Below are 72,089 nucleotides of genomic sequence, written 5' to 3' on the forward strand. Positions count from 1 at the left end.
GTTGAAAGTGGTTTCTTCTTGGGAGCCTTACTGGGCAAAGAGCACAGTGTGGCCAATAGCATTGAAGTTGTATTTTGTTATTTGATATTACAGTGTTATTTTCATTTTCAAACTAGGTACATGTATCATGTTTAGTAAACATTAAATATAAAAGGAGGGAAGTTGCCATGTTTTGGGAATGCCTTTCCTAACTAGGCCAGTGATACGGTTTGGATTTGTGCCCCACTCAAATCTCATCTAGAATTGTCATCCCCAGTGTGGGAAGAGGGTGTGGTGGGAGGTGATTGATCATGTGGCAGATTTCCCCCTTGCTGCTCTCAAGATAGTGAGCTCCCATGAGGTCTAGTTGTTTAAAAGCGTGTAGCACCTCCCCCTTCACCTTTTCCTCCTGTGCTGGCCATGTAGGACGTACCTCTTTCCCCTTCACGTTCCACCATCATAGTAAGTTTCCTGAGGCTTCCCCAGCCATGCCTTCTGCACGGCATGTGGAACCATGAGCCAATTAAACCTCTTTTCTTTATAAATTACCCAGTGTCATGTATTTCTTTATAGCAGTACAAGAACAGACTAATACAGCCAGCCATGCCAGTGCCACAGTTGAGCCGAGTGTGTGACTACTGTGCAATTGTTTACTCCATTCCAATTTACAAACTACTCTCCTGTTTATGTTATTTAATTTTTGCAACAGTCCTGCAAGGTCGGTAGTATTTTCTTATTTACAGGTAAGGCAGCAGAGTCCAGAAAGCAGGAATGGCACATCCAGAGCTGTATCACAGAGCTGGGGTTTTACCTCGAGTCTGCAGCTTTAATCCTGCCTTCCTGGGATTGAAGCACTGCAATTTATTCAGTGGGAGCCACAGTCCTGGAGAGGAAATATTTTGCTATTCCAAGAAACAGGTGCTAAGAAAATTTCCTTATTTTAGTTGTCTAGCCCGGCCATATTTCATGTCACTGGGCCTTCATCCATCTATTCTCCAGAGCTTGGTTCCACCATGACTGACCCTCCAGAAGCTCTGCATGACCCCGCGCACGTCACAGCCGAGGAAAGCCAAGACTTCCCTACTGCTGCCTCTAAGTGAGCTCTCACCATGGTCACCAACCAGTCCTTTCCTTTACTGTATTCTCAAATGAATCTCACTTTCTTTCCTAAGATTTGACCCTAGATTCCACTTTCTCTGGAGCCACTTGCCTTTCTAATATTCAGAATTATCAGAATTAAACATACAACCTGCTCCCCAAGCTGCCTCCTACTTTATCCGACATCACCCCATGGGTGGCTCAACTCCGATACTGACAATGGAGCTTTCCAGGCTGTGGCCATTTTATGCCCTGAAAATTCTGTCTCAGCCTCACAGTGCTTAAAAGGTATTGTTCATAATTTTGTAAAAAATAACAACAATAATAACAATAAAAGCAAAAACCTAGAGCTGGTGATGAGCAGGGACTTGGAGTCCTTTGTGGAGACGCACAGCCTAACGAAAGCCACAGCAAGCAATTAATGGCAGCCAAGGTCTCTGGGAATTTTTTATAGCTGTAGTACCCTTGAGTGACTGCACTGGGAAATTGGTCATTCTGTGGGGATTAATGAACAATTTCTGTCAGAGTGCAAGGTGCACTCTTGAAGAAAAGAATGACAAAAAGAATTCAATTCCCAGTGGATTCCATTTAACAATCCATTTCATTCTGCATATTGAGAAGGAAATTTGGGAATATCATCATCTGCCAAGAAGAACACTCTCATTTATTTTCTCCAAAATAGGAAAAGCCAGCCAGTGACCCATGAACAGCGGATGCCCAGGCTCCAAATGACCAATCACAGCAGCCCCAGTGACACAGCGTAAAACACCCCAGGAGGGGCTGCGGGCCATGGGCCTCATTCAGGTTTGTTAGACAAACAAGCACCCGCAATGAGGCAATTAGGCTTTGTTTAAGTCAGTCACAACCGATTAATTCGAATTGTCTCTGAGTAGGTATTCCCTTAAAAAGCATAAAGATTCAGAAACAAGTGTCAGCTTTGAGAAATCTAATTATGGGCATGAATGGTATGTCACACTGGAAAACCAAAATGAAGTATTCATAATATAAAATTGTTCACTGCAAAGAAAATCTGTAATTTTGTTTATAATTAAAATATATTACCTAAAACAATTATTTTAAAAATATTCTCCACTCTTTCCAATGCTAATATATTTACCAGAGATAAAATATAATATAGTAAAATTATTTTAATTAATATTTTATAATTATATAATAATTTTATTAAATAGAAACTTGGTCTGAATTTCAAATGGATAAGATGTAATCCTTCAGTACACAAAGGAAGAAAATTCCAAATTTTTGCTAAGAATTAATTTTCTTCTTGAATGGTAATTTTCTTTTACACAAGCATTTATCCAAAGACATACCTATAAAATAGGAAACAGTAAGTATTAAGAGTGGAATTCAACCCAAGACAGATGGACAAAATCTATGAATAGGCAATTCAAGACAGAGGAAATTCAACTGATAGATATGATCCCATGAAAAGACATCTAACTGCTCCAGGAATCCAAAAAGATCAGATGAACCCATATCTTTAAAATCTTGACTGATTCCAGGACTGATGCAATTGCAGGCAAATGAACACAACCAGATTTGCTGATCAGAGGACAACCTTGGAGACTGATCTGCCAACATTCATTCAACTCAACATTGCATACGGCCTTTCACCTGCCCATATGCCTAATGGGATCTTTTTTTTTTTCCAAAGAAAAAAAAAGAGTCTCGCTCTTTCATCCAGGCTGGAGTGAAGTGGCACAATCTCTGCTCACTGCAACCTCCACCCCCAGGTTCAAGCGATTCTCCTGCCTCAGCCTCCCAAGTAGCTGGGCTTACAGGCATCTGCCACCACGCCCAGCTAGTGAGATCTTTTTCAAAGCCCCGACATGTGTATGCAGAGAGGCATGTACACACCTACGTATAGATATGTGTGAATGTGTATGTGTGCATGGTATGTATACACACACACACACACACACACACACAGAAATCAAATGTGAAATTGTTCATGAGGAAAAAATAAAAATCTAAAAACAATCTGAATGCTGAATAAATTATATGACATCTATACATATTAAGTTGTATAGTTCAGGCTATAAAAACTCAAACAACTCAAAACAGCTTAAGAATAGAAATGCGTTATCTTACAAAACAAGATTTTAAGAGCAACAAAACTCTCCCAGAAGTATGCCAGCATCTCTGCCCTCAAACTTCAGTGGTCAGAGGTGACACTGCTGGATACTAAGCCAGCGGCAGTACCTGCATAGAAAAAAAACGTCTCTCAAACCAGAGTTTGGAGGATCGAGCGGTTATGTTTATGAGCCACGCCTTTGTCTGCACGTAACATTGCTATCAGCGCAAACATATTGTCATGTCTTTAAATGAGAATTTGATACCATTTTTTGTCAGGAGAGTTTTTTCCTTCAACAAACACAAGGTTCTTTATGAAAGCCCAGCCTGGTTTGGGGACTGATGTCATGAGAGCCATCCCTGGTTTGAAAGAAGAGAGCAACAGCAATGCCAAGGAATGGTGTAACTTTCAGTCACGTCGAATTTCTTTACTATTGGTGTTTTTGAAACAAAAAAAAATCTCTATGAAGTAACTGAAAAATACATGGTGTAAACCTGAGAAGAAAGACGCTGCACACTCACCCACCTGCTGATGAGAGTGTGCAAATTTCCTCTGGAGTTTGGACTCAATGAGTCTGGAGTATTAGAACAGCCCCTCTGCTCCAGCTGGGAGCTTTGGGAGATGGAAGAGGAAGAAAAAGCAGTGGGGCAAAAACTCACTTAAAAAAAAAAAAAAAAAAAAAAAACTAAGTATATTTGAAAAATAAACTGTCAGAAATTTGTGATCAACATTTTGCCTGAATATGGTCATGGATTTCTTAATTCCGATTTTTCTATATATTAATAATGTAATTCATAACTTGAGTCATCATTTTAGACAAAAAAACTTTTCCCTCTCTCGAAACCTTATAAGTGAACATGACTTCCCACAGAACCAGAGGGATGCTGTGAGCTGCCTCCACGCTTCTCCCCGCCAGCAGGTGGTGAGGTTTTCTCAGATACTGACCACGTTCTGCCCCACCTCCCTGCCCAGACATACTGGGTTCACTCTCAGTTCCTTATGTTTTTGCATCAAATTAAATTAACCGGTTGGATGCTGACAGGCCACAAATCAATAGTAGACAGAAATCCTTGAAAGATTCATGGGCGAGTTCTCTCTCGGGAGGGCGTTCCTGAGGATGCACAAGCTTGCCTGCCAGGATACGTGGAGATGCGTTTGTTCTGGTCTCCGATTTCCACCGCCCCAACCCCGCTCCCTGTGTGACTTCTTCAGATGTTAGCCATGCTCACTAATTCAGGCTCAAAAGACAATGGAGGGAGGGCATCTGAATAATGTGATTTACCAACAGGGATGACGGAGAAAGGAAGAGACTGTGATCAATTCAAGCTTTACGCTGATCAAATATCCAAACACGAACACACAAACTAGAGTGACAATTGTGTCAGCAAACTCTCTCTCAGGTCACCCAGCAGTTCTCCCTACACCCTCTAAAATTTCACACAGGATAGAGGAACCCAATATGAATTAAAGTGTCCTTGACTCAGACAAGTAGGCAAATAAAAGCCACTGTCCACCACATCCCATGAAGGTTCGTATTTGTGTGTCTGTGGGAACAGATACTACTGAACCAACCTCATTAATGAATTCCTGCCTGTGGGAGCCACACAAAGTGAGGCATGCCTGTATTCTCTCTTTCTTGTTCACTTCCATCTAATTTGTAGTTCTATCCTGTGTGCGTTTGTGTGTTTCTCATACCACTTTGCCTGCAGTTTCTCTTTTAATTTAAATCGTTTTTATTTTTATTTTAGGAAAAACGACTTTTTAAGCCATCTCTAGTGATTCGTTATTTTCTATTGTATTCCCCTCACTTTTACATTTGCTCTGCTCCCCTCTGTGATTTGAAATTATTCAATTGTTTATTTTCTTTAAATGAAGTCTATTAATTCATAATTTTAAACATTTGTATTTAAAACTAAGAACTTTCCTTTGCTATTTAGATGCATAGTGCATTTGTTACTGTTCAACACAATGAATTTCACTTTTTATTCAATTTAATTTTTAAAATTATTTAGAATTATAGTCACAATAAAAATTCTATTTATTTATAATAGATATAAATTTAAATATAAATAGATACATGTCAGTCTATATCTATATCTACAATAGACATAAACCATGTTCCACAGAAAAACAATGACTAAATAAAAGCATAATGAAGGATATTTTTAAAAGTACCTGAATGTCACCACTCTGAAGTGACTATCTTCTGTGTTGACAATTATCCTTCATATACCACATTCCCATGTTCTTATGCACATGCGCTCATGTACATGTGTGCACACAGAGGCAAATGGAATCATAAGCATTAGGGTTTTTCATAATGATAAGGTTGGTTTTCAAATGTGTGACTTGGGGGACAGAATAGCATCTCACGTTTTATCTCTAATTGCATTGTCCCGCTGTCAGCGATGATGGCCTTTATTATATAAATCTCTTGCATTTATTGAGAATTCTTTTGTGACCCACTTATGAATTTTTTGATCTTCTATTGATTAATGAATATATGTATTATTTGTTGTTTGCAAGTGTGTGTATACAATCAATATTAGTTGTATTATTTAAATCATCTACAGTTTCATCACTTTTTGTCACCCTCATCTATCAATAAGCCTTAGTAATTACTCCCACTCTGATTACTGAGTTTTCAACTTGTACATGCAATTCTGTTGTGTTACGTCATATAGCTCACAAGACTACAAAGTTAGGCACATACAAGGTTGTAATTGCAGTAAGTTACTGACAGATTATTGCTTTCATCATCTATTACATGCATAACTTTTCCTAAAAATATACTTCATTCCGTAACATAGCTATATTAATTTTGTTTCAGCCGATATTTTTCCGTATGCATTTTCCTAAGATTTTATCCTCAACCTTTAAGTGTAATTGTGTTCTAAGCATGTCTTACAAATTGCCTGTAGAAGGATTTTTTCAATACCAAGTCTCTGTCTTTTAAGAAGTGCATTTTATCTGTTTTCAGTTACTGTGGTTACTGATGAATTTCTACCACCGTATTCTGTGTTCTCCATGCACTGTTTTTAATTTTTCTACTGTATTTCTTCTTTTCTGCCTCTGTTAGGTAAATCATTATCAACCCGTATTTTTTGTCCACCTCCCTTAAAGTATTATATTCCATTCTATTATTTTAGTGGTTACCTTTTTTCCAACTTGCATTTTTTTGCATTTTCTAACAAAATATAGTCGATTTTCATACACTCTCACCAAACAAAAACTTACATGAACCCACTATTTTCCTACAAAATCCCACGCCCAAATTTCACATTACTATTATCTAATATGTATTTTCAATCCATCTTGCTTTAAAATTATGAAAAAATACCTATGACATTTTCACAGCAACACAATTTTACTCATGTTGACCCAACAGGAAGAAGTGGAGGCAGCATGAATGTCAGTGAACAGTTGATACGGGGCAAGCTTGAGGACCGCACCCAGGAGCACGGACTCAAGCTGCCTAAATCTACGCTCGGATTCGCGCAGTTACAAACAGACTTTTGAAGGCAAAAGGGAACAGGGAATGGAGTGATGCAATGGTCTGTCAGGAATCTAACTGGTTTACGGGAATGGTGCTAACTAGTGATCGCCTACACATTGTTAGTCCACAGGATATGGGTCATAATGTCCAGCACGGTATTATTAGGTTAATTCATAGCAACCTGTAGCAAAAGCAGGCAGTTTTGAAAGGCACGCACAGCTCAAGGGAAGAAGAAGCAGGGCCTGGCTCCTGCCTCATTTTAAAGTCTCTCTGGGGCTGATAATGAAAAGGACTCGCATTCCTCACATAAAACTTCTTTTCTCGTGTATTTAGTTGCTATTGCTTCCTTCTGACGCTTCTTCCCGTCTAGGTGTGCTCGTCTTCTTGCTGGAGCGTATCCTCTAGTTGTTCTTTTTTATTAGCAAGGACATTTAATGTGTCTGAAAATGCTGTTCATGTTGCCCTCACTTTGAATGACAGTCAGCTGGTACAGCATTGCCAGTCTGTTCTTAACTCACTGAAGACAGTCCACAGTCTTCCACCACCAGCTGTCCTGTGGGTGGTAATGGGGAGGTCGCTTTGTTTTTATTCCTTTGTAGGTTATCTGGGGTTCTTTCTCTCTTACTCTCTTTCTCTCTCCGATTCTCTGTCTCTCTCGCTCTGTCTCTCCGTTTTCACGATTCTTTTTGTCCTTACTATTGTTACTGTAGGATTCTTAGCTACGTTTGTCTTTATTCATCCTGCTTAGGATTCAAAATGCCTTCTCAGTGTGAGGATGTGTGAAATTTATCCACTGTTACCCCTTTAATTTTTCTGGGGTTCTGCACCAATATTCACATTAGTCCTAGAACAAACTGCTGACTCACCCGCACAGTTGGCCTCCCTCCAAATTAAGCATGTGGTGAAATTCTAACATTTTATTTAGTCACCTTTAATTGCTCTACTTCGGGATGGGTGGGGGCAGGCACAGTGGGAGCCATCACACAGCTGTGCTGAGCTCTGCCCCTTCACTGAGCCTCCCAGCTCAAAATGTCTGAGGAAGGCTGAATGTCTGATTGCTGCTAGTGAACGTGCTTGCTGTTTTCTACTTGTATTTTCTGTGGTATTGGGACAATCATTCTAAGGTTTAGCTTCTCTCCATCACCTTCAACTTGAATTCTCCTGTGTTACTTTTATAGTTTAAAGAAAAAAGTAAGTATGTCCTGTCTCCAGTTCCTGCTGACTTCCTGGAGGGAGAGCTGCCATAACCCATTATCTTTGAATGTTTCCCTACTGACCCTACTACAGGACCCATATAGGTCAGAAACTTGGAGAATGTGATTATCCAACTGGTGGCATTCCTAGAACTGGACACACCTGGATTCCTGCCTGGGTCAGCGATGGGCGAGGCGGAGGACAAAGGTGGGCACCTGGCTCCTGTGCACAGGAATGTGCGAACTGAAAACCTGCCCAGAAAGAAGAGGGCGGGCTCCCTGCACCACTCACTCCAAGGCCTTTCTCTTGAAAACCCTAAGCGGCAGGTCAGTTCCGGTCATATGAGTCTCTTCCCCACAGGAAGCAAAAAGAGGTTGGCATGATTTATGTCACTTGATATATAACTCAACAGTGACTTCTGGCTCCTGTCAAGCTGTGCTGGGTCCAGTGATGTGATTTAAAATGCGTCTGGGCAGCATAAGGAGAGGCCCACTTAGGGTGTGACTGTCTTCATCAGAAATGGAAGGCAAATCACTTTATATTGAAAAGATACATGAGCGTTCATAGCATGTTTGATTCACTGCGAAGGCAGTGTATAAACGCACACACACACACCACATTCTCTAGGAAATTTGAGTCTAGTCAGGAGTTTCATGGCTCAGAAATGGACTGGAATAATTTCTTCTGCTAAGTTGTATGAGTTATACTTCAAGTAGTGTTCCCTGACTCTCGTCTTCTCTACATGCTAAGTGCAAAAAGAAAAATTTTAATCAATGTTTCTTCAAGTTATTTCCCCAAACAGAAAGGCACTGAGTGATTGGCATTAACATCCCATCACCATAATCCATTATATTAGAATACAACTAACTTTATCTTTTTATTGGAGAGTTTTAGCAGGAAATGTACCTTTTCAGAAGTCAGAAGGTCTGAGCTCCTCATCCTATCTCTAGGCTATAGTTTTCTTATCAGAAAATGGGGTCTTTGGACTGAGAGACTCCTCTGGCTCCCCTGTCGCTATGCTCCAAGAGTCTGCTGATGTGCTCTTGTGGACATCAAGCGATCAGTCAGTTCTCATTTCCACTGTCCAAGATGTTGAAATGGAAATCCCCTCATTATGGAAAACGCCATCTCCCTGTTGACTGTGGGTGTCTCCTGTTTCTTTAACAGCTGAAAACAATAATTGCAACAAGGCATGCTCCCCTCATGGGTGCAGACAATGCTCCATGCACAGTAAGGACAAGCGATATAAAAAGGCACCCTCCACGTAATGGCAGCATGCTCCTTCTTCCCTGTATTCAGCACTTGTGTTATAATTACAGTATTTTCAGCTGTGTTCTAAGAGCCGTGGGAGGTACAGAGATGCCGTGACATGCTCCATGTCCTCCCCTTAATTTGGGTGTCTAGACGGCACGGTTTGCCTAGGACAGTCCCAGACTCCACCTGCTACTCGGAAGCACTTATCAATAGCACTCTCGCTCCCCCCCAAAAGGGTCTCCATTCGGACAATCACTTAGATTGGTGCCTTACCTTGAAGAAACTGACAGTCTAGGATGGGAGCCAACAGACCTATGAGAATGATTCTGATACAAAGCCTGGAGCACAAACTGCTCCAGGAGAATGGAGGGTGGCGCTGGGCATGCAGGGAAGGAAGATGTTTCCAGCTCAGGAGGCGAGCAGGAAGGTTTTGTGGCCTGCAGATGGTGGACCCTAAGGATATCCACAGCGGAAAGAAGGCCATTCAGCAGAGGCAGGGATGGAATCAAGTGTGAGTTCCAAGGTCCAGCTCGGCTTAAGTTACACGAGGAAATGTGACCTGTAGCTGTGGCGAGGTGTGGACCATTCTCCATGCCGAGTCAGAGACTGGGGTGGAAGCAGCTGGGACCCATGAAACTCCTCTGTGCCTCACTCTCCTCTCCCAACAAGTGGGAACAATAGCTGTCCCCATGCCTCTGTGGGTCCTTATGAGGAAATAAAGCAAACAACATGCTTAAAGCAGAACCGATGGCAGCTGTGAGTTTAGAGAGACATTTCTCAGGCACCTGGTGCCTGGGGGCTGGTAGGCAAGAATATGAGAAAAGTGGCTCTGCCAGAAAAAAAGAGAAATGAGCAAAGAAGCAGGCAGCTGTCTCTACATTTTTAGGTGTCACATAAACTATCCATGTTATCAGTGCTTCCAGAAACCTGGCATACTGTAGGTACCAAGTAAATGCAAATGGGATTGAATACCACCATTATAATATACAAATCTAAACCAATAGTGTGGTGTGGGATTTCGGAGCCGAAAGAACCTGAGAGTCAGGGAAACCCAGGCTCAGGAAGGTTGCCCAAGGCTCTCAACACTGGAGGGTGTCAGAGGCAACCCCATTCCCTGAGGTCTTCACCACAGCACACAGGCTTATTTGACTTTCAAGTATGTAAAGTCATATGATTTCATAAGCCTTTTTTTTTTCCTTTTTTGGAGAAGAATAATTCAATTGCCCTGTATCCCAATCTTCCTAGAGTTCTGACACTTCGATTTTCGCAACATTTATCTTAGACTCAAAGAGTTGTGTAGCATTAAATATGTGTGTGATTACCACGAATTGCAATTAACTTTGTTTTGCAAACTCCCAGCCTCCTTTGGGATAATTCAAGGCATGGCAGGGGTTAGGAATCATTTCTCTAGCCCTCCACTAATTCTCCCAGAACGCGTGGCATGCATGAGGATGCAGCTGAAGTCATGTTAGCATCCGGATCTGGGCATCGCATAAAACCCTGCCCAGGGTTTGTGAATGATCCTGTGTGTGTGCATTCAGCTGAAGGAGGCAGGAATGGTGCAGAAGCCCATGTCAGAGCTGCAGAGCGGGGGTGGGAGGTGAGGGATGCCCGCTCAAGTCAGGGAGACAGAAAGACGGATGATGAAAGGGATGTGGGATGGGATGATTTTAGCCTCAGGGCATAGGCAGAAAGCGCCAATTTCTCACCAAGATTGTATCATTTATCCCTGAATTGAAGATTTTCACTAAACATACCAAAAAGGAGAGGCAGGAATTATCCGATTTTAATAAATAATTATTGAGCACCTTCTCCGTGCCAGACACTGTCTTCAGTGCTGGGGTGGAGAGCATTATTGGGGGAAATAGAAAGATAAATAAGTCATATTCCATATCCTACAGGAGGCTCTGCTGTTCACATGTATAATTCAAGTCAGATGTGCTAAGTCTAAAAGAGGAGGAAATGTTTATCCCCGACTGAGCTATGTGAAGGAGAACAAGGCATCTCATCTGGATCCTGAAGAAAAGAAGATTCAACTCATAGCTGGGCGAGGACAGCAGAGACTTTGCTGACACAAAGAGCAGCAGAAACAGAGGCGAGAATCCAGGAGAGGGAGGGCGGGTTCCCAGGACAATTGGTGACCTGGTTAGTGGGGCAGAAGCTTGTGAAAGGGTGTAGTGAGGGACAAACTCACCAAGCAGGGCTTGCCTCTGACTCCCCTGCCACAGCCACAGGCACACTCAACACACAAATCCACACTCACACACACACATACACACACGCAAATGCACACTCACACTTTCACACAAATGAACTCACACACCCTCATATATCACACGTGTACACATTCACAAATGCACACTCACACACGAATGCACACTTACACATACACATACTTGCAAATGCACAATCACACATACACACATGCACACTCAAGCACACAAATGAACTCACATGTGCATTCACAAATGCATACACACAAATGCACTTACACATACAAATGCACATTCACACATACACACACTCACAAATGCACACTCACATGCACTCAAATGAATTCACATGATGAAAGGTATGTGGGATGATTTTAGCCTCAGGGCAGAAGGCAGAAAGCACCAATTTCTCACCAAAATTGTATCATTTATCCCTGAATTGAAAATTTTCACTAAATTTTCATTTCATATATCACACGTGCACAGACTCACAAATACATATTCACACACAAATGCACTTATACACACAAATGCACATTCACACATACAAATGCACTCACATGCACTCGAACTCATCCCCACTCATATCACATGTGCACACCATCACAAATGCACACAGTTGCACATGTGCACACATACCCTTCCACCTGCATACATGAGAATGCCCACATGCATACACAAATATATACATAGATGTGCACACATGCACATATACTTACACACTCACATACTGATTCTTACACATGCACACACTCCCATACTTGCACACTCTCACATGCTCTCACACACTCTCACATGCTCACATGCACATACACACTCACACACTCACGTGCACACACACTCACACGCTCACATGTGCACACACAGTCTCACATGCACATGCACACACACATGCTCACACAAACACATGCTGTCACACACGCACACACCTTCTACAGCGGGGAGAGCTACAGCATCCTGAGGAGTAAGGCTCATCCCCCTCCCTTGTCAGCATCAGCAAGCTGGTAATATAGGCTGGGGCAGAGAAAGCAAGATTTCTGTGAGGATAATAAGGGAATGCTGGCTGACAAGAGTTGAAATGAAAATCTTAGGCAGTCCTGGGCAGGAGGTTAATCCTCACAGTGCTAGATGTGCCCACTTCGTAGAGACCTAAAGGGAAGCAAACAGCAACCAGCATGACAAAGCCCTGCCACACATCTTTTCCACCCCAAGTGGTGAGACCTCAGAACTCACCACTCCCTCCTCAGCACTGAGTACCTGCTCACAGCTTGCAAAGAAACTGTGAGTGATGGGGAACATGAGGAGAAGTAATGACACTGAGGCAGGAACACATGGCCAAGACAGAGAGCCCTCTGGGGTCCAGGCTGCACGGCTCCCTGCTTCTGAGCGTCACCTGGGCTATGGGACGCAACTTTTCCATATTCTTCCTCCTTTGCCATGTGACCCTGTATGGCTGGGACCTACACTGGAGGGCTCTTGTGAATGTTATGGCTGCTGATGCTACTAAAGTCCTAGATGATTGAATGGAGGTACATTCACTAAGGAAATTTAGTGTGTGTTTTAAACTCCTCCTACTTTCCTCCACCTCCCAGACGAAACAGATCCAGGTAAGTATAACACCCATTTCCATACATTCAAGAAGAGAATACACAAACCATGAAAATGCAAATGATTTCAGGCAAGTAGATATTGGAAAAAGAGAAACATAAGAAAGGAAAAATGTAAGCTAATCTCATATGTAAATGCAAAAGGCTGAATAAAATATTGCCAAACTAAATGTGAAAGTATAATAAAAGATATCAAATAAGGTTTATATCAATAATGCAGGGATGGTGCACATTATAAAGATATTATTATAATTTACCACATTAAGCTATTAAAGGAGAAAACACTTGTAATCATCTTAACATATGCAGAACAAATGGATAAAATTCAAAACCCATTAGTTATTTTTTTATTTTTTATTTATTTATTTATTTTTGAGACGGAGTTTCGCTCTTGTTACCCAGGCTGGAGTGCAATGGTGCGATCTCGGCTCACCGCAACCTCCGCCTCCTGGGTTCAGGCAATTCTCCTGCCTCAGCCTCCTGAGTAGCTGGGATTACAGGCACGCGCCACCATGCCCAGCTAATTTTTTGTATTTTCAGTAGAGACAGGGTTTCACCATGTTGACCGGGATGGTCTCGATCTCTTGACCTCATGATCCACCCGCCTCGGCCTCCCAAAGTGCTGGGATTACAGGCGTGAGCCACCGCGCCCAGCCCCCATTAGTTATTTTTTAACTTTGAGAGAGAGAGAGAGAGAGAGAGAAAGGGAGAGACTTTCCATACTTGGAGAAAGGATAGCAATTAATAAGCCAGAACAAACAAATTTAATGTTGAAACTTTGAAGTCAGGAAGAAGTTAATGCCTGCACATCTTTTTCTTACATAGAATTAGCCTTATATAGATGGTTCTAGCCATCTCAATAACTAAAAAAAAAAAAAAAAAAAGATAATTGAAAAAGAATAAAATTCAATTGTCATTATGTATAAATATATGGTTATCAAACTAGAAAATGTCTTAAATTTCCAGTTACCATATTAGAACTATAGAAAAGTTCAGCAGGGTCACTGGCTGCAAGGTCAATATAGAAAAATCAGTTATACAAGCCAGCCAGAAACATAGAAAAGTATAATTTTTAAAGACACTATTTAGTTCTCAAAAAAATGATTTGGACTTCTAAAAAGGACCCAGAACCCAAATTGAAGAGAGTCCCATTGACTGAATTTGAGTAATTTAAACATCAAAATAATAAAAGAATGGATTGTAATTATTTAAATCAATTTTTTTAAAAAAAGAATCTATTAATCTATCCTGATACTAAAATTACCTGAAGAGAAGGTCTTCAGGATAAATAAATGCTGACTGATCAATGAGAAAAAAAGTAATGAAAATAGAGGTCATCAAGATGGCTGGCTAGAGGCACCCGGCACTCACCTCCTTCACAAAGAAGGACCAAAACTACAAATGGGTAACCACATGTCAAACAGAGGATCTAAAGGAGAACACTGGAATTCATCAAGGGAATGGCAAAGACCTTCTAAGGCACAGAAACTCAAGAAGACAGCACAGAGAGGGAAGAAACACAGCTGGCTGGGACCTGCGATCAACTCACAGCTAACCAGGAATCCCTATTGTGGGGAAAATATAAGCAAGGGGTCCAAACAGCCCTCATTTCCACCACAGACACCTGCAATGCTGCTACAGGAGAGCCCCTCAGCCTTCACAAGCCCTGAACCCAGTATAGGAAGGTCCCAGGAGTCCATGCTACTGCATTGTCCTAGAAAGGGAATCCACACTGGGAACCCCCTTCCCGCAGGCCTGCAGGACCCAGACAGCTGCAGTAGGGTGCCATTTTGAGAGCAGAGCCACCACCAGAGTCATCCTGCCCCGGGGGTTAGTAACCCCTGCATCTCCACATCCCTGAGGCCCAGCTGACATTCCCTCACCTCCACCCAGAGGGCGACAACATTGCAACCACCAGCTGAACTCAGTGGCACAACCCTGGTGTTGGGTCTCTGGCACTGAAGTCCACACAGCACCCTACACTGAAGGGAATAAGTGGCCCAGCACATCAGGAGACTGCTCCCAGGACAAATAAAAAGCCAAAACATGTGCTTTCCAGAGCCTGAGATTCACCTTCCTGGGTCTGCAGTTGCCAATAGCAACTCTGCCTCTCTAACAGTGAGGTCACCACACACCTGTGCATGCCACCCAGGAATATGAGTACCAACCTGCTTTGGCCCCACTGCTGCCACCACCAGTGCCTGCATGTGCCATTCAGGGACCTAAGGACTGGCCCACCTGATGTCCCTGTCCCCAGAAAAAATGCTCCACAGAAAGAAATGTACAAACAAATGCAGCCTAAGACACTGATGAACTCACAGATGCTGCTGACATTAATTAGAGCCAAAGAAATCTTATGGAGATACCACCACTGCATTCACCCAGGACCAAAACCACAGCACTCTACCCAACCAACTGTATAGACAGATCTACAAGAAAAAGTCTTTCCCTACAAAATCTATTCCACAAAACTTGATTAATCAACTGTTACACTAGATGCATCTAGATGCACTAGATTAATGTAAGGACAAAGAAACAAAAAGCAAGGAAACATGACACCTCCAAGGAGCACAATAATTCTCCAGTAACATGCACCAAAGAAAAGAAAATGTATAAAACGCCTGAAAAGGAATTCAAAACAATGATTTTAAGGAAACTCAGTGAGATAAAACACAGGTATACAATACAAAGAAATCAGGAAAACAATTCATGAAATGAAAAAAATTCAAAAACAAAGAGATAGATATCATAGAAAGAATAAAACAAATCTTGGAACTGAAGAGTTTAATGAAGTAAATTAAAAATATAGTGAGAGCTTCAACAGTAAACTACATCAAGCAAAAGAAAAACGTTCTGAATTTGAAGGTAAATAATTTATCTTTTGAATGATCCAGTAAGACAATAAAAAATAATTACAAATTTTAAAAGGATGAAGAAAGCCTACATGACATATGAGATACTGTAAAGTAAACTAATATTCACATTGTGGGAGTTACAATATTCTAACAAATGGGAAACAGCAAAGAAAAACTGTATCATGAAATAATATTTCCCAAGTATTGGGAGAGATCAAGATATCTAAACATAGGAAACTCAAAGAAATCCAAATATGTTTATCCCCCTCAATAAAGTCCTCTTCAAAGCACACACAGTCAAACTGTCAAAAGTCAAATACTGAGAAAAAATTGTAAAACCAGCAAGAGAAAAGCTTCCAGTCACATATAAGGGAATTCTCACCAAACTAACATTAGGTTTTTTTGTTTTTGTTTTTGTTTTTGAGATGGAGTCTCACTCTGTTTCCCAGGCTCAAGTGCAGTGGTGCAATCTGGGCTCACTGCAACCTCCACCTCCTAGGTTCAAGTGATACTTGTGCCTCAGCCTCCGAAGTAGTTAGGATTACAGGCACACACCAGTATGCCTGGGTAATTTTTGTATTTTTTTTTAAGTAGAGACAGGGTTTCATCACATTGGCCAGGCTGGCCTTGAACTCCTGACCTCAAGGGATCCAACTGCCTCAGCCTCCCAAAGTGCTGGGATTACAGGCATGGGCCACCATGCCCAGCCACATTAGACATTTTTAGCAGAAATTTCATATGCCAGGAGAAAATGGGATGACATATTCAAAGTGTTGAAAGAAAGCAACTCCTAACCAAGAATACTAAACCCAGAAAACCTAACCTTCAGAAATGAATGAGAAACAAAGTCTTTCCCAGACAAACAAAAACTGGGGAAAATCATCACCACTAGACCATCCCTACAAGAAATCTTTAAGAATATCCCACACCTGGAAGCAAAACAATATCGATTATCATAAAAAAAACATGAAAGTATAAAACTCACTGGTAAATCAGATACACAAATGAGAAAGAGAAAGGAATCAAACAATATCACTACAAAAAAAATCAAACCAAAAAGATAAAAAATAAGAGCAAAAGAAAGGAACAAAGTGTATAAAAAACACTTAGAAAACAATTTAAAAAACAACAGGAGTAAGTCCTCATAACAATAACAGTCCTGAATGTACAGAGTTCATATTTCCCAATTAAAAGATGTATACTGGATAAATGGACAAAAATAATATCCTACTATATGCTCCCCACAGGAAAGTCACATTACCTGTAAAGACAAATATTGACTGAAAGTGAAAAGATAGAAAAAGGTATTCCGTGCAAATGGAAGCCAAATGTGTGCAGCAGCAGCTATACATATTTCTTACAAAATATACAGTAGTAAAAAAAAAAAAAAAGTCATTATGTAATGGCAAAGGCATCAATTCAATAAGAAAATACACACATTGGAGCTAAAAAGAGAGGTAGACACCAACACTTCGCTGGGGGACATCAACACCCAATTTTAGCATTGGACAGATCATCCAGGTAGAAAACTAGCAAAGAAACTTTGGACTTGAACAGTATTGTAGACTTAATGGATCTAGCAGATATTTACAGAATATTTTATCCAACAGCTGCAAAATACACATTTTTCTCATTGGCCCATGGAACAGTCTTGAGGATAGACCATATTCTAGATCACAAAACAAATCTCAAAAAATTTTTAAATAAAAATCATATCAATTATCTTCTCAAGCCACATTTGAATAAAACTAGAAATAACTGAAAAAGAGGAACTTTGGAAACTATATAGTTACATGGAAATTGACATGTATTTTTCAATTGACAGGTTACTAACTAACCAAATGGTATATGAAGAAACTAAGAAGGAAATTAAAAAATGTCTTGAAACAAACAAAAATAAAAATGCAATACACCAAAACCTTTGATATACAAACAAAAGCAGTACTAACTGGGAAATTTATAATGATAGCACCTACCTCATAAAAGTAGAAAGATTTTTAAATAAATAACCAAACAATGCATCTCAAGAAATTGGAAAAGCAAAAACAAACAAAACCCTAAAAGAGTAGAAGAAAAAAATAATAATGATCAGAGAAGAACTAAACAAAACAGATACAAAACTACCCACAAAAGATTAATGAAATAAAAAAGGTTTTTTAAAAACCTAGAGGAAATGGATAAGTTCCTGAACATATATAACCTACCAAGATTAAGCAAGAAGAAACAGAAAACCCAAACAGACCAATAATAGTAGACATGGAATCAGTAATTTAAAAAAAAAAAAAAAAAACTTCCCCAACAAAGAAAAGCCCAGAACTAGATGGCTTTACTGTTGAATTCTACCAAACATATAAAGAAGAACTAACATTAATTCTTCTCAAACTACTCCAAAAAAAATGAAGAGGAGGAAATTTTTTTCTAACTCATTCTATGAAGCCAGCATACCAAAACTAGGCAAGGACACAACAAAAAAGAAAACTATAGGGCAATATCTCTAATAAACATAGATTCAAAAATCCTCCAAAAAATACTAATAAACCAACTCCAACAGCACATCAAAAAATGATACACCATGATCAAGTGGGATTTATCCCAGTGATGCAAGGATGGTTCAACATACACACATCAAGACATGTGATACATCATTCAATAGAATGAAGAACAAAAACCATATGATCATCTCAATAGATTTAGTAAAAATAATTTAATAAAATTCAACATCCCTTCATGATAAAATCTCTCAACAAATTAGGTATAAAAGGAACATACCTCAACACAATAAAAGTCATATATGACAAATCCACAGTTTACATCATACTGAACAGTGAAAAGCTTAAAGCTTTTTCTTGTGGGGATCCAAGAAGACTGAATAGGAACAGCTCTGGAGTGCAGTTCCCAGTGAGAACAACACAGAGAGTGAGTGATCACTGCATTTCCAAATGCTTTTACTGCCTGCAGACCAGGAGATTCCCAGGCTGAAAAACGCCACGAGTTTCTAACACAGCTGTTTCAGCTGGTGCTGCGGGTCTCCACACAAAAACTCACACAAATCTGGGTGGCCATTTAAACTGGTGCCTGGAATGCCTGGGATACAGAGCCATCCATTCAACTGAAAAAAAGGGGGGCTGAAACAGGGAGCCAGGTGATCTGGCTCAGCGGGTCCCACCCCTACAAAGACCAGCAATCTGAAACACTCTGGAATGAGAGTTTCACAGCAAGCACAGCTGGACCCGGGACAATCCAGCTTAGTGGGAAGAAGGGCATCAGCCATTACCAAGGCAGTCCACCATTACTGAGGCAGTCCGCCATTACTAAGGCAGACCACCATTACCAAGGCAGTTCTAAGTGTACCTCTGTAAACAAAACTGCAAGAAAGTTCATGCTGCAGCTGGGAAGAGCCCACGGAAGCTCAGCAATGTCTCTTCTGGCAGACTGTAACTAGACTAACTCTTTGCTGGGCAGGGAATCTCTGAAAAAAGGCAGCAGCATGTCAGGAACTTATAAATAAAGCCCCACCTTCCCAGGACAGAGCACCTTGGAAAAAGGTGATTATGAGTTCTGCTGCAGCAGACTTAAATGTACCTGCCCAGCAGCTCTGAATGAAACAAGAAAGCTCCTAGCTCAGCACTTGAGCTCCTGTAAGGGACAGACTGTCTCCTCAAGCAGCTCCTGACTCCTGTATATCCAAAGAGACATCTCATAAAGGAGAGCTCAGGCTGACATCTGGCGGGTACCCTTCTGGGATGAAGATAACATGAGAAGAAACTGGCAGCAACCCTTACTGTTCCGCAGCCACCACAGGTGATTCCCCAGACAAGCAAGCTCTGGAGTGGACCTCCAGCAGTCCTACAGCAGAGGGGCCTGTTAGAAGGAAAACTAAAAACTAAAAATCAGAAAGAAATAATTTCAACATCAACAAAAAGGACATTCACTCAGAGACCTCATCCAAAAGTCACCAACTACAAAGACCACAGACAGATAAATCCACAAAGATGGGAAGAAGCCAGTGCAAAAAGGATGAAAACACCCCAAACCAGAATGTCTCTTCTCCTCCAGTGGATCACAACTCCTCATCAGCAAGGGAACAAAGCTGACTAGAGAATGAGTCTAATGAATTGACAGAAACAGGCTTCAGAAGGTGGGTAATAGCAAACTTCTCTGACCTAAAAGAACATGTTCTAACCCAATGCAAAGAAACTAAGAACCTTGAAAAAAGGTTAGAAGAATGCTAATGAGAATAAGCAGCTTAGAGAAGAATATAAATGACTTGATGGAGCTGAAAAACACAACACGAGAACTTCATGAAGCACACACAAGTTTCAATAGCTGAATCGACCAAGCAGGAGAAAGGATATCAGAGATTGAATATCAACTCAATGAAATAAAAAGAGAAGTCAAGATTAGAGAAAAAAGAGTAAAAATAAATGAACAAAGCCTCCAAGAAATATGTGATTATGTGAAAAGACCTAATCTATGTTTGATAGGTGTACCTGAATGTGACAGAGAGAATGAATCCAAGCTGGAAAACACTCTTCAGGATATTATCCAGGAGAACTTTTTCAACCTAGCAAGGCAGGCAATATTCAAGTCCAGGAAATACAGAGAACACCACAAAGATATTCTTCAAGAAGAGCAACCCCAAGGCACATAACTGTCAGATTCACCAAGGTTGAAATGAAGGAAGTAATGCAAAGGGCAGCCAGAGAGAAAGGTGAGGTTACCCACAAAGGGAAGCCCATCAAACTCACAGTGGATCTCTCTACAGAAACCCTATAAGGCAGAAGAGAGTGAGGGCTGATATTCAACATCCTTAAAGAAAAGAACTTTCAACCTAGAATTTCATATCCAGCCAAACTAAGCTTCATAAGCAAAGGAGAAATAAAATCCTTTACAAACAAGCAACTGCTGAGAGATTTCATCACCACCAGGCCAGCCTTACAAGAGCTCCTGAAAGAAGCACTAAATATAGAAAGGAACAAACAGTACCAGCCACTCTAAAAATGTACCAAATGGTAAAGATCATTGACAAAATGAAGAAACTGCATCAACTAATGGGCAAAACAACCAGCTAGCATCAAAATGTCAGGATCAAACTCACACATAACAATATTAACCTTAAATGTAAATGGGCTAAATGCCCCAATCAAAAGACACAGACTGGCAAATTGTATAAAAAGTCAAAACCCATCGGTGTGCTGGATTCAGGAAACCCATCTCACATGCAACGACACACCTAGGCTCAAAATAAAGGGATGGAGGAAGATTTACCAAGCAAATGGAGAGCAAAGAAAAGCAGGAGTTGCAATCCTAGTCTCTGATAAAATAGACTTTAAACCAACAAAAATCAAAAGAGAAAAAGAAGGGCATTACACAATGGCAAAAGGATCAATACAACAAGAAGAGCTAACCATCCTAAATATGTACACACCCAATACAGGAGCACCCAGATACATAAAGCAAGTTCTTAATGACCTACAAAGAGACTTAGACTCCCACACAATAATTGTAAGGAGACTTTAAAACTCCACTGTCAATATTAGATCAATGATACAGAAAATTAACAAGGATATCCAGGACTTGAACTCAGATCTGGACCAAGCAAACCTAATAGATATCTACAGAACTCTCCACCCCAAATCAACAGAATATACACTCTTCTCAGCACCACATCGCACCTACTCTAAAATTGACCACATAATTGGAAGTAAATTACTCCTCAGCAAATGCAAAAGAATGGAAATCATAACAAACAATCTCTCAGACTACGGTGCAATCAAATTAGAACTCAGGATTAAGAAACACTCAGAACCACACTACTTTATGAAAAGTGAACAACTGGCTCTTGAATGTTGACTGGATAAACAATGAAATGAAGGCAGAGATAAACATGTTCTTCGAAACCAAGAGAATGAAGACACAACATACCAGAATCTCTGGGACACACTTAAAGCAGTGTCTAGAGGGAAATTTATAGCAATAAATGCCCACATGAGAAGCAAGAAGAGATCTAAAATCAACACCCTATAATCAAAATTGAAAGAGCTAGAGGAGCAAGATCAATAAAACTCAAAAGCTAGCAGAAAACAAGAAATAACTAAGATCAGAGCAGAACTGAAGGAGATAGAGACACAAAATACACTTCAAAAAAAATCAATAAATCCAGGAGCTGGTTTTTTGAAAAGATCAACAAAATAGACAGACCGTTATCCAGATTAATAAAAAAGAAAGGCGAGAAGAATCAAATAGATGCAATAAAAAATGATAAAGGGGATATCACTACTAATTCCACAGAAATACAAACTACCATCAGAGATGACTACAAACAACTCTATGCACATAAACCAGTAAACCTGGAAGAAATGGATAAATTCCTGGACACTTGCAACCTCCCAAGACTAAACCAGGAAAAAGTTGAAACCCTGAATAGACTAATAACAAGAGCCATAGTTGAGGCAGCAATTAATAGACTACCAACCAAGAAAAGCCCAGGTCCAGATAGGTTTACAGCCAAATTCCAGCAGACATACAAAAAGGAGCTGGTACCATTCCTTCTGAAACTGTTCCAAACAATCCAAAAAGCGGGCATCCTTCCCAAATCCTTTCATGAGACCAACATCATCCTGATACCAAAACCCAGCAGAGACTCAACAAAAAAAAGAAAACTTCAGGCCAATATCCATGATGAACATAGACGCAAAAATCTCCAGTAAAATACTGGCAAACCAACTGCAACAGCATATCAAAAAACTTATCCATCACGATCAAGTAGGCTTCATCCCAGGGATGCAAGGCTGGTTCAACATACACAATTCTATAAATGTAATCCCCACTTAAACAGAACCAAAGACAAAAACCACAAGATTATCTCAATAGATGCAGAGAAGGCTTTCAACAAAATTCAACAGCCCCTTATGCTAAAAACTCTCAATAAACTAGGTATCAGTGAAATATATCACAAAATAATAAAAGTTATCTATGACAAACCCATAGCCAATATCATACTGAATGGGCAAAAACTGGAAGCATTCCCTTTGAAATATGGCACTAGACATGGATACCCTCTCTCACCACTCCTATTCAATATAGTATTGGAAGTTCTAGCCAGAGCAGTCAGTCAAGAAAAAGAAATAAAGGGTATTCAATTAGGAAAAGAGGAAGTCAAATTGTCTCTATTTGCAGATGATGTGATTGTATATTTAGAAGACCCCATCATCTCAGCCCAAATCTCCTTAAACTGATAAGCAACTTCAGCAAAGTCTCAGGATGCAAAATCAATGTGCAGAAGTCACAAGCATTCCTATACACCAACAACATACTAAAAGAGAGCCAAATCAAGAGTGAACTCCCATTCACAATTGCTACAAAGAGAATAAAATACCTAGGGATACAACTTAAAAAGGATATAAAGGACCTCTTCAAGGAGAACTACGAACCACTGCTCAAGGAAATAAAAAAGGACACAAACAGATGGAAAAACACTCCATGTTCATGATTAGGAACAATCAATATCATGAAAATAGCCATACTGCCCAAAATAATTTATAGATTCAACGCTATCCCCATCAAGCTTCCTATGACCCTTTTCACAGAACTGGAAAAAAAAACACCAAAAACTTCATATGGAACCAAGCCCACATAGCCAAGACAATCCTAAGCAAAAAGAACAAAGCTGGAGGCATCATGCTACCTGACTTCAAACTATACTACAAGACTACAGTAATCAAAACAGCATGGTACTGGTACCAAAACAAAGATACAGACAATGGAACAGAACAGAGGCCTTGGAGGCAATGCCACACATCTACAACCATCTGATCTTTGACAAACCTGACAAAAACAAGCAATGGGGAAAGGATTCCATGTTTAATAAATGGTGTTGGGATAAGTGGCTAGCCATGTGCAGAAAAAAGAATCTGGACCCCTTCCTGACACTTTATACTAAAATTAACTCCAGATGGATTAAAGATAAGACCTAACACCATAAACATAAGATTAAACATAAGACCTAACACCATAAAAACTCTAGAAGAAAACCTAGGCAAAACCATTCAAGACATAGGCATAGGCAAGGACGTCATGACTAAAACACCAAAAGCATTGGCAACACAAGCCAAGATAGACAAATGAGATCTAATTAAAATCCAGAGCTCTGTACACCAAAACAAACAATCATTAGAGTGAACCGGCAACCAACAGAATGGGAAAAAATTTTTGCAATCTACCCATCTGACAAAGGACTTACATCAAAAATCTACAAAGAACTAAAACAGTTTTACAAGAAAAAAACGAACAAACCTATTCAAAAGTGGGTGAAGGACATGAACAGACACTTTTTAAAAGAAGATATATATGAGGCCAACAAATATATGAAAAAATGGTCATCATCACTAGTCATTAGAAAAATGCAAATCAAAACCTTATTGAGATACCATCTCATGCCAGTTAGAATGGCGATCATTAAAAAAAATCTGGAGACAACAGATGCTGGAGAGGATGTAGAGAAATAGAAACACTTTTATACTGTTGATGGTAGTGTAAATTAGTTCAACCATTGTGGAAGACAGTGTGGCGATTCCTCAAGGACCTAGAAATAGAAATTCCATTTGACCCAGCAATCCCATTACTGGGTATATATCCAAAGGATTATAAATCATTCTATTATAAAGACACATGCACAGGTATGTTCATTGCGGCACTGTTTACAATAGCAAAGACCTGGAACCAACCCAAATGCCCATCAGTGACAAACTGGACAAGGAAAACGTGGCACATATACACCATGGAATACTATGCAGCCATAAAAAAACAATGAGTTTGTGTCCTTTATAGGGACATGTATGAATCTGGAAACTGTCATTCTCAGCAAACTGATACTAGAACAGAAAATCAAACACTGCATGTTCTCACTCATAGGCAGGTGTTGAACCATGAGAACACATTGACACAGGGAGAGGTGCATCAGACACTGGGGTCTGTTGGCGGGGGACTAGAGGAGGGACAGCAGGTGGGTAGGGAGGTTGGGGAGGGATAACATGGGAAGAAATGCCAGATATAGGTGATGGGGGGATGGAGGCAGCAAACCACATTGCCCTTTATGTATATATGCAAAAATCCTGCATGAGCTGCACATGTACCCCAGAACCTAAAGTACAATACACACACACATACACACACACACACACACACACCATTCTTATTCAGCGTAGTACTGGAAACACATGCAAGAGCAATTAGATGAGAGAAAGAAAATAAGATCATCGAAATTGGAAAAGAACAAGTTGATTTGTTTGTCTTCGTAGAATACATGATCTTATATGTAGAAAGACCTAATGACCCCACCAAAAAATTCCTAGAATGGAAAAATGAGTTCAATAAAGTTGCAGGAAACAAAATCAACCTACAAAAACATTAGCATTTGTATATATCACTAATGAACTATCTGAAAAACAAATAGACTTCAATACCATTTACAATAGTTACAAAATAAAATAGGAATAAATTTAACCGAGGAATGAAAAATCTATACTGATGAAATAAACTAAAGACACACCAAAATTGGAAAGACATCCTCTTCCCATGCATTGAAACAATTAATACTTGAAAGAATCAAAATAATTAATTGCAAGAATTAATTAAATTTACCATAGTACCCAAAACAGTCTATATATTCAATACAATTCTTATGAAAATAACAATCACATTCTTCACAGAAATAAAAAAAAAAATCTTTAAATTGCATGGGACCACAAAAGATCATATATAGGCAAAGCAATACTGAGCAAAAAGAAAAAGTTGGGAAAATTATACTCTCTAACTTTAAGATATACTACAAAGCTATACTAATCAAAACAGCATGGTACTGATATAAAAGCAGACACATAGATGAATGAAACAGAATAGAGAATCCAGAAATAAATTTATATATTTATAGCCAACTGATTTGCAACAAAGGTGCCAAAAGCATACAGTGAGGAAAGAATTCCCTTTCAATAGATGGTTCTGGGGAAACTGGATAGCCATTTGAAGACAAAGAAAACTAGACCCCTATCTCTCACCATATAGAAAAATCAACTCAAAATGGATTAAAGCTTTAAATGTAAGTTCCAAAACTATTAACTACTAGAAGTAAACATAAAAGAAATGCTTCAGGACATTGGTCTAGGCAAAGGTTTTATGGGTAATACTTCAAAAGCACAGGCAACAAAAAACAAAAATATTAGGTTGGTGCAAAAGTAATTGCAGTTTTTGCCACTTAAAAATAAATGGCAAAGGTAAACTAAATGGCAGTAACTGCAATTACTTTTGCACCAACGTAATAGATACATGGGACTGTGTCACAATAAAAAGCTTCTGCACAGCAAAGGAACCAATCAACAGAGTGAAGAGACAACCAACAGAATGGAGGAGAATGTTTGCTAACTATTCATCTGAGAAGGGACTAATTTCCAGAATATGCAAAGAACTCCAGCAACTTAATAGCAAAAAAAGGACATTTTGTTAATTAAAATAAGCCAGGCATAGAAATGGGCAAAGAATCTGAATAAAGATTTCTCAAAAAAGACATACAAATGGCCAAGAAGTATGTGAAAAAATGTTCAACATCACTAATCATCAGGAAAATGCAAATCACAGTCACAATCAGATACCATCTCACTCCACTAAGGCTATTATCAAAAAGACAAAAAAATAACAAATGCTGGTAAGAATGCAGAGAAAAGGGAACCCTTATACAGTCTTCGTAGGAATGTCAATTAGCACAGCCATTATAGAAAACAGTCTAGAAAAAACTAAAAATAGTACTACCATATGATCCAGCTATCCCACTACTGGGTACTTTCCAAAGGAAAGGAAATCCATGTATCAAAGAGCTATCTGCATTTCCATGTTTATTGCAGCACCACTCACAACAGCCAAGATGTGGAATCAACTTAAATGTCCATCAGCAGATACTGAGGAAGAAAGTATGGTACATAAACACCATGGAATACTAGTCAGCCACAAAGAAATGAATGAAATCCTATTATTCAGAGCAACATGGATGAGTCTGGAGGACATTTTGCTAATTAAAATAAGCCAGGCATAGAAAGATAAAAACTGCATTTCTCACTTATATGTAAGCTAAAAAAAAATAGTCATACTCATAGAAGTAAACTACTATGAACTATTATGAAACTATTATGAGAGAGTAGAGCTCTGCTTATGGGAGGCTGGGAAGGGTCTCTCTCGAGGCGGCAACAGTCCTGCTTCTCCATGAAGCTTTGGGTGTGGCGAGCTGCCCGGGAAGGGCTCACGTCAGGTACATGGTGGAGTTTGCTTCCCACGTTATCCCAAACGCCAACATCTAAACAATAAAGGCCTTCCTTCCTAGCCCTTGGCTGAGTATTAGGCCCCATGGCAGTCGTTGGAAAGACTGAAATAAAACGAAATTTACATAAACAAACACAGCTCTCAGCAGCCCGACACACAGCTGCTCAGTCCCCACTATGGGCAGTTTCATGAGCTTGGCCTCCAGCAACACACAGAAGAGCTGCGAGCAAATCCATGTTTGCAAAGCTCAGACACCTGGCACCAAAGGGGAGGAGGAAAATACATTTTTGATATTGCCTGTGAATTTCTGGATACAAAATTTTAAATAGAGACAAAATAATCTACCCCAAACCTCACTCTTTGGTTCAGAATGTAATCTCTTTCTGTAACCATTTTAACAGCATCCTAATTCACACACCCATTCCCAGCACACTTTTTCCCTCCAAAACTCTCCGCATACTGCCTGCAGAGTGAGATTTCTAACTCAGCAGAGGTTCAAGCTTGAGATGCTGCTGTTACGCTTCAAACTGTGTCCTCTAAAAAGTATGTTAAAGTCCTAACCCCTGGTACCTGTGACGGTGACTGCATTTGGAAATAAAGTCTTCGTAGGTGTGATTAGATAAACTAAGATGAGGTCAGACTGGAGTGGATGCTTCACCCAATACGACTCATGTCATTACACAAAGAGGGAAATTTGGATAGACACACACAGACAGCACCATGGGAACGTGAGGGCAGAGAACTGGATGGTCCATCTAGAAGCCACGGGATGCCAAAGATTGCCAGGAAACCACCAGAAGCTAAGCAGAGGCTGAGGCAGACTCTCTTCGCAGCTCTCGGAGGGAACCAGCCCTTGCAACACCTTGATTTTAGACATCCAGCCTCCAGAACTGCGAGGCGATAAATGTCTGTGCCTTTAAGTCACCCGGATTGTGATCACCTGTTACAGCAGCTGGAGGAAACTCGCACAGCCCTGGATTGATGTGGCCAGAACACCCTGGAGTCTGGGAGGAGTGAGCCATCTTCCTTGGAGACCTATGATTTGGGAAGAACACAGACAGGGGAAGAGGAAGCAACTGCCTCTGAGACGCCCCACATGTGTATGAGAAGCAGAAGCCTCAGCCTCCTTCTAGAAGGAGGAGCTGAGTCAGGGCTTTAAGATTTTGAAAAGTTTCTAGAAATAAAAATGCAGAAGAGAGTGATTTAATGTGTGATGGAGGGCACCCCACAAGACAGGCAGAGGTGTGCAGGTTTGTCCAGGACAAAAGCAGGATGGGTGGTGAGGGTCCACCCAGGGGTGCAAAGTGACCTCCATCTGGGCTCAGCAGCCGTGGCCGCCAAAACCTCCAGCAGCCGCGGAGCCACAGCGGGCTCTCCTCCAGGCAGGTGCTGATCTCAGCATGAGGAACTCAGCACGTGGCAGCATTTGCAGCAGGCAGTGACCACGAGAAGATGACCAGAGAGCCAAGGAGAAAAGGAGTCAGATGACGGACAGATGCCACACCTTACCTAACGGATTGTACCGACAGCAATAAAAATAGCTAATCCGTATGATATTCTATGTGTTGGGTACTATTTTAAGCAGTTGACGCATATTAACTCATTTAGCTCTCAGTATGTAGCATAATATTATCCTCACTTCACAGTATAGGAAGTTGGGGTCATTGCGGTTTAAGAATCTATTCAATGTCCCACTGTTGATAACGGCAGAGCTGACGTTTGAACCCAGGCAGCCTGCTCCACAAGAATCTGTGCTCTCCTGCAATGCACGACCTCAACATTCTTGCTGAGAGGACTCCTCACCAGGCAGTCCTCCTTACTCACCAGATGTGTATGACACGTTTATCCTGGTCCCCACGAGCTATCTAAGAGAAACGCTGTGGGTTCCAGGATGAATGCAGGCAGAGTAAGACAAATCCCTTGTTTTTTTGTTTGTTTGTTTTTTGAGACAGAGTCTTGCTCTGTTGCCCAGGCTGGAGGGCAGTGCTGTGATCTTGACTCACTGCAACCTCCGTCTCCCAGGTTCAAGCAATTCTCCTGCTTTAGCCCCCAAGTAGCTAGGATTACAGGCATGCACCACCACATACCAGCTAGTTGTTTGTATTTTTAGTAGAAATAGGCTTTCACCACGTTGGTCAGGCTGGTGTCGAAAGTATACGCCTGCACTGCCCAGACTGCAGGCAGATCTTTACCAAATGGTTGATGCTGGAGAAGCATCAAGGACCCTGACCTGAAAGAAATGACAGATGCCACCAATGAGGAGGAAACAGAAATAAAAGAAGACACCAAGGTCCCCAGTCCCAAGCGGAAGTTGGAAGAACCATTTCTGGAGTTCAGGCCTTCCAGAGGAGCAATCATTCAACCACTGAAAAAGCTGAAAATCAACATTTTTAAGATTCACAGGTGTGCCATGTGTGGTTTCACCACTGAAAACCTGCTGCAGTTCCACAGACACATCCCTCATCATTACAAATCGGATGGTTCTTCCTACCAGTGCCAGGAGTGTGGTCTCTGCTACACGTCTCACGTCTCTCTGTCCAGGCACCTCTTCATCGTGCACAAGTTAAAGGAACCTCGGCCAGTGTCAAGCAGAATGGGGCTGGGGAAGGTAACCAACAGGAGAACAAACCCAGCCACAAGGATGAGTCCCCCGATGGCACCATGTCAGACAGAAAGTGCAAAGTGTGCGCAAAAACTTTTGAAACTGAAGCTGCCTTAAATACTCACATGCGAACACATGGCATGCCCTTCATTAAATCCAAAAGAGTAAGTTCAGCTGAGAAATAGCTACAGATGCTCCATCAGGGAAAGCCCTGTCCACACTGGAATGAAAGACATTTTTGTTGCAGAAGTCTGCAGTATAACAGAGTTAACAGTACCGTCTAGGTTGTTGCAATATACGTTCTTTCGACATACCTTCTTCCTTCGCCTCATTGGTTATATCCTCGATAAGTATTAAAACACTATTTGAGTCTAAAAGAGTTTGTATGTATTTAAATGAATAACATTTTATTCTCTTTTTTACATGTTTGTATCAGTATTGAGTGGAAAACGTTCTGAGTTGTTTGGGGTTAGAATTTTCCTTTTTGTACCATTTCTTTAAAACAGAGTTCTTAGTAACAGGGGAAGTTCCTGAATTCAAATAAACCATTTTGTATGTTTCAGAAAAAAAAGAAAAGAAAACCAAAGACAAGGCAAAGAATTCTTGAAAGCAGTGAGAGATAAATCACACTTATATTGTAAAAACAAGTTGAATAATAGCAGATTTCTCATAAACCATAGAGGCTAGAAAAAGTGGCACACTTTTAAGCACTAAAAGAAAAGAACTGTCAACCTGGAATCTTATGTACCACAAAAATATCTTTCAGGAATGAAGGAAAATCAAGACAGTCTCAAATTAAAAAAAAAAAAAAAAAAAAAAAAACTAAAAGAGTTTGTTACCAGCAGAACTACCCTAAAAGAATGGCTAAAGGAATTACATAAACAAAAATAACAAAAGAAGAAATCTTGAAACATCAAAAAGAAAGGAAGGACACTGGAAAAGGTTAGAATATAAACAAATATAACACATTTTTCTTCTCCTCTTGAGTTTTATCAAGAGGATTAAAATAAAAATTATAATATTCTCTGATATGGTTCTAAATTTATGAAAAGGAAATCATTAAGACAATTATAAATGGGGAAAGCAAAAGATGATAAACTTTTTATACTTCTCTTGAGTGACATTGGTAAAATGTTAACACTAGTAGCCTGTAATATCATGCATATATAATGTAATACTTAGAATTATCAATTTAGAAAAACTATACAAGGAGATACACCCAAAAATACTACGGATGAACTGAAATAGAATTATTTTAAAAGTTCAAGTAAATAACAAGGCATGAAAAAGTAAGCAGATGAAAACAGAGAGGAAAAACAGAAAACAAAATGGAAAACTTAAAGCCTAACATATTCATAACTACCTAAAATGTAAATGGTTAAAATACACCAGTTAAAAGACAAAGATTGGTAGACTGTGGGGATAAAGCAAAACTGATCCACTCTCATGCTGTCTACAAGAAGCTAAATTTAAATACAATATCGGTTGAAAGTAAAAGAATGAAAAAGATATAACACACAAATATTAGTCAAAAGAAAGCAGGAGCACCTATATTAGTATCAGATAATGTAGACCTCAGTAGAAAGAAAATTACCAGAGACAGTGAGGAAGATTACATAATGATAAAAGTGTCAGTCCACCAAGAAGACACAACAATCTTCAATATATATGCACCAGAAACAGAGCTGCAAAATACATGAAGCCTCAACCTAAAGAAATGAAGGAAGAAATAGATAAATCCACAATTATAGTTGCCAACTTTAACACCCCTTTCTCTTAATAATTTGTAGAACAACTGACAGGAAAATCAGCAAGGATATAGAAGAACCCAATAACACAACCAACCCACAGGATAGAATCCACTTCTGTAGAACATTCCACCCAATTACAGCAAAATATACATTACTTGAAGTGCCCCTGAAATATATACCAAGTTAGACCATACCTTGTTCCATAAAACAAATTTCAACAGATATTTTAAAAATTGAAATTATAGTGCATCTGTTATCTTAGAACAATGGAAAGAAATCAAACTGGAAATCAGTAACAGAAAGAAAATAGAAAATATTTAAAGCTTGGAAGCTAAACAACACATTTATAAATAATACATGAATTGAAGAGAAAGTATCAGGAAATTTTAAAAGTACATTGAATGAAAATACAATGTACTGAATTTGCGAGACACAGCTAAAGCAATGCTGAAAGGAAAATTTATAGTATTAAATGTTTATATTAGAAAATAGAAAGTCTCTAATCTATAATCTAAGCTCTCACTTTAAGAATCTGAAGAAGAACACAGTAAACCCAAAGCAAGCAGAAGAAAAAGAATAATAAACATAAGGGCAAAAATCAATAAAAATTAAACAGAAAAATAATAGAAAAATCAATGAACAAAAAGGTGATTCTTGGAAAAGATCAATTAAAATTATCAAACCTCCAACAAACGTAAAGAAGAAAGAGAGAGACAAGACACAAATTACTAATGCCAGCAGTTGAACAGAGGCTATCTCTGCAGGCTATGCTGACATCAGAAAGATAACAAAGGAATACTATAAGCAACTCTACACACCTAAATTAGACAACTTCAATGAAATGAGTTAATTTCTAGAAAAACATGAACACAACAACTCACCTGACATGAAATAGATTGTCTGAATACCCTTATAACTATTAAGGATATTGAATTCATAATTAAATGTTCTGAAAAAAAGAGATCTCCAAGCCCTAGATGTTTCACTAGAAAATTCTGCCAAATGTTTAAAGAATTAGCAACAATTCTAAATAATGTCTTTCAAAAGATAGACAAGAAAGAAATAATTTGCAATGATTTTATGAAGTTACTATTACCCTAATTTTAAAAAACAAAGGTTATATTTTTTTAAAGTTACAGTCCAAAATCCATCATAAATATAGACATTAAAATCTTTAACAAAATATGAGCAAATAGAATTTAACATTATACAAATAGGGTTACACACCATAATTAAGATTTATTCCAAGGAGCCAAGGCTGGTTTGATCAATCAAGGCTAGGTGCAGTGGCTCATGCCTATAATCCCAGCTCTTTGGTAAACTAAGGCAAGAGAATTAGTTGAGCCCAGGAATTCAAAACAAGTCTGGGCAGCAAAGCAAGACCCTGTTTCTAGAAAAGAAAAAAAAAGTCAATCAATGTAAATGATCATATTATCATGATAAAAAATAAAAATCACACAATTCTATCAATGCAAAAAAAACACATTTTTTAAAAATCACACCCATTTATAATTAAACTCCCAGAAAACTAAAAGTCAAGGTAACTTTGTCACCTTGATAACAAACACTTACAAAAAGTCCAGGCTAACCTTATATTTACTGGTGAAACACTGAATGCCTTATTCATAACATCAGGAATAAGTCAAAGGTCTCTGCTCTCACCACTGTTATTCAACATAGTGCTGGAAAATCTAACCAATGCAATGAGGCAATAGAAGGAAATAAAAAGTATACAGATCAGAAAGCGAGGAATCAAGTGACTCCTGTTTGTAGATGGCCTACTTTTCTATGCAGATAATCCCAAGGACTCTACAAAAAAGCCTCCCAGAATTAGTAAGAGTTTATAAAGGTCATAGAATACAAGATCAACACTCAGTCAATTGTATTTCTGTATGATAGTTATGCACACTGAAATTTAAAATATAATACTACTTAGAATCACTTTTAAAATGAAATTCTTATAAGTAAATCTAATAAAACATGTATAATACCTGTATGTTGACAACTACAAAATGCCAATGAAAGGAATCGAAGATAAAAATAAATGGAGAGATATACTATATTCATGGACTGCAAGACAGCACAGCAAAGATGTCAGTTCTCGCCAAACTGACATACAGTTTTAATGCAATTGCTATCAAAATACCAGCAAGACTTTTTTGTAAATCTAGATGAGATTATTCAAAAAGTATATGAAAAGCGAAGGTCTTAGAATACATTTTGAAAACCATTTTGAAAAAAAAGAGCGAAGTGGGTGAAATCACCCTACCTAATAGGAAGGCTTACTATATAACTACCACAATCAAAACAGTGTATCTCTTGGCAAAAAGATAGACATTTAGATTTACAGAACAGAATAGAGAGCCCAGAAATAGACCCACACAAATGTGCCTAACTGATTTTTTGGCAAGAGAGAAAAGCAATTCAATGGAGGAAAGATAGCCTTTTCAATAAAAAGTGTGGGAGCAATTAGACATGCATAGGCAAGAAAATGAACATTGGTCTGAATCTCACACATCATACAGAAAGTACCTCAAAATGAATCATAGATTTAAATACAAAATGTAAAACTATGAAACTTTTAGAAAAATATCGGTGGAAATCTTCAGGATCAAAGCCTAGGCAAAACGTTTTCAGCTGTGACCATCAATGACATAATCCACAAAAGGAAACGTTGATAAATGGGACATCACAGAATTAAAAACTTTTGCCCTATGAAATACTCTGTTAAGAGGATAAAAACACAAGGAACAGACGAGGATAAACTTTGCAAATCAAATATCTGATAAAGGAGTAGTATTTAGGATATAAAAGAACTCTCAAATTTCAACAGTAAAAGAAACAACTGAATTAGAAAGTTGAGCAAAAGACACATTTTACTGAAGTGGATATATGGATGGCACAAATAAGCCTGTGAAAAGATATGCAACATCATTATTTATTAGGGAAATGCAAGTAACACAGTGCCTAAAAGCAAAACAAAACAAAACAAAAAATATCGGTGACACCAAATGTTGATGAGGAGGCAGAAAAAAATGGATCATTCATACATCACTAATAGGAATATAAAATGATATAGCCTCTCTGAATCTGGAAAGCAGTTTGGTTTCTTATGAAACTAAGCACGCAACTACCATATGATCCAACAATTTCTCTGCAGAGCTTTTACCCTGGGGAAATGGAAACCTAGTCTTGCAGGTTGAATTGTGTCCCTCAACAAGATAAGTGGAAATCCCAACTCCCAATAGCTTTGGATATAATCATACTTGGAAATAGGGTCTGTCGCGATGTAGTTAATATAAGGTCACAGTGGGTTAGGATGGGCACTAATTCCAGTATGACCGGTGGCGTCTCACGGGTAGAAGGCCATGTGGGGATGGAGACAGACTGGAGCAGTGCAGCTACAAGCCAAGAACATCAGGGACTGCAGGCTGCACCGGGATCTTGCAGAGAAGCACAGGACAGATTCTCTCTTGGAACCTCCAGAAGAAAGCAGCCCTGTGACATGGTTTGGCTGTGTCCCCACCCAAATCTCACCTTGAATTGTAATAATTCCCACATGTCAAGGGCAGGGCAGGTGGAGCTAACAGAATGATGGGGGCAGTTTCCCCCATACTGTTCTCATGGTGGTGATGAAGTCTCACGAGATCTGATGGTTTTATAATGGGAGTTCCCCACACACGCTCTCTTACCTGCCGCCATGTAAGACATCACTTTGCTCCTCATTCACCTTCCACCATGATTGTGAGGCCTCCCCAGCCATGCGGAACTGTGAGTCAAACCTCTTTCCTCTATAAACCCAGTCTAGGGTATGTCTTTCTTAGCAGCGTGAGAATGAACCAATACACCCTGCCAACACTTTAAGACTGCTCGTCTCTAAACTGTGAGAGAATCAATTTCTGTTGGTTTGAGCCACCCAGTTTGTGGTGCTTTGTATGGCAGCCCTGGAAAACAATTATGTCCACATAAAAACCTGCATGTGAACATTCATAGGAACGGTGTTCATCGGGGCCCCAAACCAAAAACAACCCAAATGTGTTTCAGTGGGTGGATGGTTAAACTAGTGCATCCATGTCATGGAATACCACTGCGTGATTTACACACACACACACACACACACACACACACACACACATAAAAACCTGCAAGTGAACATTCATAGGAACGTTGTTCATTGGGGCCCCAAACCAGAAACAACCCAAATGTATTTCAGTGGGTGGACGGTTAAACTAGTGCATCCATGTCATGGAATACCACTGCGTGATTTACACACACACACACACACACACACACACACACGCACACACACACTATAGATACAGAGAGCAACCGGAATGAATTACGCTGAGTAGAAAAAGCCAACCCCAAAGGTTACATACCGTATGACTCTTTTTATATAACATTCCTGAAACGGCAAATGATAGCAATGGAAAACAGGTGAGCAGTTGGAGGGATTAAGGAGAAGGGGGAGGACAGGAAGTAGCAGCTGCTATGAAGGGACTGTTCCAGATCCCTGCTGTAATGAAACGTGCCGCGTCACGACTGCCAGTACCACCCACCTGGCTGTGATAGTGTACTGTGGGGTACGCATTTTTTGCAGGATACTACCACAGGGAGAAGCGAGTAACGTGTCATAGGATCTCTCTGTATTGTTTCTTACAACTACATGTCAATCTACATTTATCTTGAAATAAAAGTTTAGATAAAAATAAAAATCGGACGGGATCAGACGCGTTCAGGGTGGTATGGCCGCAGACATCATTTTCAGCAAACGGACACAAGAACAGAAAAGCAAACCCCACATATTCTCACATAAGTTGGTGTTAACAATGAGAACACATGGACGCAGGAGGGGAACATCACACACCGGGGTCTGTCAGCGGGTGGGGCCGAGGGGAGGGATAGCAGGGGGTGGGGGCTGGCGGAGGGATAGTATTAGGAGAAATACCTACTGTAGGTGACGGGGTGATGGATGCAGCAAACCACCATAGCACGTGTATACCTATGTAACAAACCTGCACGTTCTGCACGTGTATCCCAGAACTTAAAGTATAATTTTAAAAAAAGTTAAGCCATAGTACATCTGTGCTATGGAATATTACTCAGCAATAAAATTACTGATACATGCAGCCACCTAAATGAATCTCCAGAAAATTTACACTGATTGAAAAGAGTCAATACCAAAAGGTTAACGACTGTAATATGCCATTTATATAAAAATTTTTGAAATCACAAAGTTATACAAATAGAGAACATTTTACTAGGTGCCAGGGTTTGAGAAGGAATTGGGGGATGGGAGGGAAGTGGGCGAGGCAACAGGCTGCATCCTTTTGGTGATGGAAATGCTCCATATCTTGACTGTATAATGACAATATTTTGGTTGTGATATTAATTTAGTTTTGCAAAATGTTACTATTGTGTAACACCGTGAAAGGGTACAAGGGATCTCTGTATTTTCTTTTTACAACTGCAGATGAAGATACAAAATAAATAAACATCCATGTGTTATCGTTCAATTCAAAAGTTTTTCAAAATATTGATTCTCTTGCATCTTCATCGCCAAGCAATCTACAGTCTTATGACTAGGTGTATAAACAACTAGCCATACCATAAGACAATCAATCATCTCATTGATGTGCCGGTAGCACTTTACCAATATTTCCAGAATTACAGCTGTTTATGTATCCACCGTCTCTAGTGCCGGGGGCAGGGACACATCTTTACCGATGCTTGGGTCTCCTGATCACACCACAGTGCTGGAGCTATAAAAATGAGGTTACATTTTAACTAAGCCCAAAAAATCATGAGTGTGTGGTCATGAGTTTGAGTCCCCACTATTTATTGAGGACCAAGCTGCTCTGTGGATCATACAGGTCATCTCATCCTCAGTAAGGTCAGAATCACTGAGAATTAAAAGATGAAGAGCCTTCACTGTAGAGAAGTCATGTAGATATTTCAGTTCTATAGCTCCTTGCCCTCCACCTCCTGGGGCATTCTTTCATTATCTGTGCGTATCGCTGGAAGCAAAGACACTGGGTCTGAAAAGGCACATGTTGATGGCTTGCCCTTCATGTTCTTCTTTCTTTTAGCACACGCTAAATGAGCACACGCCGCATGCCGAGCTCGTTTCTGGGTGGTGGGATATGGCAGCAATCTCAATGAGCATCGCTCCTGCCCTCCTGAAACTCACATCCTAGTGCAGAGACTTGCACCATAAACAACAATCCACAAACCATGGGACTCGGGTGGTGACAACATGCAGAGTAAGGATGACAGGTGATGCTGTGCGGGGAGGTGGGGCAGGGACCAAGCAACCCAGAATAGGGATCCAGGAAGGGCCTAATACTGTGACATCTGGAATGATGACAAGGAGATGAACAGGGCGATGGACAGGGGCAGAGTGAGGAGGACCCGCAAAGCCCTGGAACAGGAACGAGTCTGGCGTGTTCAAGGAACAGGGAGGCCAGAGGTGACCTCCAGAGAGGAGGGCAGGAGCGAGGCAAGCGGAGGATGAAGCTTTTCCAATAAAACTACCTCGTCCAGAGAATGCAGGCTACATTTCTAACTAAAATGCGGTGAAGAACTTTACACAGTCCATGTTCCTTGTTACAATTCTCAAGAAAATGTGGTCTTTAATATCAAGAGGGACTGCTAGATCAATCTAAATATGTAAGGGCCGTATCACTGACATCATTGATTGATAAAACGTGTTATATCATCTCAATATAGCAACTGATACCAATCTATGTCAACGAAAGTAACAACGGGAGGAGTTCTCGTGGACGTGGAATTAACTCTAGTCGTCCAGTGATGTCAAGGAGAGAGTCACACCACGTCACGTCAGACAATGAAGTCAGGGATAAGGATTTTGGATTTTATTCCAAGTGTGAGAGACTATTCAGAAGGTTTTAAGAGGGGCAGTAAAGGGAAGTGCTTTCCATTTTAAGAAGATAATTCCAGTTCCCGCGTAGAGAATACGCGGGAAACAAGGTGAAACCCACTGGAAAGCCGTCTGATGGGCAGGCCCGGGCTGACAGAGGCGAGGGTCAGGTGTGGGTGTGTTGGGGATGGAGCACCAGGATTAACTTCACAGGGAGATGAAACAGCAGGGGCTCAAGGACGGTTCCCGCCTCTGACTTCGCTCCTTGCTGGATAACGACCCCGAGAGCCAAGGCGTGGAGGGCTGGGAGGAGCAGTTTTAGAACAAGGTTTTCAGACACTGACCAGACATCAGGCAGAGAACCGCAAAGTCAGTGCTCCGCAGAGAAGGCCCCAGCCCAGGGGAGAAGCCGGAGGTGGAGAAGCACATTCGGGGGTTATCCGCACACACTCACACGTGGTGGCAGGATCACGTGACACCGTCTAGCCAAAGGTGCCATGGAGAAGATGGCGAAGGATTGTGTCCCAGACACGACGCTGAGAGTCTGGACTCAGGCAGAGCAGCTCGCGGCAGAGACGGGAGCAGGTGGAGCGGCTGGAAGAGTGTGCCGAGGCTCCCACGGCACAAGCTGCTCCACGGCGTCACCTCATCCCAGGAACTGCGGGGTGGGAGTCCCACGACATTCCCGTATGCGCAAAAAAGTTAGATAATATTTTTTCTAATAGAAGAATAGTTAATGCCTCATAAAATGTAGAGTAGTTACGTCAGATAATTGGGCTGCCATAAAGAAAGATGTATATTTTACTTCTTTTACTCAAATGATGTAGTATAATTTATGGGGCGATTTATTTGATAGAATTGCAAGTTAGCCAAGGAATTCCAAAATATTCATCGAGAGTTTGTTTTAAATTCAGAAAGTCCAGCTGTAATTGCCTTGTAAAAGTTCTCGCACAGAATAAGAACTTAAAAATTGAATAGAGTTTGGTCGAGGGGAGCTAAGGCAGTTGGCAATCAAAGATACTTTTTAACATGTTACTAAATTTTGAACAGTGTCAAATAATTTATAAATAAGAAAAGCTGAGAACACACACAAATGAGAAAGAAAACAGAGACAAAGCAGAAGGACAAGTTTAAAGGCGAAGAAAAAATGCAGCTGAAGTTTACAGCTACTGCTCTCACAGGCATCCTGGAAAGAAAGAAGCTGAAGTCTGAGTAAACTTGCCATGTGCTTTCCGTTTTCCTCCTGGGGTCCTCATTTATAAGAGGGGTGTGTATGACTGAAAGATGAACCCAGGACGCCTGCCGTCAGGAAAGTGTTTCTGAAGCCTCTCCCCGGCCTCTGTGCCGCCTGGCCCAGGCCCCCCCGGACGTCACAGTCCACATTGGCAAGCAGGGATGTGAAACGCAGTGTCCACCCTGCTCGCGGTGACAAGCCCAGGTGCCTCCCACCCAGCCTGCCGACTGAAATCCCGCTCCTGAAGTCACTGAGCTGTCTGAAATCCGACACACTTGGCCTTCAAAGTCCTCTAAGGTTGGGCCCTGAAATCTGAAATCGGGCCTTAAAAATCCCCAATGTGAGCCACGTGCATTGCACACGACTAACACTACGTGAGAAAGTGACGGGGGGCAAGTCCGTTCATTACCGTGCCAAAACCAGCCCATGAAGGGGTAAGTTCTGCAATGACCACAGGCCCCTAATGAGGAAGCGCCAGGGCCGCTTAAGTCCCAGCACTAAGGGAAATCCTCGCTGCGCCAGATGCCCCTGGCAGCCATGCCCTGCACTGTGTGGGGCCATACCTGGGTCCTGGCCTCGCCTCCCAGCACCTCTGCTCAACTCCTGTCCTGAGTGTCTCCTCCCTGCCCTTGCCTCTGGCCTCTGTCTTCACCTGTCTCTACTGCATTTGCTGGGGCCACTGCCCGCAACCCTACGACACCCACGTGGCCAGGCACCCCCTTCTCCCTACACACGCTGACACAAAGCCCTTCCAAAGAAACACCTGACCATGTCGCTCCCCTGCCCGAAGTCTCTCACTGGGCCACTGTTGCCCAGAGCAGGGGTCCAAGAGCCCTTGCTGGAAGGGCCAGAGGGGATGTATTTCTGCTCTGCAGCCTGCAGTCTCTCCGCAGTGACACGGCTCTGCCACAGCAGCGTGAGAGTGGCATGCAGCAGCCCCGTGAAACATCGTGCTCCCCAGGAACACCGTGAGGGCTGGGCTGGGCGAGGCCACATTGCCTGGTCCACCAGCTGCTGACCTGGAGGATGAAGGCTTGTCTCTCCGTCCCAGGGCGTGAGGTGTCCAGCACTCGGCTGCACCTGTGGTGTCTGAGGTCTCCCGGGAGAACGTGAAGAGTGGTCAGGAGGCCGCGCCTGGGGCAGAGGCCAGAAGTCGCCTCTGTACCTTCCTGATGCCGCTGTGGACCCAGCGCTGCCCGTGGCGTCCCAGCCCTGGTTGACCTCGCCTCGTCCTCTGCCTCTGCGGTTTCACGCCTGCTCACTGCGCCCTGCACGTCTATTCCCTATCCACCTGAAAAGCATCACAGGCCTTATCAGGATACACCTGCACCTCGCACGGGCTTAGCAGGCTTTGCCAAGCAAAGGTATCCTGAGAGGATAAGGGCGTGCAGGCCACGCAGGTGGGAGTCCTAGGCCAGGAGCAGTGAGCGGGGAGGGCAGGACCGTGATGGGGAGCTGGAAGAGGGGGCCCTGCTTGGGGTGTGTCACTGATGCCGCCCACCAGGGCAGGCCCCCAAGGCGTCCAGCAGGCCCCCCAGCAGGCTCAGGGAGTATCCGGGGAAGGGAAGCGTCCCAGCTGCCGAGCCCCGCAGGAGACATTTTCCCATGTGTGTGTGCTGAGCTCCCTCCACCACCAGAGGAGGATGCTGGCAGCCCAAAGCGGGTGGAAGCCCTTTCAGAAGCGCCTGCTCCAGCTACTGCTCAAGTACGGGAGGATGTATGGGAATGGGGGGACAGGAGTGGGGGTGCTGCATGTGTCCACTGGAGTCCACCAGGCATCCCACCCTCGTTAAGTCGCTCTGTAACCCAGGCAACCTGCGGACGACCTGCAGCTGCGAGCTCAGAACACACGATGCGGGAGGATCCCTGGCCTGCGCTGGCTGCTGTGGCGGGGCCCAAATCAGAGCTGCTGTTCACAATCTCCCTCCCGAGCCACTGTTTCTAGAATGCTCCTGGTGGCCACACTCCCCAAGGCCTGGGACATAGGATCCCTGCGCTGCAGCCACCTGGCCTGAGCAGGTCTTGGTGGCTATGGGTGCTGATTCTCCTTTCACTGGGTGTTAAAGGCCTCACAAATTCCCCAAGGTCAGGAGGTGGGATCGTGACTCCTCTCCCCCTGCGTAGCAGCGGCTGGCAGGGTAATGGGGTTACCTGCTGCTGCTGAGGTAGACCCTTCTTCGGCCCAGGAAGCCCAGAGTGATCCGGCAGCAGCGGCTGCTTCCATTTCACAGGAGCCCTGTCCTGTCCCTGATAGAAGAAATCCCAGCACCCCCTCCCAGGAACAGCAGGGCCCAGGGAGCAGGAAGATGCTTCTTCAGGGGCATCCCTGAGAGTTGTGTGGAGAGGCCGGCCCGCCCCAGGCCCCACGGATTCTAGCTGCTATGGACATCACAGTATTTCCCACTGTCCCACGTGCTGCAGGGCAGGGCCTTGTCGCTGCTGGGCGCTGCGCTGAGTGGCAGCTTGGCTGAGCCTTCAAACCCATTCTGTCGTTTACGCAGGCCCTCTGAGTCCAGGTGGCCAGGTGGAAGGCCGCATGGTAAACCCACATGCCAGTCACACAGCCACAGTTGCACCACCTTCACCACAAAACTGGCACCTGGGTCTGACCCACATTCAAGATCACCTTTTCGTTCATCAGATATTCTGTTACCCTTCAGCTTCGTGAGCTGACAGAGGCCCTGAGAGCATAAAAGGCAAAGTCATATCCAGGACAGGTGAAAACTCCAGTGAAAACCAGTCATTCATTTCCCTGCTCGCTAAATCTGGAAAGGGTTCCACCCACCCGGTGCTGTTGAGATGACGCTACCTTCCGTCCTCTCTGGGTGGGGGGCTCCGTGTGGATCCCTGCGGAGGGCAGGCAGGCGTGCAGCAGTCGTAGGTAGATCAGCCCCGTGAGAGGGACCCCATGGTGTGGGGCCAGGCACAGCCTCAACCCCGCCTTGAGGCTCCTCCACCCTGGCACAGCCCACTGGGCAGCCCAGACACATGCTGGCACATCACTCCAGTCCCGAAAGCCTCTTTGCGAATGTGCTTTCTGGTGGGTAGTGGGTGTCCCATGAGGCTCGAGGACCTGCTCGCTCTGCACCCCATGGCCTATCCCAGACCACCTCTGTTTCCCAACCTTCCTGCCAGGCTCTGACCAAACAGCCAGGCAGCTCATCAGTGCCCGGGATCTGGCATGCCCTTCCCGAAGGCCCTTCTCCCTCCCCGTGTGCTGCTTCAAGCCCCACCACGGGGTGAAGTCCTCTCCTCACCGGCCACCCGCAAGCTGCCTTGAAGCCCGGCTTGTTCCAACACTGTGCGCCAGCCCGGCTGCAGACACTGCCTGTTCCTGTCACTGGCTGCAGGGAACCAGGACGGAACCACTATTGTGAGTTGGCAGAGAAGTTGTCCAGCGCCAGCCTGGGGACCTGAGCCCCGATCCATCAACTCACTTCTGCTCCACAGCCCTGCGCAGGCCCAACCCCAAAGTGCATTATTCACTATGTGCTGAGTCACGGCTGCTCCCAGCCCCTTAGACTTGGTGTGTCTGACAAAACCCAGTTCACAAAGGCAAGAGCCAGCCAGGGTCACCCATGTTCCATGGGGGGCCCTCACTTTCTGCCCGAGCCCAGCAGCCTGTGAGGAGCGTTGTTTCCATGGCAAATGGTTCTCTGGCACAGAAGACACAGCTCTGCTTTGAAAACCTGGGGGTCTAGGCCATCACTCCCTCCTGGGCTTGCGAGAGGACCCACTCCAGAGCAAAGCTCTGCCAGGCTATGCCCATCCCTGGTAGGGCTGCTGGGTCCCAGCCTGAGTGGCAGTGCAGCTCCCACAGTGGCCTTGGCCTGCAGCGGACCCTCCTCAGCCTTCAGCCCTCTGCACAGACGAGTCAAATCAGTACTGTCAGGGACAATTCTGTGCTTGAGTGGTAAGAGGTACAAGGTACAGTCATTTGTTTTTTACCTTGAAAACACTGTCCCCACATGCCCCAGGCCCTTGCATGTGAAACCTTGCAGAGATGAGGCAGGAGTCTGAGTCTCCACAGGGTCAGCCTGGGCTCCTCTGCTATGCGTGGTCTCACCGGGACCCCCTGAGTCTCCGCAGGGTCAGCCTGGGCTCCCCTGCTATGCGTGGTCTCACCGGGACCCCCTGAGTCTCCGCAGGGTCAGCCTGGGCTCCTCTGCTGTGTGGGTCTCACCAGGACCCCCTGAGTCTCCGCAGGGTCAGCCTGGGCTCCTCTGCTGTGTGGGTCTCACCAGGACCCCCTGAGTCTCTGCAGGGTCAGCCTGGGCTCCTCTGCTATGTGGGTCTCACCGGGACCCCCTGAGTCTCCGCAGGGTCAGCCTGGGCTCCTCCGCTGTGTGGGTCTCACCAGGACCCCCTGAGTCTCCGCAGGGTCAGCCTGGGCTCCTCTGCTATGTGGGTCTCACCGGGACCCCCTGAGTCTCCACAGGGTCAGCCTGGGCTCCTCTGCTGTGCGTGGTCTCACGGGGACCCCCAGAACATCTGCTCTTGTTCTCCAGGTCCAGTTAGCCTGGCGTCGTCACTCAGGGGGACCCAAGAGACATTCAGCAGCAGGTCCAGGCCACGGCACCCCGTAGATTTTGTTTTATGACGGAGAGCATGAGAGTGAACCTGGCCTGGGGATTAGGCCGTCAGAACCGCTGGTGCTCCTGAGGTGAGGGGGCTTCAGGATACTTACTTATCGAAGGAAGGATATTATGTTTACATGTAATAGAAAATGTCACGAAGCATGAGGTGACCAAATCAAGGCTTTTCACTCCACCGGGTCAACCTCATGGAGTCCAGTTGGTGCCAGTTACATGCTGGCTATTAGCAAAACAACGACAAAATGCCACCCCTTTGAATTGACTTGATTCTAGAACGTGTGTATTCATGATGTCACCCGCTGTTCAACCACTGGGCAGATATTTGTTGAGTCCCTATTGTGTGCCTGGCTGTGTGGTAGGCTTAGAAGGTAGAACGAGGAGCACAACCCAGTGTCTGCCCTTCTGCACTCACATTCTAGGCGCCAAGCAAGTGAATCAAATAGCAAATTTGAGAAGGGGTCAGTTCTGTAAGTCCTGTGTACTATTGAGTAGGATGGGGGATTAGTTGTGTAGGAGGTTTGAGGGTTGGAATTTACAAGGAGCATTGCAGACAGGCCCATGGAGGTGGCGATGTGGTCTTGGTGTGAACCACGACTTGGAAGAGGCTGGGGCATAGCATGGGGTGAAGAGGATGTGTTTCCCAAGGTAGAGAAGGGTCAGGGCCAGCCTCAGGTGTGCAGGATGGCGGAGTTCGGGCAATAGCCAGGAGTCCAGTGCGTTTGGTGGGGTGTGAGTCAGGAGAGGACCCCCGGGGTAACCAGGGAACAGAGGGTTTAAGGCCTCCCTGCCCAGGTGGGAATGTGGGCTTTCACTCCAAGCGTCATTCCACCGGGCTCCTCTGGCTTCTGAGAGGCACAGGTGCACGTGGGAGACAGGAGGATGAGGACTCCGTCCAGGTGAGGCCCACGGGGACAGAAATGCTCACCATGGCTGTATTTGCATTCTAGATATATTTTGAAGTCACAGCCAACAGTCATTGCAGAAATTATCCCGTCAAAAAATAAAAGTCTGGTCTACAAAACTTAAGGTATCTACTCCTAAATCAAACTGTGTCCCCCAAAACCCCCTAGCAGAAAACAGCTCTCAGAGCCCCACAGCCCCCAGACACCATGCAGCCTGATGCCCACTTCACACAAGGCCGTGAAGGAGAAGGACCTCCCGGGGCAGAGTCGGTGGGCCAGGGCATCAGGCCAGGGGCAGGGGTCTGTGTTTCTTCTCTAATGTGGCACGTTGCCTGGCAGCTGGATGCTTCGTTTCCTGACCCCCGTGCAGCTAGGGGTGCTCATGGCAGATTCTGGCCACTGGTCCCTGGGGAAATGTTGGTGCATAATCCAGGCCAAGCCCTTTCAGGGAGAAGGGTGACCCCTGTTTTCTCTCTCCCTTCTCACGGGCTGGGCTTTGGCCTAAAGGGGGGACCTGGAGTGGCCAGGTGGCCCCCGGGTGTCAGCCTGTGTCATTTGGAGCCACAGTTGAGAGACCTGGGTCCCAAACAATGCAGGGGTTGCCGTATCAACCCAAACTGCATAGTCGGACTGAAATGCATTAATTTCTGTTTTGTTCGGGCACAATTATTTCGGGTCTCTGATGGTTAATCCCATTCCAAATAATGCAAGTGATCAGCAAACGAGGCCAGAAGGAAGGGCTGGGCACTGCGGTCACCAGGAACAACTGTGTCCAGCCGCTAGGAAGGACGAGGGCAGAGCTGAGGTCAGATCCGGGTTGGAGCGTCCAGGGAGCAGCACGGAGCTGGAGTGGATGAGACCGAAGGAGCTGGAGGAGAAGCGGGACACGATGGCAGAATGTAGCAGGTCGAGGGGTGAATGCAAGCAGAGAGCGGTGCCCTCCATGAGGCAGGAGGTCACTGGAGGATGCGAGCAGGAACGTGACACCGTCCCACCAGAGTTCTCACAGGACCTGTCTGGCTGCTCTGTGGAAAACAGACTGTTGGGAACATAGGTAGGATCAGGGTTCGGGGAGGAGGGAGAACCAGGGAGAGCAGGGAGGAGGGAGAACAGGGAGGCCAGGGAGGAGGGAGAACAGGGAGGCCAGGGAGGAGGGAGAACAGGGAGGCCAGGGAGGAGGGAGAACAGGGAGGCCAGGGAGGAGAGAGAACACGGAGGAGGGAGAACAGGGAGGCCAGGGAGGAGGGAGAACAGGGAGGCCTGGGAGGAGGGAGAACAAGGAGGAGGGAGAACAGGGAGGCTGGGGAGGAGGGAGAACAGGGAGGCTGGGGAGGAGGGAGAACAGGGAGGCCGGGGAGGAGGGAGAACAGGGAGGCTGGGGAGGAGGGAGAACAGGGAAGCCAGGGAGGAGGGAGAACAGGGAGGCCAGGGAGGAGGGAGAACAGGGAGGCCGGGGAGGAGGGAGAACAGGGAGGCCAGGGAGGAGGGAGAACAGGGAGGCCAGGGAGGAGAGAGAACAGGGAGGAGGGAGAACAGGGAGGCCAGGGAGGAGGGAGAACAGGGAGGCCAGGGAGGAGGGAGAACCAGGGAGGCCAGGGAGGAGAGAGAACAGGGAGGCCAGGGAGGAGGGAGAACAAGGAGGCCAGGGAGGAGGGAGAACCAGGGAGGCCGGGGAGGAGGGAGAACAGGGAGGCCGGGGAGGAGGGAGAACAGGGAGGCTGGGGAGGAGGGAGAACAGGGAAGCCAGGGAGGAGGGAGAACAGGGAGGCCGGGGAGGAGGGAGAACAGGGAGGCCGGGGAGGAGGGAGAACAGGGAGGCCGGGGAGGAGGGAGAACAGGGAGGCCAGGGAGGAGAGAGAACAGGGAGGAGGGAGAACAGGGAGGCCGGGGAAGAGGGAGAACAGGGAGGTCGGGGAGGAGGGAGAACAGGGAGACCAGGGAGGAGGGAGAACAGGGAAGTTGGGGAGGAAGGAGAACAGGGAGGCCGGGGAGGAGGGAGAACAGGGAGGCTCAGGAGGAGGGAGAACAGGGAGGCTGGGGAGGAGGGAGAACAGGGAGGAGGGAGAACCAGGAAGACTGGGTGGAGGAACCAAGGAAACCAGGTAAACAGGAGAACCAGAGAGACCAGGTAGGAGTGAGGCCCAGGGAGGCCAGGTAGGAGTGAGGCCCAGGGAGGCCAGGTAGGAGACTAACATAAAATTCTGGATGAGATGTGACAGTGGCTCAGAGCGGGGTGGGAACTGGGGAGGTGGCAAGAAGCTAAATTCTGAACACATTTGGAAGGTAGTTTTCTTGGTCTGTTCAGGCTGCTATAATGAAATGCAATCAACTGGGTGGCGCATACACAACAGATGTGTGTGTCTCGCAGTTCCAGAGGCCAGAACGCCACGACCGAGGCCCCTGGAGCAGCCGCTTTGATCCTGCTTAACCCACATGGCAGTTCAACGAAACATGGTACAAATAGGGAAACTGAGGCTCAAAACAGTTGAGTGATTCACCAAAGGCCACATAGTTGTAAGTGACAAAAACATGCTTCAAACCTGGATTTCTGACTCCAAAGCGCGTCTTCCCTCCGTGACCCTGCACTGCTGGAGGACGGCAGCCCAGCCGCCCAGAAGAAAGGCTGATGCTCAGACGGATGGTGTGGATGGCTCCTGATTAGCTCGGAAGCACAAGGTCATTCAAACACCTTCTCCAACAATTTATTCTTCCCCAAGGACAAACACTACAAAGAGCCAATTCTGAATTGTCAGAACGAGAATGTATTCCTCATGGCAGAGGCCAAAATGCCACAGAATTCTCAGAAAACGAAGCACATTATGAAAATGAATGTGAGTCTAAGAAGTCCTGGTAATTCCCTGTGTTCACAGCTGAGATTCTGTTTAAAGCTTTGACATCTCCCTGCTGGAATTGCGCTGGTGACCACGTGTGCTCTCATCCTTGCAGAAGCAGTGGCGCCAGCCCGACTCCGGCAGCCTCGGGAGCGTCCCCAGGGGAGGAGAGGCATTTCTGAGTTGCAAACAAAGGAACGTTTGGTTCTGCAGAGAAGGGGCATGTCTTTATTTGACTAAGAAAGATTTGCGAAAGAGAAAATTATATTTCTTAAGCCATAACAATGTGAGGATGTTTTTAAATTTAAGGATTTAACGTTCTTCTTAGCTCCCCAAGACATTTTTCTGATATATGTACTTGAGACTACCAAGACACTCAGTGGTCAGAGCCAAGACAGGCCCGGTTGTGGGATTTTCTCCTAATCAGTGAAGCCTGCAGGGAGCATTCTCCAAATGGAGCGGTCCCTGAGTCCAGGTCTGAAATGTCCGTCGCATCCTCTCTCAGCCGGGGTTCCATGAGGACATGAAGCCCTCAGAGATGATTTGAGTGGCTTTACTTCAGTTCGCTCGAGGGCGGTCACAGCCAGTGGGGTGTGCACAGGAGGGAGGCTCCCGCAGGAACAGGGCAGCCCCAGGCAGGATGCGCGGTGCCTCCTTCTCTCCCCCACTGGGAAGCACCTTGCGTTGGCAGCATCTGCAACCACAGGAGTCATTGTTCAGGGCACACCAAAGTTAATCAGCAGGAAAACACAGGGGGGCTCCTGCTTTGACTGTTTCAAGATAACAGGCCTAGAAACCCCAGTCCAAGTTCTCCTGGCAATGGATTAAAACGGGTATGTCATTACATTTGTAGAGTAAGAAAGATGGTTTTACTTGGAGCTCCTGTTTAAAGGCCTGGATCTTCTGTTATTAATGGTTCAGAAGAAAAGATACAATCTCTGCTTTGTTCACTTTTGCTAATGCTATCAGCTCACGAAACAGAACTGATGAATGTGCAGGGAATGTTTTGAAGCGGGACTTGACTCTCACTTAGGAGGCGGGATCAGAGGACCAGTCCTGCGGTCTACTCACTCGTTTTCTGGAACGTGAGCTGCTGGGGAGCTGCGAGGGCCCACAGGGGCCATCTCCTGGCTTGTCCCGAGGGGTCTCTGGTTTGGAGGTGGATTCCGGTACAACAGTCACTCTTTCACTCACCAGCACATCACCACCCTGGGGTAAATTTCAGCTCCGTTTTTCATTTTCTTTATAAGTTACTCAGCATCTCTCGCGGGCCTTCTCCACAGGAAGTCTGAGATGCTCCCTCCAGGCCTCTGAGGTCCCCCCAGGAAAACAGGGCCTAGAGGCCTCTCAGCCCGGGCAGGGATGGGCCTGGTGCCCAGCTGCCCCTGGCCTGGCCGCGGCCTCTGCTGCTCTGCTCTGCCGTGGGGACTGTCCAGCCCATTTCTGGCCCCAATCCCTTGAGGCTAACAGTTCTGACCTCATTTTAATTGCCTGGATTTCAGTTTCTTTAACTAAAACATCCCTAGCAAGTGACTGGTCTAGAAGAACTTCCAGAATTCCGAGAATCTTGCCTGGAAGTGAGCGTGGCTGCTGTCTGGCCTCCCCACCCCGAGGCGGCTCCCCGGGGCCTGGCCCCTTTCCAGCCAGTGCTGGAGGACCTCCCACACGGTCCTCCTTTGGTCCTCAGAGAGAGGCAGCCTGCTGAAGCCAAGCCATGGTCCCCTCCGTCAAGGTTCAAGTTTGACTTCTTTATCCCAGGTGGAGACGGGCCACCACGGGTCCTGGTGCCCTGAATCCACAGAGCCGGCACCTGCCGCTTCACATTTGCACAGCACTAGGCAGCCAGACCGCCAAAGCAGGTTCACTGGCATAATTTAAAATGCTCTGGTGCCCACACAGACTTGTGAATAACCAGACAACAGTGGGGCCTCATCTGTGGCTTGGTGCCCGAAATAATAAATGACACCGTCCTGCTTTTCCGTCAAGGTAAAGAAAAATGACTTTGGAGGAGAGACTTGCTGATGCTTCTAGAAACTCCCCTTGAGTGCTCCCTAAAAATCCTGCTCCTGGGAAGCATGCTGAGGCCAGGCACAGGGCGTGCAGGGCCAAGCATGGCAGCCAACGCCAGGCACAGGACAGGGTGTGCCAAGGCTGAACACGTGATGGGGGCGTGCCAAGGCTGAACACAGGACACAAGCGTGTCAAAGCTGAACAGGGGACAGGGGCATGCCAAGGCTGAATATGGGACACGGGCATGCCAAGGCCAGGCACATGCAGGTGTTTGTCACACACACAGGTGCCTTTGGGAGAACAAAATGGAAGACTCCCCCTGCAGGCACCGCAGGGCCTCCTCAGCTCATTAACTTAGCAAGTAGTCACTGAGCACCTACGACGCCTCGGGCTCTGGCTTCAGAGGACATGGAATGGATAAGACAAAGTCCCTGACCACAAGGATCTCGTGTCCAGAAATAGACACTCCGGGAGCAGCCAGGCACGCTGTGAGGGAGGAGGTGTCGGAGCTCAAATGGAAGAGGGAGGAGAGAGAGACAGATGGAGAAGGAAGAGAGAGAAAGAGAGACGGAGGGAGGAAGAGAGACGAGAGAGGGACAGATGATGGGACAGGGAGGAGGAGAGACAGAGTAGAGGGAAAGAGAGAGAAACAGAGGGCAGAAGAGAGAGAAGCCGTTCAGCCTGGGAGAAGGATTGAGGTGGGCCTGGAAAATGAGCCCATGTTTTGCGCACAGGGCAAAGGCATGTCCAGGCCCCCTTCTTTAGGCTGGATCTCACTGCACGCAGCCCGCCGAGCACTGCTCACAAATGCTGCCTGGACAGTGCTCCTCTGAAGCCCACGGGCGGAGTCCTGGAAGCTGGGAGGAAAACAGAAAAGGCAGTGAGGGGACAGAGCCCAGCCTGGGAGCCGGGAGCAATGAACAGGGAGAAGTGGGCATGGGAATGCCCGGGGGAGGGACCACACCGGCCACTTTGGCCCACGGGAATGCCCGGGGGAGGGACCACACCGGCCACTTTGGCCCACGGGTATGCCCGGGGAAGGGACCACAGCGACCACTTTGGCCCCAGAGTCCTCCTCCAGCTCCACAACCGGTGACCCTAAAGGCGGCTCATGTGAGCCAAACCGGGCCACAGGGGCCTATGTTTGGAGGGAGATTTAGGGGCCATTGTGAACAGGAATCCGCCCCATAGCCATGTCTGCTCCTGTGTCTCAGAGGTCCCAGGCGGTCCCTCGTCTGGAAGAAATCATAAGCTCATGTGGTTCAAATCACAGACAGTCGGACCATGAGCCCCGGTTCAAAGAACCATAGTGAATTTCTCAGTGGATGAAGGCGGAGTGGAAGAGCTGAAACTGTAAAACACTTACAAAGAAACACAGGCATAAACTGTCCTGACCCGGGATCAGACCCTGATTCCCTAGACGCCACCAGAAGCACAAAAGCAACAGAAGAGGCAATGGAGAAGGTGGACATCGACAGCATTGGGGTAGATCTGAGACAGCGGTGGGAGCAGGTGGTTCTGCAGGGGTCCAGGAGGGTTTGCGGGGCTTCCTGCACCTGACGCGTCTCTCATGGGCACTGCACGGCCACCTCTAACCCAGGAGCATTTGCAAGGCTTCCTGTACCTCATGTGTCTCTCACGGGCACCGCACTGCCACCTTTAGTCCTGCCTGGTTGTCCACAGTTGGATGACTTTTCTGTGACTTGGATGACTTTTCTGTGACCTTTACCCCAGAGGGAAGCGGGAGGAGCGGTGAAGGGAAGAGCAAACACCTTCCACGATAGGGAAAGTTCACAGTCCTTGACTGCAATGGCGCACACACTCTTGCTTTCTAGGCTCCATGTCCTCCCAGACCAATGGCAGCCAGCCTCCACCTCCCTGGGCCGGCTCTCCCCACACACCCTGCTGAGTGACAGAGGAGTCTGCAGGTCACTGCCTCCCCGCATGAGACGGCAGGCTCAGCCACGCTGGGTGCTTCTCTCCCTATAGCCTCCCCTCAGAAACCCTCGCTACGAAAATGAGCTTATCCTGAAGACAGCACTGTGTGGGGAGTGGGGACGGGTCTGTGTGTGCACAGGTGTGTGTGGTCTGTGCATGTGTGTGTGATGTGTGTGGCACATGTGTGATATGAGTGTATGAGTGTGTGGTGCATGTGTGTGAGTGTACATGTGTGTGATGTGTATGTGTGTGCCATGTGTCTGGTGTGTGTGTGATATGGTATGTGGTTTGTGTATATGTGGGTGACAGGTATGTGCGTGAGTGCATGTGTGCGGTGTGTGTACATGTCTGTATGTGTACTGTGTGGTGTGTATATATGTGGTGTATTGGGGTGTGTGTGGTTTGTGTGCATGTATATATGTTTGTGTAACGTGGTGGATGGTGTACATGGTTGACATGTATGTTTCTGAGGGTGCAGTGTGTGCATGTGTGTATGTGTGTGCATGTGTGTGGTGTGTACGTGTGGTATGTGTGCATGTATGTGGATACGTAGTGTGTGTGTACATGTGTGCATGTGTCCAGTGTGTGTGCTTCTGTATATTTATGTGTTGTGTGCATGTGTGATGTGTGTGCTTGTGTTTATGTGTGTGTCATGTGTGTGGTGTATATGTGCATGGTGTATGTCTGGATATGTGTGTATGTGTACATGTGTGTGGTGTGTGTGCATGTGTATATGTATGTGTGGTGTGTGTACGGTGTGTGTATGGTGTGTATGTGCATGGTGTGTGTGCATATGTGTGGAAATGTGTGTGTACATGTGTCTGGTGTGTATATTTTAGTGAGTGTGCATGTGTGGGTATGTGGTGTGTATGTGTGTTGTTTATGTACGTGTGTGTGGTGTGTGCATGTGTGTGTGTGGTGTGTGTATGGTGTATGTGTGTGTATATGTGGCGTGTGTACATGTGTCTGATGTGTGTATGTAGGTGTGGTGTGCATGTTTGTGGTGTGTATTGTGGTATGTATGTGTGGTGTGCACCTGTGTGGTGTGTATGTGGTGGTATGTGTGCACATGTGTGGAAATATGCATACATGTGTCTGGTGTGTATGTGTGTAGTGGGGGTGTGGTATGTATGTGCATGGTATGTGTGCATGTGTGTGAACATATGGGGTGTGTGTACCTGTGTGGTGTGTGTGTGGTGTGCATGTGTGTATGCTGAGTGTGTGTGCACATGTGTGTTTCCAAGTCTCTCACCAGCTGTTCTAATGCAGCCTCTCTGGCCATAGCTTGGCCTGTGCTGCCTGCTGTGATTGTGTCTGGCTGATGCTGAGCCTCCCCAGGTGCTGGTTCAAAGAGAGCCCAATAGGGACCCCTTGGCCACCGCTGTTTGGTTTTTAAATGGAAAGTAGTGAGGGAAATGACAGGCAGGTCTTGAGGCAGTCAGTGCATGGGAACCACTCACCAAACAAACAGCACTGAACTTGGCGTTAGCTTGGGCCCAGATCATCCACTTAGCAGCAGTGACCTTGAATGGGTTGCATTTAAGCTTCTTGGAGGTCATCTGTTTGTGGAGTGGGGATAATGAGGCCTGCACTACTGGGTTACAAGGGTCCCTCAGACACCAACACATCCAAAGCTTCTGTGTGACAGACAGCAACCATTTCCAGAAAGGTGTGAAAGGGCAGGCCCTCTGCGCCACCCCACATGCCAGCTCAGAAACCCCAAGGAATCATCAGCAGGATCAACAGCATACCGGGCTGCCTGGCACACATGCCCTTTCCATTGTGAGGATCACAGCCTTTTCTGAAAACCAGAAATCTCCAGAAATAAGGGTTTGCCAAGCAGGATGAAGAACAGGCTTATAAACTGGAATGTAAATTCCACAAGAGCAGGGATTTTTAATGTGTTTTCCACCACTGTGTCCTAGTACCTAGAGCACTACCACATAGTAGGTACTCAGCAAATAGCACTCATGTAGGCACTCAACAAATAGCACTCATAGTAGGTACTAACAAACAGCACCACATAGCAGGTACTCAACAAACAGCACCATATAATTGGCACTCAACAAGTAGAACCACATAGTAGGTACTCAACAAGCAGCAGCACACAAAAGGTACTCAAGAAATAGTACCACATAGTAGGTCCTCAATAAATATTGTTGAATAAATATGTTCATTAAAAGGAGGAGATTGCCCCATAAAGAAAGCAAAACCTTCCATCTCCCTCAGCACTGCCGTACTTCCTTCTACAGAAATAATCGCAGTGCTAACTACAGTCTTTCTTACCAATGCACTTAATGAGGCCCTGATGGGCCCTGGCTGAATAACACGTGATTAGACTTCTTCCAGGTTTGCACTGACCTCCCAAAAGGACTCACCTGCATTCATTTCCAAAGTACTTTTTATAATTCAGATTTGTAGTATCAAAATCAGACCAAGCAATTCTGTGTGTGTGGTGTGTGTATGTGTGTTTTCCATATGTGGTGTGTGTCTATGTGTGTGGCATGTGTGTATAATGTGTGTGGTGTGTGATTTGTATATGTGGTGTGTGTGGTGTGGTATGTGTATAGTGTTTGTGTTATGTAGTGTGCACATTGTATATGTGGTGCGTATGTATTGTGTGGCATGTAGTGTGTGGATGTATGTGGTGTGTAGTGTGTATGTGTGGTGTGTATGTATGTGGCGTGTGGTGTGTATATAGTGCTTGTGTTGTGTAATGTGTGTTTTGTAAGACTGGTGTGTATATATGTGGTGTGTATAGTGTTTGTGTTGTGTGGTATGTGTATTATATGTGTGGTGTGTATGAGTGGTGTGTATGTGTGTGTGGTGTGTGTACATGTGTGAAGTGTAGTGTGTGGTGTGTGGATGTATGCCGTGTGTAGTGTTTATGTATGTGTGTATATGTTGTATGTGTAGTGTTTGTGTTGTGTGGTGTGTGATGTATGTATGTGTGTGTAGTGTGTGTGATGTATGTGTGTATGTGTGTGACATGTGACATGTGTATAGCATGTGTTGCTTGGCATATGTATTGTATGTGTAGTGTGTACATATATGTGTGCTGTGTGATGTGTGTGGTGTGTGGTATGTATGTGTATGGTATGTGGTGTGTGGAGGTGGTGTGTGATGTGCGTGCAGTATTTGTTTTGCATGGTATGTGCATTGTATGTGCAATGTGTATGTGTGTGGTGTGTGTATTGCATGTGTGATGTGTTCATGTAGGTGTGTGGTGTGTGATGTGTATGATGTGTGGTGTAGTGTGTGGGTGCATGTAGTGTGTAGTGTATATGTATGTGTGGTGTGTGTATAGTGTTTGCATTGTGTTTGTGTGTATTGTATGTGTGATGTGTATGTATGTGTAGTGTGATGTGTGTGATGTGTGCTCTGCATATAGTGTGTTGTGTGGCATATGTATTGTATGTGTAGTGTGTATGTATGTGGAGTATGATGTGTGTGGTGTGTGGTATGCATGTGCGTGTATGCTATGTGTATCGTATTTGTTTTGCATGGTTTGTGCGTTGTATGTGCAGTGTGTATGTATGTGGGTGGTGTGTGTATTGCATGTGTGATGAGTGTATGTATATATGTGGCGTGTGATGTGTGGTGTGTGGATGTATGCGGCGTGTAGAGTATATGTGTGTATTTTGGGGTGTGTTTATGTATGTGGTATGTGGTGTGTATATAGTGTTTATATGGTGTGGTATGTATATTCTACGTGTGGTGTGTATGTATGTGTGTAGTGTGTGGTATGTATGTGTGTGGTGTGTGTATCTATGTGTGTGATGTGTTCTGTGTATGTGTGTGGTGTGTGATTGTGATGTGTGGTGTGCATGTTTGTGGTGTGTATGTGTGTGATATATGTGGTGTGTGCTGTGTGCTGTGTGTAGAATGTTTGTTTTGTGTGATATGTGTACTGTACGTGTGGTGTATATGTATGTATGTGTGTGGTGTATATGTGTGATGTGTGGTGTGTGTATATTGATGTGTGTATGTTGTATATGGTGTGTGTACAATATGTTGTGTGGTGTATCATATGTGTGGCATGTGTGTATGTGTGATGTGTGTGTATGTATGTTGTATGTGGTGTGTGTATAGTGTATGTATGTGTGGTGTGTGACATGTATGGTGTGTGGTGTGTAAGTAAGCTCCTGCTTCTCCCAGGCCTACCCAGGAAGGCTCTTCTCATCTCTGCCATGAGGTGGCTGCTCTGTGGCATGTGGTGGGGTGGCCTCTCTGTCAGGGGGGTGGGGTCGCCTCTCTGTTGGGGTTCGGTGCAGTGGCTCCTCTACCGGGGTGCAGTGAGATGGCCACTCTGTCTAATGGCTGGTGGGATGGATGCTTTGTCAGGCAGCAGTACGGTGGCCTCTCTGTCCTCTCTGTCAGTACAGTGGGGGTGGCTGCCAGGTGATAAGAGGTGACACCGATGCCCGGATCTCACAGCAGCCCCACGCCCCACACATTGTGAGGCAGCGCCTGCATCAAGGTCACTCTTACTGCCGTGGCTGCTGCCACCTGAAACTGACCAAGGAGGGAGTCCGGGGGCCCATCAACATGCTCTCTGCCCGTGAGCTCTGGCCACCCGCCCCTGTGTGGGAGCCGGTGTCTGCCTGGTGCGCACCAGCCATCTGCGCAAACCCTTTTACCCTCCCACTTCCCCTCCCACCATATCCCGTGCCCCATGGCAAGCTCAGGAGAGGGGTCCCTCTCCCTTCAAGCCCCTGGATGTGAGCCCACAGCCCCTGCTTGGAGGAGCATGGGGTTCGTTGCCCAGCCAGGCGCTGGGCATGGTACTGGCCACTCATCCTGGGAGCTGCCGGCCATCATCCTAAACGAAGCCTCTGGATGAGGAGCTGAGTCTGGCCCAAAGCAGGCTCCCGGCCTGGCCCTTACACACAGCAGAGGGCCCTGGGGCTCGGCCTCGGGATGGGCCCTCAGAGGATGGGCCAGGCCATCGCGGCCAGCACCAGGCGGCCCTGAGCTTTCCTCCTCACCTGCTGGTCCTCCCAGTCATCCCCTATGGGCTCTACTTCATCGCCTTTTGTGTCAAAACCATGCTTTTTAAGAAGAAAGAAGGGAAATACATGCACATCCCTGAACGATAGATGCAGCGCTGTGGGAAAGGAAAGCCCTCCCCGAGGTCGCTCCCACGCCTCCTGCTGTGTGAGCCTGACTGTTCCCCACACTCCCATCACCACAGCAGTGCTATAGTCAGGCTGGCAGATACTGGGAGGCATTACAAAGAGAGGCCATGGGCCTTCCCGGAGATCCCCAACTGTGACAGACCCTGTTCCTCCAGGATGGCCATGGCCAAGTTCTCTTATTCAAATCCTGCTCTATCTGCAGACATCAGGAAGCTCAGGAAGCCTGCCCCGCCCTCTGCAAATGCACCCCGGAGTCTCAGACGCTGACGGCGGCTCCCTGCAAATCCACCCACTGTGGGGGTGACCCTTGCACATCAGGGAATCATCAACCCAGTTGCCATGCTCTCATCTCATGACATGGCTTATCTCTTCTTATTTTTGTGCCAATTGTCTCTTACTGTTTTTGTGTGCGTAGTAGATGTATATGTTTATGGGGTACGTGGGCTGTTTTGATACATTGCACACCTCAGCGATGTGCTAGAGCCCACAGGGGATGATTCGGAGGACCAGCAGGTGAGGAGGAAAGTTCCGGGCTGCCTGGCGCTCTTAGTAAGAACATGCTTCTTCCCTTGATTTTCAAGCGGGCACAATGTTATCCTCCGTGATGATTAACACTAAGTGTCGATTTGATTGGACTGAAGGAGGCAAAGCATTGATTCTGGGTGTGTCTGTGAGGGTGCTGCCAAAGGAGATTCACATTTGAGTCCGTGGACTGGGAGACACAGACCCACCCTCAATCTGGATGGGCACCATCTCATCAGCTGCCAGCGTGGCCAGGATAAAGCGGGCAGAGGAACGTGGAAGGATGAGACTGTCTGAGTCTTCCGGCCTCCACCTTTCTCCCAGGCTGCATGCTTCCTGCCCTCAAACATCGGACTCCAAGTTCTTCAGCGTTTGGACTCTTGGAACTATACCAGGGGTTTGCCAGGGGCTCCCAGGCCTTGGCCACAGACTGAAGGCCACACTGTCAGCTTCTCTACTTTTGAGGTTTTGGGACTTGGACCGGCTTCCTTGCTCCTTAGCTTGCAGATGGCCTATTGTGGGACTTCAGCTTGTGATCCTGAGTTAATTCTAATAAACCCCCCTTCATATATTCATCTCTCCTATCAGTTCTGTGCCTTTAGAGAACCCTGACTAATGCATTATCCCACAATGGCCAATCGTGCACCTGGGGTCTGGAATCCAACAGTCTCACCAAAGGCACCCAGTGCCCGAGCGGTCAAGTGGGGCCCATTTCCAAAGCTCCCGGCCGCAGCCTTTCTCCTCACCTGTGCGCCCTCCCTCCCTCAGGCACGTGTCTTCACACGCACAAAATTACATCAGATTGCCTGCAAGGGACAGCCATCAGTGAACCACACACCGATGATATTAACAATACATTGCTCATTTTGTTAGGTGTCATACGCTATGTTTAAAAAATTAACTTCTAAAGATAAATTGGAGTACTTACGGGTAAAATAGCATATCTGGGATTGGCTGGAAAATATTCCTACAAAAGAAAAAGAAGTGGTAGGTAGATAGAATAAGACCAATGAAGTGTTGAGAATGACTGAAAGTGGCGGATGGATAGATGAGTTTATTATGCTGTTCCTCTTTTTCCAAGCATATTTAATATTTTAATGCAAAGTTAAAAAGCGGCAGACCACATCTAAGCCGATAGAAACTGCGTCCAGGGCTGTCCCCGACAGCGGTCGGCATGTGTCCTGTGAACGTGCATCCTGCTTCCTCTCTGTCCAGGCTTTTCGCCGGCACCGGGATGTGGCTGGCTGAGGGACGGCCCTGCCTCCCACCGCTCATGAGCTGGGGAGGGACGCAGGACAGGCGCAAAGAGAGCGTCAGCACAATCAACAGGCTTGAGGAAGCGTGGCATACAGCTCGCTCATCCGCCTGGTTTGATGGGAATGTCAGGAGGAGGATGACTTCGTGGGAAGAAAGTCTAAGGTGGAAAATGAGCTCTTTGCTGCTTGGGAGGCAGAGGGACAGGCAGGTGGCCCCAGGGGAGGGGCAGTGCCCTGCAGGTGCGGGCCATGAGGAGCAGGTGGGTTCTCATGTGGACGTGTCGGTGTGGAGGAGCCGGGGCAAGACTGGCAGGGAGAGGCCAAGTCCTGCTCATGAAGGTTCTGAAGAAACTGCACCTCCCAGGAAGGTGGAAAGCAGGCCTAGGGTGGCAGGGACTGGTCCTCAGTGCTGGCTGCACTCCACGTCTATGGATGGATAGGTCCTACGTTCCTTTTCATGTCTCAATACACTCAGGAGAAAGTCATAAAATGAACAGAATAAAATTTAACACCCCCAATGTTCTAAGTAAGATATGGGCATTATAGGAAAGGCAGAGAATACAACAAAACAAACAAAAGAAAAATAAAGTGAATCAAGCATCTGCCAATCTGACTGCCACTGGGAAAGTTCTGGTATCTGTCCTTCCAGACGTTTCCCCTGAAAATATGTTCAGAGGAGTTTGTCCTTCTTACAAAAATGGTATCAGGCATGCAAACAAAGTCTTGCCTGCTTTCTTCCACCTAAAACATATTCACATCTAAACATATTTCTCTATCATATCTGTACATCCAACTAAAATCAAATGTTAATTAACTTTTATTTTAAAAAGAATTGTGGCTGCATTTGCACCTCTTTTAGGCAATGAGAAGCTATGACAAAATACAGTAACGAAGAAGGATTGCAGCTTCTGAGTGTGGCTCTTGGGGACAGAGGAAAGCAAGAAGCACAGATGCGGCTGAAGTCAGAGGCCACCTGCAAGGTCACGTGGCCCGGCCCCCACTGTACTGCAGACGACGCTGGGCCCCAGAAGGTGAAGGGTGGGCCGAGGTCACTGAGGGTGGCTGAGTAACGGCAAAGCCAACCCCAAAGCTTAGCCTCCGATCTCCGGCTCCATGAGGAACGAGGCTCTTCCTCTCCATACGAGAAGAAACCTAGCGAAGTGTGGCCTCAGTGCTAAGAGGCTTTCTGCTGCCTTCAGAGGCTCATCTCCACCTGCCCACCGGGACCCATGCCTGACCCCTGCAGAAAACAGGTCACCTTCACATGTAGGTATTAAGTGGCAGAGAATTGAACTACTTCAGCGGAGCGCAGTCACAAAACCATAAGAATTTATGGAGAAAAGGATTTAGTGCAATCTTTTTTTCTTTCTTTCTTTTTTTAAAGCCTACAGCACCCCGTATTCCCAGGCGGTCTCCCATCCAAGTACTAACCAGGCCCAACCCTGCTTAGCTTCCGAGATCAGACGAGATCAGGTGCATTCAGGGTGGTGTAGCCATAGACTCCAGTACAATCTTTTGAGATGAGGAATTTTGAGGCCAGATAGTTCTATCAACTTGCCCAGGTCACAGTTGGCATCAGAACTGTGACTCTCAGACCCAGGTGTCCTGATGTCAGCTGCTTTCTGTTACCAGGAAACAAAGGCTGACATTTCCCTCTGTCCCTGCACCAGCATTTCCATCCTCCAGGAAGACTATCAGAAGGTGATCCTGACCAGTTTCCTCAAAACTCTGACAGAATGCCTTCCAGAAACCTTTTAACAGTTTAGCAGTCTGTCAACTTGTCAAAATTCTACTGTAGGCATCAACAACCAATGTCTGTAACAATGTACACTCTGCTGATACAAGTCTTTCTTTTTTTTTTCCTTTTTTTTTTTTTTGGAGACAGAGTTTCACTCTTGTTGCCCAGGCTGGAGTGCAATGGAGTGACCTTGGCTCACCACAACTACCGCCTCCCAGGTTCAAGCAATTCTCCTGCCTCAGCCTCCTGAGTAGCTGGGACTACAGGCACGTACCACCACACCCAGCTGATTTTTGTATTTTTAGTAGAGACAGGGTTTTACCATGTTGACCAGGATGGTCTCAATCTCTTGACCACGTGATCTGCCTGCCTCAGACTCCCAGAGTGCTGGGATTATAGGTGTGAGCCACTGCACTCGGCTCTTTCTTTACATAAACACAGGTCTAAGCTATATAATCAATGTTTCAAAGCTAAAAGGAATTAGCCGAAAATGTTGCCTAGATGACATGAGAAAACGAAGAAAAGTCATGCTCTTTCATCCCAAGGTGTTGAAACAAAAGGACTCATTTTCCCCAAGCACAGCAGCTACGACACCGTGGTCCATGCTACAATGTCAACACTTGTCCCTCCAAAACTCAAGTTGGAATCTAATGCCCACAGGGCAGTACCAAGAGGCGGGGAATTTAAGAGTTGACCGGGTCATGAGGGCCCTGCCTTCCTGAATGGACCAGCCTCTCGTGGACTGATGGATAGATGGATTAACGGGCTATCATGGGAGTAGGACTGGTGGCTTTATAAAAAGAAAAGAGGCCTGAGCATGAGAGCACGCCCAACCTCCCTGCCATGGGACACCCTGGGCTGCCTCTGGACTCCTCGGAGAGTCTCCACAGCAAAAAGGCTCTCACCTGGCGTGGCCTCTCAACCTGGAATTCTCAGCCTCTGTAATCTTAAGAAATAAATTCATTTTCTTCATAAACTACTTGGTTTCATGTAGTTCGCTTGAAAGTTTGCTACAAGCAACCGAATAAGAACTAAGATGGGCCAATCCGCTAGACAAGAAGCCCAATCCTTGATAAACTCTGTCTTGCAAACGGTGCTCAGCGAGCAGCTTTGATGGCCAGGATGTGGCCACTGTGTCACCTAACTCAGAGCAAAGCAAGAGGGAGCTTCAAACACGACCTGCAGAAGCACAGCAAATGACAAAGCCGAAAACATTACAAGTTCTCCCTTCAGTGGAGCCCGTAAACTCCTACACAGCGGATGGCTCGAGCCACAGTGAAAGCAAACCACATCCCAGGCAGGGAACGGACCGCAGGGCGGGCCCTGAGGAAGCCACGTGGCTGAGCGGGACGGACCTCGCTCTTCTCCTCACCCTGCCCTTCCTCCAGCACTGGGTTCACAGCCTTCATGCCTCTCCCTAGTCTCTCAACTCCCCACCAGCCAACCGTCGATATTACAAACTCCGGCAAGCCATTATTTTCCTTATTCTGTTTCTCACAGTTGTTTTTCTGGTGTTATTGGCAAAACTCTTAGTAATGAAACCACATCTTATAACTGATCAACACTGCATCTCATATGCAGTGCCGGTGACCTAATGAATATCCCTGATTGGCTGATGCATGTCACTAAACCTTCTGGGGATTCAATGGTGTGAAGACCTCCTCAAAATCAAATAGGAAGCCATTCATTTTGCTTGCAAAATGCCTCAATGCCATACGGTACCCAAAACTTGAGATTCTGGGGCCCACTCCTTGGACTCCTTCTGTCCTTCTAAACCTTTTATTTTAAAAAGATGCTCTCTTTTGGAGTAACTAGCGTGGTTAACATTAGTGCTGTCTGCTCAGTATTCTTTCTCTGGAGAAAGGCTTCTCCTCCAGCCTATAACAACTCCACCCATCCGTGTGGTCGGGGTTTGGCCACCCTGACCCTCACCCCCACTCCCACCACCTCCCGCCTTGGGCATGTGTTTTCATGGCAAGCTTGGGACTCAGTCAGCCAATTAGTGAGCTTCATCTTAGGAATTTGGGCAGATCTGAAAGTGAAAGGCTGTCCCTTTTCTCTTGAGATCGCTCTAGGCTCAAGGGACATGTGGGAGCCAGTAGCCATCTTACTGCCACTTGGAGAAGCTTGTTCAAGAATAAAGCCAAGCAGAGGTGAACACACCCACCAGATGGGAAGGGGGAGGGATTCGAGGAGAGCATCTGGCACCAGCTGTCCCCGGAGCCCACGTTCCCCCTCAGGCTTCCTGGAGTTTTCTTAAGCTTAGGTGAAAGGGGTCACATAAACTGTCAAAAGAGTTTTGACAAATGCAGGTGCTCAGTGCTTCAAATAAACTGGACACCTGAGATTATCAGAAAGACTCGTGTCTTCCAGGATGCAACGCCTGAAAAATTAGCAGCCCATGCCAACAGCGTTCTCCAGTAGGCCCTGTATACAGCAAGCATCAACAAGTGACCATGTTCAGGAGAATAAAATCGTGAGGACATCCTTAAGTGGGGGTTCGACGCTGTGTGAGGATTCCAGAATAGCTCTATTTTATTTAGTAAAACTGTAAGTATTCACATAAACATCATTTCAGTGAGAATTATTCTGCTGTTTCTTCTCCATCACCCAGTGAAATTGATTCTGTAATTGATAGAGTCTCATATGCAATGAATTTACAGCAAAGAAAATAGAATTAGCAGAACCAAGGTACAAGTGGTACTGATGACAAACTTCCTGGGGAACATCGCCGGGTCCACGGGATCCACAGGGCACAACCTCCCAGGCTGGGAGCAAGGGAGGGTCATGGTTCCCACCTGCACGTCCTTGTCCTGGCCATGAGACTCCCCTACAAAGCCAGGACTGCACTACGATCCAGGCACCAGGTCAATGAGGGTGCTGCCCCTCCGGCCTGCCATGTAACCTTCCACAGATGGAACTGAAAAGAAACCCCAAGTGAAGTGCCTGGCAAACCTGTCACACTCAACAGTGTCTTGGTTTCTTTGCCATTTTCTCAATAACAAAAATGGCCTCCATTTGCTGAGCATGTATTATGAAGCAAACAACCGGCAAAGTATGTCACCTGCTTTATATAATTTAGTCCTCGTAACACCTGGGAGGAGGAGCCCAGGTGGTGGGAGGAGCCAGGCAGGGGGAACATCTGGAGGAGGAGCCCAGGTGACACGAGAAGTGAGCAGCATGCACAGCTGGGGAGAGGGGTTCAGGTGAGGAGCCCTGTCTGCTCTTTCTCTTGCGCCGATCACTCTCTTCTCAGCTTTAACCCCATGAGGAGGAAGAAAGGTAGGAAGGAGGGAGGGAGGTAGGAAGGAGGGAGGGAGGTAGGAAGGAGGGAGGGAGGGAGGAAGGAGGGAGGGAGGAGGGAGGGAGGGAGGAAGGAGGGAGGGAGGTAGGAGGGAGGGAGGAGGGAGGGAGGAGGGAGGGAGGTAGGAAGGAGGGAGGGAGGTAGGAGGGAGGGAGGGAGGTAGGAGGGAGGGAGGAGGGACGGAGGTAGGAAGGAGGGAGGGAGGGAGGAAGGAGGGAGGGAGGAGGGAGGGAGGTAGGAAGGAGGGAGGGAGGAAGGAGGGAGGGAGGAGGGAGGGAGGTAGGAAGGAGGGAGGGAGGTAGGAGGGAGGGAGGGAGGTAGGAGGGAGGGAGGAGGGACGGAGGTAGGAAGGAGGGAGGGAGGGAGGAAGGAGGGAGGGAGGAGGGAGGGAGGTAGGAAGGAGGGAGGGAGGAAGGAGGGAGGGAGGAGGGAGGGAGGTAGGAAGGAGGGAGGGAGGTAGGAGGGAGGGAGGGAGGTAGGAGGGAGGGAGGGAGGTAGGAGGTGGGGGGAGGGAGGGAGGTAGGAAGGAGGGAGGGAGGAAGGAGGGAGGGAGGAAGGAGGGAGGGAGGGAGGAGGGAGGGAGGGAGGGAGGAAGGACATAAGTTTGTAATAGTCCCACATGCTAATGGAATTGATATTTATGTAAACAAAAATATATGTGCAATGAAATTAATGATTTTACTAATGCCAGTGTTACTAGTACCAATACCAGTATCGTGGTAAACACTTACATCACCTGACTGTAGAAAGAGAAAAAAGTCACCTTCAGAAAATGAATTGGGAAAATTGTCCTTACGTGCCTCCTATTTTACTATATAACATTTGGTCCCCGATTTGTCATGCGCTTTGGGAACATTATCTATCCAGTATGACTTAGAACATCCACTTGATAAATTATGCCTCTCTAGAAACACAGAGAGAAACAGGAACGGAACAGGCCAGAACAGAGCCTCCTGTGTTCAGAAGGCTCCATACTTGGTCTAAGGATCCGCTGTCACATTTTGAAATCCTTAGTAATTTTTTTTTCTAAAAATTACTATATTTCCATTTGTACCAGGCCCACAGATTGGGTCTTTAGGAAATGGGAAGGAACACTTAAAATTTGTATTCATGAGGCCGGGCGCAGTGACTCATGCCTGTAATCCCAGCACTTTGGGAGGCTGAGATGGTTGGATCACAAGGTCAGGAGTTCGAGACCAGCATGACGAACATGGTGAAACCCTGTCTCTACTAGAAATACAAAAAATTAGCTGGGCGTGGTGGTGTGTGCCTGCAGTCCCAGCTACTCAGGAAGCTGAGACAGGAGAATTGCTTCAACCAGGGAGGCAGAGATTGCAGTGAGCTGAGATCACGCCACTGCACTCCAGCCTGGGCGATAGAGACAGACGCTGTCTCAAAAAAAAAAATTGTATTCATGAAAAAACAATACACTCAGCCGAATGAAATGGGAGTGAGTCCCACTCAGCCTGGTCCCCAGGTCCTTCAGCAATGCCATAGCCTCCAGCCCAGGGTGCGAGGACGCGCCTTCCCCAGCGCTGCTGGAGCTCACAGAGACACCTGCTCTTCCCAAGTGGGGAAACTGCCTCTCACTGTGGGATGTTAATGCCAGGGACCCTGCAGCTCATGTGCTCCGATGAGTGTAAATCTGGCTGAAAGAGAACAAATTATTTCCTGATAAACATTATCATCTAGCTAATAAATTACTTCTGCTCCTGAAACTAGAGGAAGAGAGAGAGAGAGAAGGGTTAAAAACAATAATAATAAAAGGTGTTTCTTGGGTTGCGAAAAGGAGGCACCCCTGATGTAGCTCTGCTCCTCCGCAGAAGAGAAGCGGAAAGCAGCTCTGTTGCTGCAGAGGCAGCTTAGCAGGTAGCAGGTGGAGGTGGGGGCGTCCTCCCCGCTGGAACCTCAGAAACAGTGACCTGGTCTCTGCCGATCCCAGGTGGGGCGCTGTGCTCACTCCACAGTGAGCGCTCCCAGCACCACCCCAGCGTGGCGTAGCTGGGGTTTAAACCAAACAGTGGTTTAAAATAACAACCATTGTGGGGAAACAAAGAACACTTATACACTGTTGGTGGGCGTGTAAATTAGTTCAGCCACTGTGGAAGACAGTGTGGCGATTCCTCATAGACCTAAGGACAGAAACACCATTCAACCCAGCAATCCAATTACTGGCTATATACCCAAAGGAATATAAATCATTCTATCATAAAGACACACGTGTGTGTATGTTCACTGCAGCACTGTCCACGATAGCAGAGACACGGAATCAGTCTAGTGCCCATCAATAGTGGATCACATAAAGAAAATGTGGCACGTATACACTATGAAATACTATGCAGCCTTAAAAAAGGAATGAGATCATGTCCTTTGCAGGGACATGGATGAAACCGGAGATCATTATCCTTGGCAGACTAACTCAGGAACAGAAAACTAAATGCTGCATGTTCTCACTTAAAAGTGGGAGCTAAATGATGGGAACACATGGACACGTGGAGGACGAACAATACATGTGGGGGCCTGTCAGAGGGCGGGAGGAGGGAAAGGATTGGGGAAAATAACTAATGGTTACTAGGCTTACCACCTGGGTGACGAAATGGTCTGTACAGCAAACCCCCATGACATAAGCTTACCTATGTAACAAACCTACACTTGTAGCCCTGAACTTAAAATAAACATTTTTTAAAAGGCAATGAAAGCAGAAAAAAAAATGCCAAGGCCATCGAAAAAAATAAAAATAAAAACAAATCACAGTCATTTATTCTTGTTCATAGTCTAGCGCCCAAAGGGCAGGTGCACCGCGCTTGGCTGGACATGCCCATGCACCTGAGATTACCGTCCTGGCCTGGACGGAGGACTCGGCTCTCCTCCCCTTGCCTCCCAGTTCCCTCAGCAGGCACAAGCACCTTTTCCATCCTCGGTGGACATCAAGATTGTCCCTGTCCTGTCAGCAAAGCAAGTCCTGTGGCCACACCCAGTGTCAGAGTAGGACAAGTTGCCCGAGGGGAGAGTTGCAGGATGGTTTGGGAAATGGGAGCATCCTGCTGCATCATGGAGGCAGAACTGATGAAGACAAGTCCCGTGTGCCTTTCCCACTGGGCCGTCAAGCACGCAGAACTCTGAGAGAAAAAGATCTGAGGGGAACAGACACCTCTGAAGAGAAGGACGCACCAGGATCGTGCAACGGAGCGAAGCCACACAGAGAAGACACACACAAGCATTCCCTCCATGTCTGGGACTTCATTTCACTAGCTGTAGCGAAGGGGTTATGTACATCTGGCCTGCATTTCGATGATAAGGTGTTATTATACAGATGAAATGCCAATGTGTACACAGCTATACCAGATGCTTTCATTTGCTTAATTGTTAAGAAAACACACTCTGGAGTCAGGCTGCTGGGTTTAGATCTCAGCTCCAACAGTTGCTGGCTTAGAGACTTTGGCCAATTTATTTAAACTTCCCTGTACTTCATATTCCTCATCTGTAAAATGGAGGTAAGACTCTACCCACCTCAAAGGTGAAAGCAAAGCTGAAAGACTACATGAAACATGCTTATCACAGTGCCTCCCACAGAGTAAGGGGTCAGAAAGTATCGGTATTATTACTAGTGATCTGATGAAAAAGATGGTGATGATGATGGTGGTGGCAATGATGGTGGTGATGATGGTGATGATGATGGTGGTGGTGATGGTGGTGATGGTGGTGGTGGCAATGATGGTGGTGATGGTGATGGTGATGATGGTGATGATGATGGTGGTGGTGATGATGGTGATGGTGGTGGTGGCAATGATGGTGGTGATGGTGATGGTGATGATGATGATGGTGGTGGTGGTGATGGTGGTGATGATGATGATGGTGGTGGTGATGGTGGTGATGATGATGCTGGTGGTGATGATGGTGGTGGTGGTGGTGGCAATGATGGTGATGGTGGTGGTGGCAATGATGGTGGTGATGGTGGTGGCGATGATGGTGGTGATGATGATGATGATGGTGGTGGCCGTGATGGTGGTGATGATGCTGGTGGTGATGATGGTGGTGGTGGTGGTGGCAATGATGGTGGTGATGGTGATGGTGGTGGTGACGATGGTGCTGGTGATGGTGGTGATGGTGGTGATGATGATGCTGGTGGTGATGGTGGTGGTGGCAATGATGGTGGTGATGGTGATGGTGATGGTGATGGTGATGGTTATGATAATGATGAAGACAAGGATTATGGTGATGGTGATAGTGATGGTGATGGTGATGATGATGATGGTGGTGGTGGTGGTGGTGGTGGTGGCAATGATGGTGGTGATGATGATGATGGTGGTGGTGGTGATGGTGGTGATGATGATGCTGGTGGTGATGATGGTGGTGGTGATGGTGGTGATGATGATGCTGGTGGTGATGATGGTGGTGGTGGTGGTGGCAATGATGGTGATGGTGGTGGTGGCAATGATGGTGGTGATGGTGGTGGCGATGATGGTGGTGATGATGATGATGATGGTGGTGGCCGTGATGGTGGTGATGATGCTGGTGGTGATGATGGTGGTGGTGGTGGTGGCAATGATGGTGGTGATGGTGATGGTGGTGGTGACGATGGTGCTGGTGATGGTGGTGATGGTGGTGATGATGATGCTGGTGGTGATGGTGGTGGTGGCAATGATGGTGGTGATGGTGATGGTGATGGTGATGGTGATGGTTATGATAATGATGAAGACAAGGATTATGGTGATGGTGATAGTGATGGTGATGGTGATGATGATGATGGTGGTGGTGGTGGTGGTGGTGGTGGCAATGATGGTGGTGATGATGATGATGGTGGTGGTGGTGATGGTGGTGATGATGATGCTGGTGGTGATGATGGTGGTGGTGGTGGTGGTGGTGGTGGTGGCAATGATGGTGGTGATGATGCTGGTGGTGATGATGATGCTGGTGGTGATGATGGTGGTGGTGGTGGTGGCAATGATGGTGGTGATGGTGATGGTGATGGTGATGGTGATGGTTATGATAATGATGAAGACAAGGATTATGGTGATGGTGATAGTGATGGTGATGGTGATGATGATGATGGTGGTGGTGGTGGTGGTGGTGGCAATGATGGTGGTGATGATGATGATGGTGGTGGTGGTGATGGTGGTGATGATGATGCTGGTGGTGATGATGGTGGTGGCGATGATGATGGTGGTGGTGGTGATAATGGTGACGGTACTGATGTTACTATGTCATTCTTCCCACCCTAATTTCCTTACCCTTCACCTCTGCTTTTGAAAATTCTGTTTATAGTAACTCCAATTTTTAGAATGTTCCAATGAGTTTTCTATAAAGAATGTGTATGCACACCTTTCTATTCTCAGCAGGAGTGCAACACCACTAATTAATGGGCAAAGGATTCGAAAATACTTATCATTTCATCAGTGAAAAAAGATATTAAAAGTTAAAACATACCATCTCAGCAGAGAGGCTCAGCCAGCAATCTCAAATTAAAGAGACGGGGCTTGGAAGATATAAGATGACAGGCTTTCTGATTTTGAACATGGTGAATTATTGTTAGTGATAATCATATATAGATTTGAAGCCTCTAAAATAGAAAATATAAATCATATTACCCATGATCACAAACAATAGGAGAACTTTTAAGAGCATTTTACACAGTTGCCTTCCTTTTAATGTAAGATAATAGGGTTCTCCTACCGCAACACATGGCTTGACAAACACAACACACACTTGGAAGAAATTCACTTTTCTGAAAACTTTCTATTGTTAATGGTTTAGTTTCTATGGAATATTTGAAGCCAGTAACTAGTATTTTACTTTGTTGCTTCCATATAGTAACAGAATTTATACCAGAAAACAGAGAGGAATTTGCATACTGTCATACCTGCATCAGCCAGACTGTTCTGCACATAAAACCTGCAGTCCTAGTGGTGCGGATCACATTGGCTGCAGAGGCATCTAAACGCTTCATCGTGGGGCCGACCTGGGCTATGAAAAGAAGCAAAATTTGCTAAAAATAATAATAATAATGATTTGAGGAGAAATCTTAGGCAAAAAAACAAAGCAGCTAAGTTAGGTGTTGGCACCTCTCCCGCCCTGAGCATTCATTCAACAAACGTTTCCCGGGTCCACGTTCGGGAGCCAGATGCTCCAGTCACTCCCGGGAGGCCCCGATGAGAAGTGCCCTGCTCAAACTTTCAGGGTCCCGCTCTAGAGAGGAAAGCAGGCCGCCCAGGCCGCAGCAGCACGCGGGGGCCACGTGGGCGCGGAACGGTCCCCGGAAGCTGTGTGCAGGCTCCTCCGCCCTGTGGGAAGCCCTTTCGAGCCAGGAATTCCGCCTGACCTCCATTCCCTACGGTGCCCCGGCATTCTCTCAACACAGAACAGAGTGAGCTTCAAACGCCCACCCGGAGGGAAACGGAAACGTTATCTGGAAATCTGCTAGAGATAGAAAACATGATTTCCTCCCCAACCTCCTAAATCTAGATCCTCAAAGGAGTGAAAACACGCCTCTCCCAGAAACAAACAAAGGAGAACAGCACCGCCTGGAATGCTGTTCATCCTGCCAGGCAGGATCTTAGCAGGAGACGCAGGGCGCCTTCCACAGTGGCGGTGAAGGGGCCGCGTCAGAGACATGTCCCCAGCGGAGTGCAAGGAACAGAGCAGGATGATGAGGCACCCGGCGGTGGCAGCGGCCCTGCTCACGGGGCAAGGGGAGAGACCGTGGCCGGGGAGAAGGCTGTGGCCCTCCCACTCCATGGGGAAGCCTGGCCGGAAGAAGCTGAGAGCACACGTGCCCACCCATCTCCTCCTGCTCGGCAGCCTCCGAGGAGGCCAAGGGGCAACACTGGTCCCCTCCATGGACATCAGCCTCCCCGGCACCCAGCAGAGCGAGGAGCTACACGGCAGACCCGAGCAGGGAAGCGAGAAGCTTCTGCCCAGTCATAAGTTAGCAATTCTCAAAATATAGAGTTTCTGCTCTATGCCAAATACTAGGCATGGTGGTGGAGGCAAGAAACGTGCCAGGAGCCCCTGCAGCCTCGAGGAGCCCATAGCCCAGGCGCGAGGATCTGACTGTGGCCAGGCACGGCTGCAGCTCTCCCCAGCAGCTCCTCGGCCGTCGTCAGACGGAGTGTGGGTGAGGACGGAGCACAGGATGCTCAGAGCAGCATCATCAATCACTGCCCTCCCTCCGTGAACCAGCCAGGCCTGTGTTCAGCTGCTATTTATCTTCCTCACCTGGAGACTGTGGTGTGTCCCCGGATGTTTCCTTGGTGTGTGGGTGTGTTTCATGGGGGAGATAACAATGAATATCAAGAGAGTTGAATTATTTTCTACAAATAATTTACAGGCATCCTCTGATCCAGTGGCTTTATTGACTTGACATTTATTTGCTAAAATATTTAAATGGGCCAAAGAGATGGATGAGCAGCGGAAAGGCATCCTCAGATCCGCGGCTTTGATGTCCTGCGTGCTTTTTCAACACCAGTCGGAGAAGGGATTCTTTTTCTTTCAGGAAAGAAAATGAAGTATTAAAAATGCGGCAAGGAGAGAGAGGGAGGCGAGCGGGTGAGTGAGGGAAAGAAGAGAGCAGGCACTCCGGGCTCAGAAGCTGGTGCGGCCCGTTTCCAGGCCCCTGTGGGAGAAGAAGGGCAAACCAGGTTCGGGGTTAAATCAATCTAAGGAAGGGTGAGAATCAACTGAGAATCGGCTTTTGTCTTTTCCCGAAGAACTGCTCATCTCCACTCAAAATGGCCTCAGCGCTCCTGGGTGCTCCCTGCCTGCCTGGCCTGGGTGCTCCCCATCTGCCTGGCCTGGGCTCCCCGCCCACCTGGCCTGGCCTGGGTGCTCCCCGCCCGCCTGGCCTGGGCTTCCATCTACTCTCCACAGGCAGCAGGGCCTGCAGCGTGGAATCCCAGAAAAGAGGAGGATAAAGAAATCAAATGTTGCTCATGAAAAAGGAATGTACGAGTTCCCATGATGGTGACCCTGGTGATGTAGTGTGAGAAAGGAAAGAATAATTGGTTTAGAGAAAGGCATATTTGTTCCAACATTTTTTCTATTAGCCCAAACCCTTATATTAGTTAACTGTAAGCACAATTGGATCCCATGACAAACAAGCCATTTGTCACTGTAAGGATAATGTTTCTTGGGGACATGGAAGGCAATTTTAAAAAGTAATAAAGTATTTAAAGGGGAATTGTCAGGTCAGAAATTAGACTTTTAGAAAAATGTCTCTATTTCTTTATTCTACCTTAAAGTATCGAGACCATATAAAAATCACCGGTATGTCTACATCTCTGTTTTAGAAATTTTT

The 72,089-nt window shown here is 45.6% G+C and overlaps 1 non-coding gene and 1 pseudogene across 1 annotated transcript; one reads left to right on the top strand and one right to left on the bottom strand.

Moving 5' to 3' along the window:
* The first annotated feature begins 992 nt into the window (after positions 1-992).
* Positions 993-29,882, top strand: LOC105726759 (zinc finger protein 532-like; annotated as a pseudogene).
* Positions 29,883-60,136: 30,254 nt separating this feature from the next.
* On the bottom strand, positions 60,137-60,255 carry LOC135269844 (5S ribosomal RNA). The gene has a single exon (XR_010338094.1). It is a non-coding gene; the product is annotated as a 5S ribosomal RNA (ribosomal RNA).
* Positions 60,256-72,089: the final 11,834 nt, after the last annotated feature.

The sequence above is a fragment of the Aotus nancymaae genome, unplaced genomic scaffold, assembly GCF_030222135.1.
Source record: "Aotus nancymaae isolate 86718 unplaced genomic scaffold, 86718_ANA_hifiasm-v0.15.2.pri h1tg000057l, whole genome shotgun sequence".
NCBI lineage: Eukaryota > Metazoa > Chordata > Mammalia > Primates > Aotidae > Aotus > Aotus nancymaae.